The following is a 72,089-nucleotide window of genomic DNA, read 5'->3' on the forward strand; positions in this document are numbered from 1 at the left end:
GTTCAACTCCTGGGGATGTGGCTTAGCAGTTAAGTGCCTCAGTGTTCAATTCCTGGTACCAAAAAAAAAAAAAAAAAAAAGTGTCCTGTCTCATTAGGATTCTCTGAAGTAACTCCAATCCTGGCTGGGGATTGAAGGCATGAACTGGATTTGTCCAGACAGGCTGATGTCTTGGTTATGTATCAGCAGGCTCAGAACCCTCCTGGGGCATGCCGAATCATCTAGATCCCTCAGTCCTCTGACATTGCTTTGCATTTGACTGAGTGCTCCCCAGCCTTCCCTAGATAGTGTTTCTGTCTTCTTTCGTAACTTGCACAATCCACACATTTGACATTTTATACTCAGTTATAAACAGCTCCTCTGTTACAGGGAGTTATTTTCTTTCAATTATTTTGGAAGGTAGGCACCTTTTAACCTCTAGGGGAGAGTGGATTCTTCTCTGCATTTTATTATGCTGTGAGAGGGCCTGTGTGTGCACCTCTCACTCCATGGTGTGTAATGAAAATACATTGAATCCTAGGTCAGAATTTTCTTCCAAAGGTCACTCCCAAACATCTTATGATTTTATAGACATAGGTAAATAGATACATATACATAGCCAGATTAGTATACATGTATAAAATATAGTTATTAAATATATGTGTATATGTGTGAAAGATGTATTGCTGATATTGTGTATGTGCAAAGTTTGATCACCACATGTGTGCATGACCTGTAACTAGAAAATTTAAAGAAAACTATATTACAAAAAATATCAAGGTCCATTTTGTCTGAGTCAAACAAAAATGTTTTTGCAACAAAATAATCATTATGGTCTTGGACAAAATACTATATTTTAATTTTAGAGGTATTATTCAAGTTCCATAAAATATCGTATTTCCTTTGTAATCTAGAATTTGCATTTACCAAACAGCATGACATTTTATGATTGGCATTCCGTTTCAGTTTCACTCTCACATTTCATTCACATTTCATTCCAAGCATCACATAAAATGACAAAATGGAAGTATGGCCAGTTCTGTTTCTTCATCTTTTCTATTACTGTGCTATTATCATGTATTTTAAATCTGCTTTGCAAATCAGTCACACGTGGAACCAGAGGGTTGGGAGGCAGGAAATGGTTCCAAAGGGAACTTGAGGGATTCCAAACGTTATCAACTTCTTCTCAAAACAGCTGTGTGTGGATGAGTCCCTGTAAGTCACAAGGATTGAAGAGTCTCCAAATTACCTTCCATATGTGGTACCATGATTACAAAAGGATGAGTGTGCTCATTTGAAGCTTACATAAATGGCGGCCTTCCATATCCTTTCAAATCTTTGGATTCAACCAACTATGGATCAAAAATATTAGAAAAAAAAATCAGACTGAGCATGTACAAACTTTTCCCTGTAATTATTCCTTAAATAACCAAATGTAACAACACCGTATTTACACCTAATTAGGCATTATCAGTAACTAGAGATGATTTAAATTCTATGGAAGGATGGGCATAGTATTTTATGTGAATGCATCATTTTATACAAGGGACTTGCGCATCCTTGGATTTTGGTACCCTCCAGGGGAGAGGGGTCCTCAGACACTGAGGGATGATTGTATATATGAATAAAACTCTTTAATTGTTAGAACAATTGTTTAATTGTTACAAAACAATTTTCCAGGAGGTGCATTTTGTGTAGAATTAAAAGTACATGCTAATTAAAAAAGCAGCATGACTTTTAGTTGGTTTTATGAATGTCTTTGTCCCTATCAATGATGCATCCTTTTATGGCCTGCCCCTAGCTGCCACTCCCACCCCCCCATCCATTTGTGACAGAAGGGGAATCTGGAGATCTAGACCTGAATGTAGCTGTATGATCTGGAGAAATTGACCCAGACTGTTGTGGCTCACTGTATTGGTCAGTAAAATGAGATGGAGAGTTCTCTGCTTGCTTTGCTTAGCTATTATGAAGATTCCATAGACTGGAACTTGAAACAGGAGATTCAAAGGCTAATTTGGACTAGACATCCCTGGAACGGCTGTTGGCCACTGACAGCCCTGCGGGCAGGCTGGGGCTCTGGCTTCCCTGTGCACCCGGGTCCTTTTTCCTCTGCCCTTGTCTCCTGTCCCTTGCTTGCTTTCTGAAGAGTGTGGGGTTCCCCCAGCTTCTGCCTTGGACCCTTCCTTTCTCTTCCCACCCTCGTCCTGTCTTTCTTCCTCCTCCCTTTCCTTGCTCAACTTACCCACATTTTACTTCCACCTTTTCCTAATTAGCCCAGCACCAGTTACCAAATTCACCCCGTTCCCTGCCAATGTTTACAACAACCTACTGTCTTCTGTCGGTTCCAAAGAACAGTTTTAAACTGAGTCTTTTCTCCTCCTCCTCCCTCTACGTAGTAACAGCCTCTTCTGGATTTCTCAGTTTTGTAAACTGGAACCCCATCTTTCAATAACCCAAACCCGAAACCTCAGAGTCCTCTTGACTCTCGCTTATCCCTTACCTCCAAATTGCAGTGAGCCAGAGGTGGTCAGGGTGGGGCATGGAGGGTCTTCAGGCCGACTTACTGGGTACACATCAGACTGTCCTGTGGATGAGTTGTTTAACCTCTGTGCATCCTGGATTCCTTAAGAGAGTTTTGGCTCATATCCCTCCCCCCACCCATCTCCTGCCTGAAAAACAAAGTCACAGAGCTAATAATTTCTTCTTGTTATAATGTGCTTTCCATTTAAGGGGCATTAAATTTCTTTTTACATGATTTTTTTACAAAATTGTGGTAAAATACACGTAACAGTTTGCAATCGACCATTTTAAGTGCACAGTTCAGAGATATTAACTATATTTATGTTATCATGCAACCACCACCACCATCCATCTCCAGAATTCTTTTCATCTTATGAAACTTTGTACGCATTAAATGACTCTACTTTGTATGAATTTGGTTACTCTAGGTACCTCATATGAATGGAATAATACAATATAGTTCTTTTGTGACTGGGTTCTTTCATGAGCACAATGTCCCCACAGTTCATCCACATTATAGCATGTGTCAGAACTTCCTTCCTTTTGAAGGCCGAGTCATAGTTTATCAAATGTACAAACTACATTTTGTTTATCTATGCAGCCGTCCATTCATCCATCCGTCAGTAGACACCTGGGTGGTTTTGATTTCTGGCTGTTGTGATGATGTGGCTCTGTTAGTGAATACCTAAATCCCATGTCAACACCCTGCGGTCAATTCAGAAATGGAATTCCTGGCTCACGTGGTACTTTTCTGTTTAACTTTCGGAGGCACTGCCCTACTAGTTTTCCCTAGTAGCTGCACCCCATTTGACATTCCGATCAGCCCTTTTATTTTAAATATGAGAGACTGACTAGATGTCAGTTGATGTTTCTTTAAACATGTTCTGGAGATCACCTCCTCAGAATCCTGATGATTAAGTGAATGGAAGCTTCCAACCCCACCAGACCTTGGACTGGGGTTTTGGTGTGGACTTTCTTCTCTGCCCTGCTAGGATGGAGCCCAGGGCCTCACGGCAGGCTGGGCAGGCAGCTGTCCCGATGAGCACCCCCCACCCCCCCCCCAGCATTGGGCTTTTAGACTCCCTCCTGGTACCACCTGGGCCCCAGGCCAGCTTCCTCCAGGTGCAGCTGGGGAGAGAAATCCGAGGGTGGAGGGCCTTCCTAGTCCCCCAAAACACACACCCTTGGAGATATGCCTCGTGGATTCAAATGACAGCACACACCAGAGGATGAGAAGTCCTCCATATCATTTTTTGGCAAGTTTTCAGTCTTTTCTGTTACCGTCCACTGGAATCCAAATGGAGGTCTGGAAAGACCACATTTTTAGTCGAGGAAGTGCTCTTGATCAAAACCCAGATTTTTACTGGTGATACTCAGCCGAAATGCCCTATTATCAGCTTCCTACAGATCTCCAGGAGCATTCTCAGGCACTAGGGAAGCAATCTTCACAGGGCCACTTCCCCGCCCCAGCGCCCCGCTGGGCTCTGAGTCATGCCTTTTGTCTTGTGCCTGGAATTCGGGGATGTTTATGAAAAGTTGTTGTAAATACGAGTCATAATTCCTCTCTTCACATATTCTTTATTTCAGAAAAAAATGGGTATCACATCACGTACCAACGTCATATCACTTCCAGTCCCATTGTCCCCTGGAAATATTCTCCCGACGGTATCATTAGAGATTATGAAGAGCTGGGGAGAACAGTGTGTCACAGATACCCTCCAGAGAACACAGTCCTCGGCTGGCCACCAGGAGTGTTGAAACCCACGTCCACATCATCTGTCTGGAGGGGGAAAGCAATCTCTCTCTTCCCCATCTTGGGTTCCTGGCTGAGATCCCTGTGACAAAAAAAACAGATCCATGAAAGAGAAGTGTGAACATGTCTTTAATATCAGTTTTATGTGACACGGAAGACCTCATGAGGAAACAGAGACCCAGTGAAAAAAGTAGACCTGTGTGTTTTGTATTTTTACTTTTTTAAGATGGTAAGGCAGACTTGATTCCTGAGAGGCCATGGTGAGAGGTTCGGGGGCTGCTGGAGTGGGGTCTTGAACGAGGGGAACAGACTAGACTGGGTTCAACTCTGTTTGCGCTAGTTTAGGTGACCAAGTGGACGGTCATGAAGAAGTGTGTGGATAACTTGTGATCTCATGTTAATAAAGTGAGGGGAACTCACAAGGCCTGGATCTTCAGCTTCTTCTCTGTGACCCTGTGTCTTCAGGAATTAGATTGCTCTTTTCCTCTCAGATGAGGGTCTTATGACTCCTGTGGGGGAAGGTCAGAGAACCTTTCCTGCCATATTATTAATTTTTTGGTGCTGGGATTGAACCCAGGGCTTTGCATGTGCTGAGAGCATGTTCTATCTACCACTCAGCTCCATCCCCAGCCTCCTTCCTGGGTTTGATGACCTGCCCCAGGGGGAAAAGGGGAGGGGAAGGTTTTATTTTTCTCAGTTGCCAAGGTACCATATTTTAGGGTAATATGCCAGGGCCCCATCATTGCCAACTTCATCTTTTGAAAGTAAAGAAGTTAAAAAGTCAATGCCAGTGAAGAGCCAAATATCTTTTAAAATGTAGATTCCCTGAGTTTGAGTTTGCTTCATTTAAATTCCCAAAGCAGGTGGAGATATAATGGATACATGCATCATGATGACATTTTCCCAAACACAGTAAAACCTCCTTTTCCAATTAAACTACTCTGATGTGGAGTGGTTTTTAAGTTAACATTATAAGGTAAGGCACGAGGGTTCACAAGTTTTTAAGGATACAGAGGACAGCTCACTTGAGCTTCCTCTCCCAGCGGCATCTCTCAGTAATCTGCTGAACCCTCCGGACACGGATATTAGACTGGACCAGAGGAATAAAGCAAAGCAGGACATAGTCCAGACTGCCCAGCCGGCCTCAAAGAAAACAGAGCAAAACACAAAAGGCAACATTCCATTGAATCCCTGTGAAGAGAAGTACATGTTATGCAAACTGCCCACAGCCCCATCTGTACTTGGAAAATGTGGACGCAGAGAAGAAAGTTAGAAAGGGATCCAATGTGTGCGCCTAACCTGGGAAGACTTAACATGCTGTTTATGGCTTTTTCTTTCTTTTTTCTTTGTGTGTGTGTGTGTGTGTGTGTGTGTGTGTGTGTTGTAGTGCTGGAGATCAAACACAGGGCCTTCTGCATGCTAGACACATGCCCCACCACTGTACAGTTTAAGGAAGGAAGCATTTAAAACCAATTTGAAAATGTACTTTTGGTTGCTGAAGTAGGTTTATTCTTAGTGTGGTTTCATTCATGTAAATTTTGGCTGTTTAATAAAGGCCTGGGGCAGGTGGGTTATTTGTTGGGCGTCTGGGACTAACGCTATTGTTTAAGAAGGTGGGAAGAGAAGGCAGACTGGAGAAGACTTGGTTTTTCCTTTCTTTTGTTTAAAAAAGAAGAGTAGCAATGACTTGTTTCCCAGGTATCCTAAAATTCCAGAGAACAGTTTCTCAGCTTTTAAAATGAATTTCTAAGTGAATGTTTTAATTCTCCTTCTTTCTGGGCACATACTGAATTTGCATTTTGTTGCAAATTTAAAAGTTAGGCACATCCTGTGACTTTCTTTGGTCCATGAATTATGGGTGCAAGTTACGTGTGACTTCTGTGGCAATTCAGTTCCCATTCATTTAAGGTGGTGGAAGCTTTTACCTAAAAGGACTCTTCAGAGGCTCATCAGTTTGGGTTTTTGGTTGGTTTATGATTAGATGAGCTTTCCATCCACTCCTCTGATCTATCCTACACTGTCCATGCAGTAAGAGCTACAAGTAAACCAATGGATTGTTAATCCATTGTTGCACATGGTGTGTGTGTGTGTGTGTGTGTGTGTGTGTGTGTGAGAGAGAGAGAGAGAGAGAGAGAGAGAGAGAGAGAGAGAGAGAGAGAGAGAGAGAGGGAGAGACAGCAGCCTAACCTAACCACCATCAGCTGGTCCTCTTGTTCTTGGTAGAGCAGTCATTTCTATTGTGGGATGAGGGAGGGGCAAAAAATGTGAAGTGTGTGTGTGTGTGTGTGTGTGTGTGTGTGTGTGTGTGTGTGTGAGTGTTTGAATCAACTTTAGGGCTATAATTATGACCAACACGAAGAATCATTTCCTCATCTCATTTTCCCAAACAGCTGGCTGATACTTCAGTCAAGAGATGAAATTCATTCTTATACATGGTAAGGACTGCACAAATATTTATTTATTAAGAGAAAAATGAACTTCAACTCTCTAGAGCACATTCCTGTTCATTCCAACACGGCTCACACATATACAGGGTCCAGATATATCCAATCTGCAATGGACAAGATTAAAAAATAGCCAGGCACAGTCAACCAGAGTCTCCACCCTTCTCTAAAAGGAGGCTAACTCAAGAGCCCTGGAGTTATTTTGTGTAGGGGGTGAGGGCTGGTACTATTTTTCTTCTTTCTCGTGGTGGCCTGGCCCTTCTTTGACTTGATGACTAAAACCCTCACCTAAATTTTCTACTCACTCTCCCTTCTACTGACATTAGCAGCACCTGGTAATGACAAATTTTATTATCGTGTGGCCATCCCCTGCGCCATCTTTCTTTAATCTGTCCTGACTTTGAAATGAATGTGAGTAAAGAAAAGAGTCATTCTCCCTGTTGTTTGAAATTGTTGACTTATTTGCATCAAGTGCAATTCAGGAAGTAGACAGGCAAGAATGGTAAAGTGTCTTAGCTGCATGAAATACAGTATTGAGGGTGATTAAAATTTTGGCCTCTGAGTTTAAGTTGACTGTGTCCGAATCCTACCTGTCACCACTTTGTCACTGAGTAGCTTCCTTGGCCTTGCTGGGTCTTAGTTCCCCATCTGTAAAATGAAGTTAAAATAGTGGGTCTTTCCTCGGCTATTGTTGACTTCTGTTTCACTAAAGGAGGTAACACCTGCAAGTACTTTGGAAAATGCCTGAGGAACTGCAAGGGCCCGGAAGCACTGCGTAGTGTGCAGTCCCAGAAGGAGGCAAGATGGCACAGCTGAAATTACAGACCATTATATTGGACTGTCTCCGTGGCCTTAGACACATTAATGACCTCTCTGTGCTTCTGTTTCCTCATCTTTCAAATGGGGACAATAATAGTACTGACCTCAGAGGAGGTCAAGTACTATTTTGCAAGGCTAAAATGAAACAGTATGTGTAACGTTCTTATGGAATAGTGCTGGGTCATACAAAATGCTAAATACATACCAGTCATCATCATTATTGTTGTTATTTTAAAAAATTCTCAGCATTTAAATAAACATCCTATGCTTTCCTCTTTTGGTGGCCTTTCTCTAACAGTTTGAAAGATTTAATTCCTGGTGTTGTCTAGTTTTTCTTTGATGGGGGAGCTTCTTTGATCTAGGGGATGCAGTGTTTATGTTGGCTGTCAACAGGGCAACGCCCAGGAATTATTATTTTTTAAATGATCTAATGTAGTTTCCCAGAAATTCTCCAAAAAATAAACGTCTTTAGGGGCAAAATAAATTTGAGACTTCCACGTGTTCTTGCAAACACCTTATAACCCATCTCTCAGGTGCATACATTTTCCTGCACATCCTGACCCTAGGCCAGAAATGGCTATGGCTCGGATATCTAAAATGAGAATTGTTTGGGTTAATTCAGTATGTTCTATTTGGTTTGAGGTACATTTTGTACTGGAAGTTTAAAGGAATTACCTTGTATTTTATATTTAGACTACAGAGACTCGTTTTCTTATTCTATGTATTTATTCAGGTTTGCTTCCTACTTTATTTTATGATTATCAAAAGGGGCCTAGGAGGGTTTTTTCTCTTTCTTTTTTATGGGTGGAATCTCCATGTTTCTTAATTGAGCAGAGATTATTCATTACCCTTTCACACCTCCCAAACATTCCACATTCATCTTAATTCCTGTATCTAAAAGGTTTCTACAAACATTATAGGTATGGGAATAAACATGAGGACAATGGAATTTCTTTTTTCCTCTCTATTACAAACATTCAATCAATATTCATGGGTCAAGGCAGGTACTACTTTTACTTTTGTTGAAATACCAGCACTACGTTTATTCAGGAATAATGGTAAATCTTACAGACATTCAGAAACAAGCGCCCCTCCAGGGTGCAGATATCCCAGTCATTGTCCCTCCTGCTGCTGCCTAGGTGATGCCAGCCAGGAGCTGGTGTCAGCACAAGCCTTCTTTGCCTCTCACCAGTCTCACTTGTGATAGGACAGAGCCCCTTACTGTGCCAGCATGGCTCATTTGGTTGAAAGACCATTTCTGGTGGGGGGCCTCAGGCATGCTCAGCGAGCACTCTTGTCACTGAGCTGTATCCCCAACCCCTTAGGATACTTTTGACAAATGCAAAAATCACTGAGAAAAGCTGGTGCGTCTTAACGAAGAATCTTCACTTAGCTCCTGGACCTGTAACTGAGTCCCCATAATGAAATTAATCCTTTTTTATTCTCTTGTAAGAGGCTCCAGCCATACTTCCTCCCTAGTTAATGTTTAAAAACCAAACATTAACTAGGGAGGAACTTTCTTTTGAACTCAGGGAAAAGCTGAATGAACCCTTTAGCTTTGTTTCTGGTTATTACCCTCCATTGCTGATATCAGAAGGCTCTTAGCTAAACAATAAAGTAATGGCCCCTCCTGGCTTTATTACGGACATATCTCTGATGCATGGTCATCTTGGTGATGAGTACTTTATTTATCTCAGGGATTTGGAGATAGCCTTGTCTAGTTCAAACACACTGAAGCAGCTGACCCCTTCCCTTGTACCTGCCCATGTGTTGGATGGGTGACCATTTAATGCCAGAGGGCCCAAAATTCCGTTGCCAGTTTCTGAACATGTACTCCATGAAGTGTAATTACACATGCACAGACCACCAACCACTTCATGTTTTCTTGCCTCCAATCACCTCTCCCCATATCTCAGAATGCTTTTTTTCTTTACCCATGAATACACCTAAATCCTATCTTTAGGGAGGTGGATTTGCATCTGGGGGCTCCCACCTCTGCATTTTTAGTGCCTCATGAACAAAACAATTTTTTTCTCTTTTGCAAAAACTCATGGCTTCAGTGATTGACACATTGAAGGCAAAATAGGCCTGATTGGGTAACAAACCCTCTTAAAGGTCCATCGGTGCACGTCCTTGTAAATGCAGTTTTAGCAAAGAGCACTGCTAAGTCGGTTTAGCAAGAATCTCTCATCTTAGATATTTGACCACCTTTGATGTCTGATCAGATTCCCTATCTACTACCATCCCCAGGTGATGACATCTATTAGATCACTTTAGCCAGGAACCCACCCACCCCTTCCTCTTAGTAATTCTCTGTGCACTGATCCCCATCCTGTTCCTTGGCTATAAATCCACACTTTCCCAGAATGTATTGGGAGTTGAGCTCGCGCTCTGTCCCCCACTACAAAATCCCATGGTGTGGCGGTCCCTATACCTATTGCATTGGTACTGAATAAAGTCTGCCTTACCCTGCTTAAATGAATATAATGAATAATACTTTGTTTTTCTTTAAAAGAAACCCATGCTACTAGCAGGATTCATTACAAAGGGGGCTTAAGAATAGGAGATATAGAGGGAAGCTGGGTTGATTCTGATGAGAATAGAAGCAGCTTACTGGGGATTCAAGGGAGAAGATGAAGCAGGGGAAAGGGTGATTCCAACTAAGGAGCTTATGGGTAAAGTATGCAGAAAGAAAGACAAAGGAGTGATCTGACTCAGGGCAAGGTTGGAGCCGACTAAATACCAGGGAAGTTGACCATGAGGGTGGGGTGGAGATGGAGGAAGCAGTGAACAGACACAGCTGCAGGTGGCATATTTTGGTAAGCAATCTGATATTTTGGAAGTTGAAGACTGTACTTGTTAAAGAAGCCATGCCTCTTTGTAACCCCATTACAAACGGAATACTCTCCCTTTGCCCAGTCCCCGGGCACCCCAACTCCCTCCAGTGGGTTGCATTTCAAACACATGTCCACCAGGGGCCACTGTGATCCACTAAAACCCACCCATTCCAGGCACTTCCTGTGGTGCCACAGACAAAAGGGAACAATTTGAGAATGCTTTGAGTTCAAGCTGTAGGTTCCGCAGTGAATGTTCCCTCCCATGCTTGACTCAGCCATCTTGTACAATGACGCCCTCCTAGGAGAATGGAGCCCAGCCCTGTAATACGGCCACATGAACACACACCCTGAATCCCTGCTCTTATTTCTGTCACTGTTTCTGTGGCCTTTTCTCCAGATGACCGGCCCACACTCCAGCCTCTTCCTCCAGCCTGGCTTCTCTCCCCAGGCCTGCTCTTCAAAGTTGCGCCTCCATTTCCTGTGTGCTGATAACATCCAGGAAGGCAAGCTCGCTTTTTGCAGCTTTTTACTGACTAACTGATCTGCTACCTTGTGCCAGAGAGGCTATTTGTGTTTTTCCCAGGAAACTTCAACCTCTAGGTGGGAAAGGACTGGTTTCCTGGAAGAGTGCTTCTAGAAAGGACCCCCCCACCCCAAAGCCAAAACAAACTTATTATCGAGGCACTTCCTGTTTCCTCAGTTTAAAGTGCCCGCTCCCCTGGCCAAAGTCCTGTAAAAGAACTTCAAAGGCCCAGCCTCCCAGTTTTGGGCTCAGAGGCTATTTTCTTTTAACTCTTTATGAGTTTCCTCTAATGGGGCATTTAGTTGTGCTGCTGAGTGGTCTGGGGCTATAAATAGAGCATGATTATTGAATTCCATTGTAATTACTGCTAAAACTCTGTGTGTATCCAATCTTAACACGGTTTGTTTTTCCTGTTTGTTTGGGGCTTCAGATAAAGCAGGCCATCTTCAGATGTCGCTGGGATGCCAAAGGCATGTTGCTTTAAGAAAAAGAAGTTCTTGTAGAAACAACTCAGAATGTGAAAAGGGAACCTATAGAATGAGGGCAAATCTTTGCTAGCTATTCTTCTGACAGAGAATTAATATCTAGACTATATAAAGAACTAAAAAAAACCAAAAAACCTTAACCCCACCCAACCCCCCCCCCAAAAAAAAGAAAAAGAAAAAGAAAAAACCCAATTAATAAATGGGCAAAATTTTAACTAAACAGACACTTCTCAAAAGAAGAAATACAAGTGGCTAACAAATATATGAAAAAATAATTAGCATCATTAGGAATCAGAGAAATGCAAAGCAAAACTACACTGAGATTTAATCTCACACCAGTCAGAATGGCAGTCATCAAGAATGTAACTAATAATAAGTGCTGGAGAGGCATTATTATATAGGGATAAAAGAACATTTTCACACTGTTAGTGGGACTGTAAATAAAACAGCCACTATGGAAATCACTATGGAGACTCCCCAAAAGACTAGGCATGTAACACCATATGACCCAGTTATAGGATTTCTCAGTATTTACCCTGAAGAATTAAAATCATCTTACAACAGTGATACATGCATACTCATGTTTATAGCAGCACAATTCACAATAGACAACTATGGAGCAGCCTAGCATCCATTAATGGAATGGATAAAAATATGTGGTATATATACATGGAGTTTTATTCAGCCATAAAGAAGAATGAAATTATGTCATTTGCTGGAAAATGGATAGAATTTGAGAACATTATGTCCAGTGAAATAAGTCCAATGCAGAAGATCAAGGATCATATGTTTTCTCCTGTATGTGGAAGCTAGTGAGGAAAAAGAAGAAAGTTGGGAGAAGAAATCTCATGAAAATCAAAGGGAGATCAGTATAATAAAGGAAAGGGACCAAGTGGTGAGAGAAGAAGGGCAGGGGAGTGCTAGGAAATGATATTGGCCAATTATATTGTTATGTTGTGTGCGCATATGAGTATGTAACAACAAATTCCACCATCACTTACAACCATAATGCACCAATAAAAATATGAAAAAATTTCATCTAGCAACTAAATTTCTTCAAGGGAACATGTGAAGGAACTAGCTATCATATAAAACCCAGTGTAAGTTAGCTTCTTGGTGACTGGAAGGATCTTAAGGAAAGTAGAGGAGGGTTAATTACACTCATGTTTGCAAAACATTACTTCTCAGAACCTTCTTTTTTTCCGAGAAAAAGTGGGCAGGATCATTATCTTACAAAGCAAGTTGTAGTTCAAATCCCAAAGGAGATAATGGATGGGAAAGTATTCCATAAAACTTAAATGCACTGGAGCTGGGATGTGAATCAGTGGTGGAGCGCTTGCCTAGTAGGTATGAGGCACTGGGTTTGATTCTCAGCACTGCATATAAATAAATGAACAAAAATACAGTCCAACAAAATAAAAAAAATATGAAAATTTAAATGCAATGGCCAAATACCAAATATGATGGTTTTGATGGTGGCAGAGGAAGGGAGAAGGCTACAGAAAAGAGAATCCAGGGATGGGATCAATATTGGGAGGGTTGAGCAGCAACCATATCAAGAAGAGTGAAAAAGACCTGAAGGTGCTTGGAGGCTGACTTGCTGTCTTCATACCTTGGTCCTATCCCCTCCAAATATTCATATTAAACATACCAGAGACACCTCCCATCCAAAGAAGTAGGCTTGAGAAAAATGAGGAGTATTAACATCATAGGAGCAAGACATTTCTTTTTCCTTATGAAATATTGACTGTACTTGTTTTTTTTTTTTTTAATAAGTCTTCTGTTTAGGTTTTTGGGACCTCTTTTCCTCCTTACTAGGATTTCACTGAGGTGACTAAATGTGCTTAGCATTATCAGGATAGGCAAATTAATATATCTGATACGATCTCTAGTACCAGCTTCAAATCTTCAGAAAAGAGAGTTTGACAGTTAATTAAAAGGTTTAAGCCTATCCTAAGATCCTGTGGCCACCAAAGAATAGTCAGTTAAATAGTAGAAGAACTAGGAATAAATACCACAAATTTTTTATTTTTTTTGTTTTTATATATGTCTACAATATAGCAGAATGAATGTCTTACTAATTAAATTAAATTCTATTAAATAATTTATTAACATGATTTTAATAACGATTTCTGTATAGCATGATACAAACAAAAAAGTTTGAGGCCAGCCTCAGCAATTTAGCAAGGCCCTGCCTCAAAATAAAAAAGTAAAAGGACTGGGGATGTAGCTCAGTGGTGGAATATGTGGTAGAGTGGCCCTGGGTTTAATCCCCATTAAAAAAAAAAAAGGTATAAAATTGACTGTACTTGTGAAATGAGCTGGAAGAGGAAGGCACTTACCCCAAATTTTAAATGTTGCCTTTCAGGTTTGTAATGTGGAAGATTTTCATTTGACACTCATGATCATGGAAGTACAGGGTTTAAAAATTGCTTTGATTTTACCAGAGTGAAAGGTAACTTCCAGGAGTTAGGGGTGATATCTACCCAAGTAAATCAGAGCAAGTCATTCTATAATTAGGCCATTATCGAGAGTTATCTAGAGCTCTTCAGTTGAAATCCATCTTTAATTTATAGTTGGCATATAATTTTATTACCATGTGTGTCAGAAGAAGTTTGTTGGGGAGATTTAAGTCTTTTTTAAAAATCTAAATGTAGCTGGCTGTGGTGGCACACGTCTGTAATCCCAGCAATTTGGGAGGCTGAGGCAGGAGGATCAAAAGTTCAAAGCCAGCCTCAGCAACTTAGGTCTGAAGCAACTTAGTGAGACCCTGTCTCAAAAGAAAAAATAAAAAGCGCTTGGGGGGATGTGACTCAGTGGTTAAACACCCCTTGGTTCAATCCCCTGGTACCCTCTCTCCAAAAGAAATAAATGTAATATCATCATAAGCGATTTCTAAGTTGCTAACAATTGAATCCATACATGTTGTGCACTACCTTCATAGTTTAGCATCCAACATCTCACTCAGGGCCACTACTAGGGTATCTTTGGTAAATGGTATAGCTCTGATGGGTTCAATCAATTAGGGTTGATGACAGGTGTGTTTCACAGTGGAAATATTGTGAAATCTTGCCAAAAGAGTTTTTGTACTGCTGGTTGATAACCTTGAAGACTTTGGGGAGTTAATAACCTCTCTGTCCCTCAGTGTTGATCTGTAAATGGTGGATGATGATAAGTGTAACTGTCAGCATGGGAATAATAGAAAAACTGACATAAGCTCTAAAGGACTAAGGTCACGCTATCATGTGACAGTAATGATTAACCTGCTCACTTGCTGAAGCACAGCAATGTCAAACTATTTTAGCAGCATGTCAACTTCATGTCACTGTGACCAAAATACCTGGCAAGAACAACTCAGAGGAAGGAAAGTTTATTTTGAGCTCATACTTTCAGAGGTTTAGTCCCTGGTTAGCTGACTCCATTGCTCTGGGCCTGAGGTGAGGGAGAACATCATGGTGGAAGGGTGTGGTGGAGGGAAGCTCCAAGCTCCTGGCATGAGGAGGGAGAGAGAGAGAGGGAGAGGGAGAGGTAGGGAGGGATTGGGGAGAGGTTGGGGGGAGGGGCCATGACCTACTTCCTCCAGGTTAATCCACTGCTGAGGTCACAGCTCTCACAATCTAATCATTCCCCCTCTGAACATTCCTGATTACCTAACATGTGAGCTTTTTCAGGGGACATTTAGGATCTATACCAAAACACGTAGTCATTGTATTCCTCACTTCCACATACTCGCTGTTAAAAAAAAAAATGCTCATTTCACAAAAAAATGTCCAGCAGGAAGAGGTACAAATTATTCAGTTTATTAAAGCCAACCCTTGGGTGTGTGTCCTCGTCTCTGTTGAAATGCAAGGGCACCAGGTTCATTGCTGAGGTGAAAGATCAAGTGATTAACAGGAGAAATGCACACAGATGATTTCACAAAGTTTTACATGACTCCGAATCTTTCAGAAGGAATGAAGAAGTGGTCAAACTACATTAAGAATAACAGTTATTTTGAGGAAAAGCATTTGTTTGAGACAGAAGCTCAACTAGCTGCTGTCTCGTCTCATGGAACACTAATTTTACTTAAAAAAGTGATGGGAATAGTCAAATTATTGTTATTCAGTTCTGGACACTTGGCAAACATTTTTGCAAAGTAAAGCAGTGAGTTTTTCACGTCAAAGCAGACAACTGACAGATTATGTTGCTATGATAAAAACTCAAATTCCAAGAGATAATCTGCAATCTGCCTGCTGTCATGAGCTTGACAGTTTCCTGATACTTAACAATTTTTTTCTGATGAGATCAATGATGCTAACAAATATGATTAAAAATTAATAGACTTTATTTTTTAGGACAGTGTTAGGCTTACTGAAATTAATTTAGGAAAACTGAACAAAAAGTAGTTTTCATGTTCCCCTCTTGCTGGTTTCTCCTGTTATTAATGTCTTACTTTAAGTGTGGTATCTGTTATGGTTGATGAACTAGTATTGATACATTATAAGTAACTAAACTCCACAGTTTAGGATTCCTTCTTTGTGTTTTACAAGTCTATGGGTTTTTCAAATGCATAATTTCATGTTATATCTACCATTACAGAATCATTATTATTTTTTTAATATTTAATTTTTAGTTATAGGTGGACACAATATCTTTATTTTATAGGATCAAACCCAGTGCCTCACGCATGGTAGGTGAACGCTCTACCTCTGAGCCACAACCCCAGCCCCAGAATCATTATTGAATGGTTTCACTGTCGTAAAAATCCTCTGTGATGGAGATCAAGGCCATGGTACCCCAAACTCTGGCCTCTCGGCATATTGAATACAGTCATGTGCTCCTGAATGATGTTTTTGTAAATGATGGAATGCAGATACAATGGTGGTCCTGTAAGATTGTACTGCCTCGTGATGTCATAGCTATTTTACTTTGTATGAGTAGATTCTCTAATGTTCTGATAATGACAAAATTGCCTAACAACACGGATTTTAGAGCATACAGCTATTGTTAAGTGACATATGGTTGCATTTTTTTAGCTGAAGGAATTTGAGAAAGCCACAAAACCTAAGGTCACACTATTGTATGACATGGGGTCATTTGCCTTCCACTCACAGTCTCCCCTGAATCAGGTCATCAGTTCTAGGAAGGATTTCAGGCCTTCCCTGAGGCAGGTCATAAGGCCCTGTTTGGGGGACGCTCTCTCTATACCCATGAGAAGGGAGCATCCTTATCTCCAAAGACAGAGGGTCACAGGGAAGAGCCCGAATAGCCTGCCTTGCTAAGCTTCCCCCGGTTTATTAAGCTGGAGTACACTTGTTGTCCAGTAGCATTTCTCCAAGACTGTCCACTCTTTATCACACCTAGCACAAGGATAGCCTGTAGGACCACGCCTTCATTTCCTTCTGAAGGCTTCTGTGTCATGGGAAACTTACATGAAATGCATTTGTGTGTATTCTTCCTCCTTTACACCTGTTCTACCTGTTCACTCCTCCTTCCCTCTCCCCACACCCACTGACCTTTGTGTGTGTGTTGTGTATGCATATGTGTGTTGTGTACACATATATAAGTATATACACATATGTATACACACATAACTACATGTGACTGTGCAGCAGGTCTCCAGAATGTCTTCATCTGGCAAAGCTAATGCTCTTAACTCACAGCACAGGTTCTTACCCCAGGGCCCGGCACTTTTTGTTTCTAAGGGTTCGACTACTTTAGATACCACAAATGAGTGGAATCATGCTGTTTGGTCTTTTTGTGACTGGATTATTTCACATACTGTGATGTCCTCAAGGTTCATCATTGTGGTAGCACATAACAGGACTTCTTTCCTTTTCTTTTACTTTGGTTTTTCCCTTCCAAATCAGAATTTCTATAAATATCACATACTTCAGAAAGGATTTACTCTTTTTAAAGACTACACAGTATTCCCTTGAACTTATGTCTTCACTTTCTTCATTATTCATACATCAATGGACATTCAGGTTACTTGTGCCCCTTGGTCATTGTGAATAATACTGCTCTGAATATGAGTGTACAAATATCCCTTGAGATCCTGTTTTCAGTTCTTTTAGGTATGTAAAGGTTGACCCAGAAGTGAGAACACTGGATCATTTGATAATTTTATTATTTTATTTTAATTTTTAAAGGACTCTCCATACTGTTTCCCACAGAGCTGTCACCATTTTACATTTCCACCAACCGTCCATGAGAATTCAGATTTCTCTACATCCTCAGGAACATGTGTATTTTTCTGTTTTTTTTTTTTTTTTTGACAATAGTCATTCTAATGAGTGTGAGGTAGTAATTGATTATAAGTTTGATTTGCATTTTCCTAATGATTGGTGATATTAAACATATTTTCATGGCCTTTTTGACCACTTGTATATCTTCTTTGGAGAAGGGTCTATTCAAATTCTTTGCCCATTTTTAATCAGGTTATTTATTCGTTGTTGAGTTGAATGAGCTATTTACATATTATAGCTATCAACACCTTGTCAGATGTGTGGCTTGAAAATATTTTCCCCATTTTTTAGGTTGTCTTTTCATGCTGTTGATTGTTTCCTTGGCTGTGCAGACATTTTTAGGTTTGGGTAGTCCTATTTGTCTATTTTTGTTTTTTGTTGCCTTTGCTTTGGTTTCTATCCAAGATCCTTGCCAAATCCAAGGCTATGAAGCTCTTCTTCTATAAAGTTTGTGGTTTCAGGTGTTAATCTTTAGATATTTAATCAAATTTGAATTAATTTTTACATATGGTATAAATAAAGGCTCATATACATCCTTTCACATGTGGATATCCAGTTTTTCCAATACCATTTGATGAAAAGGCATTCTTCTTCTACTCTGTAAACTGGACACCCTTGTCAAAGATCATTCAACCACAGATGTGAAGGTTTATTTCTGGGCTTTCTACTCTTTTCTATGGGTCTATATGTTTATTTATATGCCAGAACCATACTGTTTTGATTACTGTATCTTTGTAATATATTCTGAAAACAGGAAGTATGAAGTCCCCAGTTTTGTTCTTCTTTTTCAAGATTGTTTTGGCTATTTAGAGTCCTTTGAGATTCCATATGAATTTTAGGACTTTTTTTTCCTATTTCTTCAAAAATGTCATGTGATTTTTTTGATAGAGTTTTCAAAATCTATGGGTCACTATGATTTGTAGACATTTTAACAATATTAAGTCTTCCAATCCATGAACACAGAATGTGTTTCCATTTATTTGTGTCTTCTTTAATTTAGTTCAGCAGGATGTGGTCCTCAGAATTCAAGCCTTTTGTCTCCTTGGTTAAATTTATTCCAAAGTGTTTTCTTTATAATGCTATTGTAAATGAGATTATTTTCTTAGTTTGCTTTGTTAATCATTCATTGTTAGTTTATAAAAAAGCAAGTGGTTTTTATATTCTATAATATTGCTGAATTTATTAGTTCTAACAGTTGTGTGTGTCTGTGTGTAATTGTTATGGTTTTCTACATAGACAGTTATGCCATTTGTAGAGAGATAATTTAACTTCTTCTTTCTAAATTTGGGTGCTTCTCCTTATCCCTTTTCTCATTGTATTTCTCTGGCTAGGATTTCCAGTGCTATGTTGAATAGAAATGTGAACACAGCCATTTTTGCCTTAATCCTGATCTTAGAGGGAAAGCTTTTAACGTTTCACAATTGATATGATCCTGATTGTGAGATGTTCATATATGGCCTTGATTGTGTTGAGGTAGTTTCCTTTTCTTACTAATTTGTTAAGTGTATTATTTATTAAAGCATGTTGATTTTTTTCAAAAGCTTTTTTTTTCTATGTACATTGAGGTGATCATGTGGATTTTGTCCTTCTTTCTGTTAATGTACTGTATTTCATGGATTGATTTTCATATATTGAGCTATCCTTGCCTTCCAGGAATAAATCCCACTTTGTTTTGGTATATATCCTCTTTAACACATTGTTGAATTTGGTTTGCTAGTATTTTGCTGAGGATTTTTTTGCATCCAATTCATCAGGGATATTGGTCTGTAGTTTTCTTAGACTATCTTTGTCTGATTTTGTTATGAGAGTAAATGTTGGCCTGTGAGGCCAACATTGAGTTTGGAAATGTTTCTTCAATTTTTCAGAGTTTGAAAAGGATTGGTGTTAATTTTTTTTGGAAATGTTTTGTGGGATTATCCAGTAAGTCACCTAGTCCTGGGGCAAAGTGAGTTTTTGATATTGTATAATAAAATATTACAGTATTTAGAAGGTTTTTATACTAGTAAACCAATTTTTTCCAACTAAACAATGCATGATATTATTAAATTATGGGTTGATAAAAGAACCATTCAAAGTGCAAGATAGCCTAATGAATTTTAATGTAACAGAGCATGAAAAATTCATTCATAGTTTCAATTTTACATTTAAACTAGCCATTTGTAATATAAAAAAATTATACCCACTGTTATCTGAAAAGACTATTAAAATACTTGTCCTTTTACAACCACATATCTGTATGAGGCTAACTTTTTCATATACTTTAAGCAACCTATAATAAATAATTGTGACAACAAGAAATTGGAATGTTGAAGAAGGCACTTCTTTTACTCTTTGTGGGGCGTGCATTGTCAAAAACTATACTGTCAAAAGGCATGCCACTTCTTAAATTCTAAGACTCCAACTTTTTAGAAGTAAGTTTTAAAAAACTTTTTTCTGAACAATGTTGCCAAATAGAAACCAACACTTGGTTCTTCTCTTTCTGTAAAGTCACATGGCTCTGGATGTGTTTGCCTGTGAATGAGAATCCATTAATTCCTTTGCCTTGGCTCTCTTCTTTCTGGGAAAATAGTCTAAGAAATAGATTCCAAAGAATACTAAAAACCAGACAAAAACGAAAGTTGCAAAATCATAGCATAATTAATAGTAATGAAATATTGGAGCAACCCAAATAACTAATGAATCATGAATGTTAAGCAAACAGGAATACCTCGGTGTAATAAAACACTACTTAACCATTGCCATGGTAAGTGCAGAATGTAGATAATTGTCAAAGAAAAATGAGCACACCCACTGGTTTATAGTGTTACCATTGGTTCTGACTTGGTAGAAATTCATGTTTAAATATTGACTGGAATAAGAAGTAATTTAGGGGCTGGGGCTGGGGCTCAGTGGGGAAGCACTTACCTCAAACGTGAGGCACTGGGTTTGATCCTCAGCATCACATAAAAATAAATAAAAATAAAGGCATTGTGTCCATCTACAGCTAAAAATATTAAAAAAGAAATAATTTAGTTAAGTAGATTTTTAAAAGATAATTATGTACACATTAAGATTTATAAATGAGAATATCAGTTCTGAACACCAGAAGTGCATACTAGCAGACCAACATGAGCCGTTTTCATATTGATAGTGGCCTCTTTGGGAACTCCCATTCCCTCTCTGTCCTGGGGGAAAGGGCAGTTGAAGGAGTCAACAGGCAAAGGCGTTGACTGAGATCCTTGAGGTGAACTAGCACAAATTTGTGCTCTACCTGTGGGGTACTTGGTTGTCTTAGCAGCATGTGATACCTCATTTGGTCTCCCCACTTATTCCTGGATTGGCAGGGTCTTGAGTTTTGCAATTCAACCCAAATAGATTTATCTCCTGTTTATTAAATGCCTATCATGTGCCAGGAACTACAGTAGGTCTTGGAACTAAAGGCTGAATAAACACCATAGGTCTTGGCACAAAGTGGCTCTCATCCTTCGTTGGACCTCCCAACTCTCGGTCTGGAAGAACACAACCGGAGGCAATCTCCACTAGCCTGGAAATGCAGGGCACTGATCTTGAAGATAATACATTCAGAAACTCCACTAATAAAGACCTTTTGTGATTTTGGAGCAATCATTGACTAAAATTTCTCACAGGTGGCCCTGTGACTGTGTCCCAGTGACTCACTGCATTCCAGAGGACCTCAGACTGAAGGCTTGAGGAGGCTCAGAAGGGAGGAAAAGAGACCAAAGCAAAACAAAACAGCAACAACCTAAACAGGGTAACTTAGTCATAAATTGTATGACCTTTTGGAAAAAGATGAATGAGACGAATTCTATATCTGAAGGGAAATGTGTTGATTCACCCCAAAATTATTGTTTCTTCCTGCAACAACAATTAAAACAAAGGTTGGGCCAAATAAAACTATCTCAGGGTCATTTTGGGAATTTAAGAATTGATGAACAAGTACGGAAGCTCATGAAATACAGACAGAGGTCTAGGTTTGCTGCTCTCTACTTACAGCTGTGTGACCTGGTGGGGCTGCTTACTCAGTTCCTTGTTCGTCAAATATTATCCTCCTTGCTTGAGTAAGTACTATGATGGTTTATAAAATGGGACTGTGAATAGAAAAACAGCATAAGCTGTAAGATAGCCATTGCTTTTATCATCAGGTAAGAATATTTTGTAGACTTGAATACTGCAATAAAAATAATTGTACATGTCATATGTAATTTGTGACTTGAATGGCAATTTTATATAGAAAGTCTTCTGTTTCCAAAAATACAAAGGATTAAAAATTTTTTTTTCTGAAATCATTGACAGAAAGCTCAATGTTATCCATATGATTTGATTTGGTCTCATTATATGAAAAATCATTACTTCTTCAAAATGTAGATCACTTTTTAGAGGCACAAACTTTCCTTTCTTCTTTACACATAATTTATGATACCTTGAGGTCAGGGAGAGACCCATCAACCCAAAACCCATCCACAACCTGCACGACCATGGTTTTCAAGTACGGTTTTTCCTGAGACTGTGCCTGACATTATACACAATAGCTCAAACCAATAACAAAGCTTTCAGCAAGAGATCTGGACTCTACCCGAAATTCTGATTAATGCTGCGTCTTGGCATTTGGGAGCACTTTCAGTTTTTCTGGGTGAGAAGTAGAAGGAAGGTACTAGCCCGTGCCAGAGTCCTCAGCTCAATCTGGCTTGCGTCGCTAGAGGGCGCTGATGGTATTTCTAGTGCATTATTTGGATATCCTCAAGATGGTTGTTAAAAATGCATGTTGCTAGCCGTCATTCCGACTGGAGTGAGATGAAATCTTAGTTTTGATTTGCACTTCTATAATTGCTAGAGATGTGGAACATTTTTAAATATATTTGTTGATTGATTTTATATCCTCTTCTGAGAAGTGTCTGTTCAGTTCCTTGGCCCATTTGTTGATTGAGTTATTTGTTGTTTTTTTTTTTTTTTTTTTGGTGTTAAGATTTTTGAGTTCTTTATATATCCTAGAGATTAGTGCTCTATCTGATGTGCACGTAGTAAAAATTTGCTTCCAAAATGTAAGCTTTCTATTTCTATTCACCACACTGATGGTTTCTTTTACTGAGAAGAAGCTTTTTAGTTTGAATTCATCCCATTTATTGATTCTTGATCTTAGTTCTTGTGCTATAGGAGTCTTATTAAGGAAGTTGGGGCCTATAGGTGTTGGATATAATGTGGGGAAAAGGCACACTCATACACTGCTGGTGGGACTGCAAATTGGTGCAGCCAATCTGGAAAGCAGTATGGAGAATCCTTGGAAAACTGGGAATGGAACCACCATTTGGCCCAGCTATCCCACTCCTCAGTCTTTACCCAAAGGACTTAAAAACAGCATACTACAGGGACACAGACATATCAATGTTTATAGCAGCACAATTCACAATAGCTAAATTGTGGAGCCAACCTAGATGCCCTTCAGTAGATGAATAGATAAAGAAAATGTAGTATATATGCACAATGGACTATCACTCAGCAATAAAAGAGAATAAAATCATGGCATTTGCAGGTAAATGGATGAAGTTGGAGAATACAGTGCTAAGTGAAGTTAGCCAATCCCCCAAAGCAAATACTGAATCTTTTTTTCTCTGATATAAAGATGCTGATTCATAGTGGGGTTGGGGGTGGAGGGCATGGGAGAATTAGGTGAACTCTAGATAGGGCAAAGTGGAGGGAGGGGAAGGGAGGGGGCATGGGGGATAGGAAAGATGGTGGAATGAGATGGACATCATTACCCTAAGTACCTGTATGAAGACACAAATGGCATGACTCTACTTTGTGCATAACCAGAGATATGAAAAATTGTGCTCTATATGTGTACTATGAACTGTAGTGCATTCTGTTGTCATATATAACAGATTAAAATTTAAAAAATAAATAAAAAAAGAAAAAAATGCATCTTGCTTATATGTATATAATTACAATGTAATAATTGAAATAATAAAAATAAAAAGGTGATCAGCAGAGTAGAGCAAATAGATCAGGGGGAGGGAGGAGGGGAGAGAAAAGGAAGGTTCTGGGGAACAAGATTGATCAAATCATGTTCTGTACATCAAGAATGTGGCATAACAAATCCCACTCTTATGTATAATTATAATGCACCAATAAAAAATTTAAAAAACCCCTCATGCCCCTTTAGGGACAGCAGGGAATACCTAGAATGCGGGTGTGACAGGAAGGGGGAAGGTGGGACAGGGTTGGAACCACATGGAAAGAGTCGCTAGTGCTTTCCTGACATCCTCGGTTGGACCTCCCAACTTGGTGATGTCCTAAGTATCACAACAGGTCCAAGGAGGAGCTGGGCGAGAAACCAGTCAGGGAGGCTGGATCTGTCTGAGCAAACTGTCAAAGAGCTCCAGTGCCACCTCTCTCGGAGCCCAGGGGTCTTTTATGGGGTAACATCTCAGGTTCTAAAACCAGGTCAACTGCAGCTCAGGTCCAGAGTTTCTGCTTATGGAGCCACAGGGACTGTCCCGGTGTGGGTCCTGGTGTTCCCAGGCTCAATTTGAAGGCCATGCGTTGGCTGAGAGCAGCTCCAGAGTGGGGACAGCACACCCACCTTCCTGGGGCTGAGCAGAGGTATGAACAGGCTGGACATCAGCCTGGCATGATGGAGATGACACCACAGAGACCGCGGAGTCAGGTGTGGCTCCAGGACAGGCCCATGGGACCCGAGCTGGACTGCAAGGGGAGAAGGCCACTTTCTACTAGAGACAATTCCAATGCTTACGTTTCTGCACCCTTGATTGCAGCATTGAATTGTACTATAACTACCTCCTGAAGGAGCTTAAAGTGATTTTTTTTTAATAAAAAATTTAATTGACACATAATAATTATACTTATTTATGGGGTACAGTGTGACATTTCAATACATGTATACAGTGTGTGATGACCAGATCAGGGTCATTGGCATATCATCACATTAGAAATTTATTTTATTTATTTATTTTTTTGTTGGGAACACTTACAGTCTTTTCTTCTAGCTATTTTGAAATATTTCATCAATTGTCATCAGCTATAGTTAGCCTACTGTGCTATAGAACATTACAAGTTATCCCTTCTATCCAACTGCACCCCATATCTTAATCATCTTCTCTCCATCCTGTCCTCCACCCCTGCTGTCCACTTCCAGGGCTTTGGTAACCATTGTTCTATTCTGTTCTGTTTTCATGAGTTGGACTTTTAGCTTCCAAATATAGGTCAGAGAATGCAGTATGTATCTTTTTGTGTCTGACAGTTTACTTAACAGTGTCTTCCAAGGTGATTCTCAAAGGATAGTCACCAGATGCAAGTATCAGAAGCCCCTGGACATGTGAGGCTCAGGCATGTGCATTTTAAAAAAGGGACTCCAAATGTGTCTTCTTGCCTACAGAGTCACATTGCAGATGGATTTCTTAGGTGTCAAGATAGGAAGGTGGGGCAGATATATTTTGACAGCTTCTTCGTGCTCTTCACATGACACTATGCTAGTTATTCACTCCGTCAAACATTGAGAGAAAAAATATGTTTGGAGTTGGTAGAGTGTCTCATAATATCTGCCATTTCCCTTTCTCTTCTCTGCACCAGTGTAATTCCTGAATTTCCAATGAACATTACTAGCTTAAAGTCTTATGAAAATCACTTACTGATTGTTATGGTTTAGATGTTGTGTCCCCCAGAAGCTCATATGTGAGACAATGCAGGAAGGTTTGGAGGAGAAGTGATGAGGTTATTGCCTTAACCTAATCAGCGAATTAATTCCTGATGGGATTGACTGAGTGGTAACTGGAGGCAGGTGGGGTGTGGCTGGAGGAAGTGGTTCATTGGTGGCATGGCTATGGGATAGGTATATATTCTGTACCTGGAGCAGAGAGTCTCTGCTGCCTGATCATCATGTGAGCTGCTTCCCTCTGTCACACTCTTCTGCCATGATGTCCTGCCTCACCTTGAGCCCCAAGGAATGGAACCTGCTATTTATGGATTGAAGCCTCTGAAACCGTGAGTCCCTAAATAAGCCTTTCCTCCTCTAGAGTTGTTTTGGTCAGGTCATTTAGTGACAGCAGTGAAAAATCTGACTAAAACACTGAGCCTTTCTCAGACCCAACAGGAAACAGAAAACACATCAGCAGGCATATATTAGTTTTCTATGCTGTTGTAGCCAATTACCACAAGCCTGCTGGCTTGAAATGCCACCCATTGATAACCTCAGGATATGATGGCTTGGGAGTTCAGGCATGGCTTAGCTGGGCCAGCTCCACAAGGCTATATATAGTACAGGTATCAGCCAGGCTAATTCTCAGCTGGAGCTTGATTGACACAAAGTGAAAGTGGTCTTTGGCAGAATCCACTTCTTTGTGCTTATAGAACTGAGGGCTCTGACTTCTTTCCTGTGTTTGGCTGGAGGCCACTCCCAGACCTATAGGCTTCATGGTCTACAATAAATACGGCAGTTTGCTTCTTTAAGACCTGCATAAGAGTCAATCTCTCTCTCCTGCCTTCTCTCTCTCTCTCTCTCTCTCTCTCTCTCTCTCTCTTTCTGCAAGCAGTGATGACAGATTCTTATATAAGGTATCCTAATCAAGGGGGAGTGATGTCCCATCATATTGGCCATATTAGGTGTGTATTAGTCTACTCAAGTCACTACAACAAGCCACCACAGACTAGGTGGCTTAAATAATAGAGGATCATTTTCTCACAGTTCTGAAGGCTGGAAGTCTGACTTAAGGTGTCTTTGGGGTTGATTTCTCCTGAGGTCTCTGTCCTGGCCTTGTAGATGGTCATCTTTCTGTGTCCTCACATGATGTCTCTCTGTGCATGTCTGGGCCCTAACCTCCTCCACTCTTAAGGACACCAGTCATATTGGATCAGGGTCCACCCATATGATCTTCTTTTTAAAGGCCCTGCCTCCAATACAGTTACATTCTGGGGTACTGGGGATTGGGACTCCAGTATGTGAACGGGGTGGGCGGGCCCAGTTCAGCCTATGACACAATGTCATGCAGGATATCTCAGCAAGAAAAAAGGCAGGGGAAATGAATGCTGCTGTGGGGTGGTCAGATCCAGACTCTGAAGAAATCCTGGGGAGCTGAAACCTCAGCCTGGACTTGAAGCGTTAGAAGGACTAGTGGCATGAAGAGCAGAGAGGCAGTGTCCAGGCAGAAGGACTGACATCGCCTCAGTTAGGAATGACTTCAAGTAAGAGTGTTGTGATTATCGATGACTGGAAGAGGTAGGGGTCCATTTCCTCTACATCATGAGGACTTGGAGGAGGCAGCTTCTAGCCTTGACTTAGCAGATCCATGTCAAGCCAGCACTTGTGATTCTCTTGTCATTTCCCTCACGAACACAATATAGCAGTTGCTGCCCTAATATCATTTCAGGGTTCAAGGTCCAACAAATGAGGAAATGCCCTGAGCATAGTCTCTCCTTTAAATCAGCAAAGTGAAAGCTTTCCTAGAAGACTCTGGCTTCACTGCCATGGGTGGGCTAGTGTCACCAATGGCAGCCCTACCTGCAAGGAAGGATGGGAACAGGAAGTGGGAGGAAGGTGGAGGTGGAGAGTGGATGTGTCAATCAATCAGGGTGCCATAAGTGCACAAAGATGGTAGTGGAGGAGCATGGCTTGATCAGGGAATTGACTGGTTAGCAGAGTTGGAGGATGGACCTGAGCAAGGAAGGGACAAAAAGTGACAGCAGAGTAGAAAGGGAATCCCAAAGGATAGAACAATAAGTTTACCTTTGGGAAAGTTGTCAATATCCAGATGGAGTCACTTGCGTCAAATCCACACAAACCAGGAGACAAAGAAGGGACAGCACTCATGCACTCATGTCTGTAAGAACTATCACAAAGACGCTCTGGTTGGCTCTTACAGACACCTGTAACAAGAACTTTTGCCAAGGACTTTCCAGTCTGTGGCTTGCTCCATGAGTCATGCAGACAGCTAGCCAGATGTATGCGAACACTTACTTTCCTGAAACACCATCTCCACTAACAAACTGATATCAACTCCTGTGATAAACTCTGTAATCAGCGCGTTCCCTTTGTCTCAAAACAACTTATGTGTACTCCTTATTTTAGCTTTAAAAACCCTCACCTCCCTTGGCCTCCCTGAATGTGTGTGCACATTTCACACTGCAGTGGGTTGCTGTTCTCCGTGAAATCCTTTTATGGAAAGCTGCTCTGTTTGTTATTTAGGTTGATATCTTGAAGGCATTGGAAGAAGTTACATATGGTTACAGAACAGGCCACCTCAAACTTAAGTGGCATTGAACAATAACCATTTTGTTACGTGCACAGTTTCTGTGAGTATAGCATTCTGAACAGGCACAGAGATGTTGTATTAGTCAACTTTCCACTGCTAGAACAAATACCTAAGAAAATCAATCAACTTACCAGGAGAAAAGGTTTATTTTGGCTCACAGTCTTGGAGGTTCTAGTGCATGTTTCTTGTCCTGTTGATTGGCCAGTGGCGAGGCAGCTCATCATGGTGGGAGTGCAAGGTAGAGCAAAACCACTCATCTGTGGGCAAAGGAGAGGAAGCAAAAGAGAGAATAAGGAAGGGGATGGAGTTCTAAAGTCTCTTTCAAGGGCATGCTCCACTGACCTGAAGACCTTCCTTCCATTAGGTCCCACCTCTTAAAGATTCCACAATCTTCCAATACTGCCACCCGGGAACTAAGCCTTTAACACATGGGCCTTTAGGAAACATTCAAGGTCCAAACTATAGCAGATGGCTTGTCTCTATTATGTGGTACTTTGGGTCTTAGCTCAAATATTGAATGGCCAGATATAGAGCAAATGTCTGGGGGATGGGGTCCCCAAAGCTTCTTTCCTCCTCTATCTGGTGTGTGGGCTGGGATGGCTGGAAGGCTGGGCTCAGCTATAGACTGGAGGCTCCCAGGTGACCTCTCTCTGAGGCTGGCTTGGGTTCCTTACATTGTGCTGCTGGGTTTTGAGAGAAGAATCTGGGGGGTTATCAAGAGACCTGGGCTTAAGCAGCAAGGCTCTCTATCCTCTTGCCTTGGACATCACCCACAATCACTTCTGTTGCATTCCTTTGATTACACAATAGTCACTCAGTCCAGCCCAGATCCAAGGGGGAGGGGAACCAGCCTCCATCTTGCAATGGAGTAGAGGCAAGGTGGCATTGAAGGGACCATATGGAATGGGAGATGTTGTCATAGCTCTTTGGAAAATCTGGTCTGTCCTAGCAGATGACCAAAAGGTTTTAATCAAGGGGAGTAATAACAACCAGATTGTGGTTTTAGAATTCTGGCTGTGGTTTGAGAATTAGTTGGATTGGGTCAAGACTGGAAGTAAGAGAGATGGTAGGAGGTTGGTCCAAATAAAGATGATAAGTTTGGAATCTGGACAGACTGGAGAGAGATTTTGCAGGTGAAATCTCTAGGGGACTGACTGAATGAGCATCTGAAGGGGCGGGATGAGCCAGGTTCAGGTTGACACAGGTAACTGGTGCCATTAACTGTCACAGGTGCATAGGATCAGGGAAGATTTGGGGAAAACAACAAGCTCAGTTCTGAACATTTGAATTTGAGGTTTCTGTGAGATATCCAGGAAGAGTTTTCTCTAGTTATATATACAGAAAAAATTTCTGGTCTGGAGGTGTTGATTCAGAAATCACCCATGGTTTGCCAGCTGCATACAAGGGGCCATCTGGACCAACTACTCAGCCACCACAGGCAGAGAGGTGCTGTAGTCAAACAAGTAGAGCAGAACCACAGGGCTCCTTTGTGAGTTATTCCCAATGATGGGCTGCAAGTAGACGCTTTGAAGATCTCAAGTTTTGGACTCTGTCTTATAATGAGTGACACTTTGATGTTTGATGTCATTGGTTGAAGAGTTGAAGGTGATGAAGAACATGCAACATTGTGCTTTTTCTGTCATTGTCTGTCCTGTAGCATGACACTGGTTAGGAGTAGAGTGGGACAATCCAGAGAGAGAGAAAGAAAGGGCGGGGGGGAGAGGGGGATGGAGGTGGTGGGGGGTGAGTGAGGGTGCAAAGCATGATGGGAATCAAGAAGCAACTCTGTATTTTAAATCAGGCACTCAATAGGAGGATTTTTATTCTTCCAAACAAGGTAAATTTTGGAGTAAAAATTCTTACTGCAATTAAGAACCACTGTGTGGGACTTGGGAGTCTGAGGCAGGAGGATTACAAGTTTTGGGCCAGCCTCAGTAACTTAGTGAGACAGTCAGCAACTGAGCAAGGCATTGTCTATCTCCTCTACCTTTATAATAGACAGTGATTTTCTTTTCCCCCCTCCAACCTTTCAGAATTTCTCCATGTTGCGTTGTGCTGGAGGACAGGAACTTGTGGGGAACAAAGTGACAGTTCCGATCACTGTGTTGAGAATTCTCCTTTAATCAAGATCTCAAAAACAAACAAACCAAAACCCAAACCAAACCAAACCAAAACAAAACAAAACAAAAAACCAAAAAGAACCACTGTGTGTCAGATGATGACAGGAAAGAGCAAATCGTTACAACTGGGAAGAAATCTGTGGAAACCATTGGTTTGAACTCTGTGATTAAACAGCAGAGTCAACTGAGCACGTTACAAGAAACTTCTCTAAGGAAATGTGCGGTAATTTGTGCTGGTAAAAAAGAAGGTATTGCCAAAAGAAACCCTAAAATTACAAGAGTAAATGGCTCAAAAAACCTGCTGTCACAGGTAGTGAAGTGATCCATTTTGCTAATTAGCTCCAAAATCTGGTCCCTCTTAACACAGTGAAAAGAAACTGCAGTTTCCCTCTGGCTCACCGTCTCTAACAGGAACATTTTCTACACTGAATGGTTTAGTTCTCAAACAGGAATAACACGGGTCAAGGTGCCGCAGTGTGCCCCTGGGTGGTCATTTCTTGAGGAGCCGAACCTGGACTCCAGCAGCACCTTCATTTCAGAAAAGCCCAATGATGCTCCACAGATGCTCATGTTATTAGACCTTTCCTCTAATCCGTCAACTGATGAAAACCAGCTGTTCCCGAAAGCCTGTCTGCCCAGATTAGAGCAACTAATCCTTTATGACATTGGAATTTCTTCTATACATTTTTAGATGCTGGAATTGGAAATATCCATGTTCCTGTCTCTGCAGTGCTTTGCAGTAAATGACAGTCAGATATCACAATGGCCATTTATCAAATGAGCTAGAGAAGTTACAGAGCCTATGTGCTCTGTCCTGCCTAAGAAACCTCCTGACTGAAGGCAGAAAAGGAGCACAGACCAGCCAAAGTCTGAAGACCCCGAACAAATGTGAGATTCTTTCAGAGAAAAGGCAAGAAGCTGAGCTTGATACCGAAAAGCTTTTGGAAATGAGTGGAAAAAGGACTGGTGGATATCAGGATCCAGAGGAAAACAGACCAAATGAAGAATGTCTTACAGTCTGTCCTAGATGCCATACATGGAAGATAAAACATCCAAACCAACTTGAACAGAAGGCTCTAGAAAGGCAACTGCCAGCACTAGGAAATGACCTACCGTCATTGCAGTTTTATTCTGTGGAAAATGGAGATTGTCTATTAGTGAGATGTTAACAACCACCTTTAACCATTTGGTGACCAGACTATCATGACTGGGTTCCCTGGAAAGAAATGATTTATTGAAATAGTTCTACTGTAAAAAAAAAAAAAGAGATTTACAACTTGCCCCAAAATATAAATTTTTCATTGGGAAGAGACCATTTTTAGGCTTGTACAAAACGGCAATACAAAGAAGTTAACTACTAAAACCAAAAGCAAAACCAAAAACAAACAAATAAACAAACAAAAAACCCAACAAATGACCCATGTGTAGTTGTTAGTTTGAGATGAAAGTAAGAAATAAGGTTTTTAGAGAAAATAACATTTTTCCAGGGAGAGAGCACAGGGGCTCCTAGGAATCTGAAGGACACCAACATTCTCAAGCCTCGTCAAAGGAACCACAAATGAGGTGAGGAGGTTTAGGGAGGCAGCACCCTAAGATCCAGATGAGTAGAGGATAGAAGGATTCTCGTTTCTTCTGCATGTAATCCATTGAATTAGGTGCCTCTGGACAACTCCATTGTACACTCATGAGAAAAATAAAGTGAGAAAGCTGAATATCATTTTTGCTCTTATGAAAATAAATAGTTTTGGCCTCCTGGATCCACTGAAAGAATCTTGGTGTCCCCCATGAGTCTCAGGATGGCATTTAAGAACCTCTATTAAGAGGATCTGATTCTTCTTGGGCTGCATGGCTCATAACTTTTCTTTCTCAAAATTTGGGGCATCTCCAAAGATCTGCCATTTCTGGGTTCAGAGTCTTTAAGACTCAAAGGCAAGATTGTTTTTCGGGAGGAACTAAGACAAAAGATGGCATTATTTTTCGGTGAGACAGAAGCAGAATAGAATGCACAATAGCAATTTCTCAGGTTAGTTTGCTACAAGGAGAGGGCAGGTGTTTGGGGTTGGTGGACAAGAAGTGGTTCAGAAGCAAAAAAAGAGGGACTAGCCATGGAAAAGGGACTCAGGACACACTGAGGTCCCCACGAAAGCTGGGCAGTTTGATTACTCGTAGATCCACTCTGTTTTTCTCCTTGCCTAATCTTGTCTCTAATTTCCCCTTCATATCCATGATGTGGGTGATACTTGGATCTCACTAGCCTCGGTCCTTTTTCTGGTCCTATTTCTCTACAGATTAACATCTCTTGCTAGCCGGTTGAAATCTTGCTAGGTGCTTGACCTTCTGCAAGTTGGCTTAACCCATCATGCCCCAGTGTCCCATGCATAGGACCCAGTGATCACTTAAATTGAACAGCAAAGATACCACTTATGGTAACTCTCTAAGCCTCACTTTCCTAACCCATAAAATGGGAGATGGTAGTAGTACCTACCCTAGGAGACTGTGCACTCACCCAAGAAGATGTGCAAATCACTTAGCACAGTCAGCATCTCGTACCCAATAACCATTTATTTCATGTCCTCTTATTATTAACAAGCAAATGTGTTAGGCCTCTGTGAGCTAGCAGCCACGTGGCACAAATCCTCTTTACAGCTTTTTGTGGGTTTAATCACTATAATTTTATTCCATATCTAGGAGTGGGAGTCTGTGAGCATCTTCTTATTGCTCTTATGTCTTCAATATTCATCCAATTATCTTTCTTAGCTAACAATTAGCCTCATATTTCCTATCCGCACAACTCATTCCTTCCTTACTATTTATCTTCATTAAAAAATTAATTGACATTTAATAGTTGCACATATTTATGGGGCAGGATGTGGTAATTTGATACATATATACAATGTGTAATGATCAAATCAGAGTAGTTAGCATCTTCATCTCAAACATTTATCAATTCTTTTTGTTGGGAAACTTTAAACTCTTCTAGTTGAGAGATATAATACGTTGTTGTAAAATACAGCCATTCTAAGAACTTTAGAATATTCCTGCCACCTAACTGTATTTTGGTACCCATTATCCAACCTCCATCTCTCTACTCTTAGCTCTAATGAACTCTATTTGATTTTCTACTTCTATGAATAAACATGGAACAATAGCAATAAACATGGAAATGCAGATATTTCTATGATATACTGATTTCATTTCATATTCTTTTTTGGCCACTTGTATATATTCCTTTTTTTTTTTAAAGAGAGAGTGAGAGAGGAGAGAGAGAGAGAGAATTTTTAATATTTATTTTTTTAGTTCTCGGCGGCCACAACATCTTTGTTGGTATGTGGTGCTGAGGATCGAACCGGGGCCGCACGCATGCCAGGCGAGCTCGCTACCGCTTGAGCCACATCCCCAGCCCTATATATATTCCTTTAGGAACTGTCTCTTCAGATCATCTGTCCATTTTGTAGTCAGTATTGATATTGTTAGACTTCCCCTCACTTCTTTTTTAACTGTGACTAGTTTTCGGTCTACTTTAAATCCACCACGGATTACAGAGCGAGTGCAGAAATGCAAGGTCATTTCCACATGGATGATTTCCACTCAGCTGCTTTCTCCTGGCTGCTGGGCTAGGGCGGAGGGGAAGTCTGACCGTGGCTCTAGCCCCCGCAGCATGGGGGCTCAGCTGCTCTGCGGCAGAATGAGCCCAACCATCCACTTTGTCACCAAGTCCTTTCTGTCCTTTGCCCAACTGCTCAATTCTAAGGCTAATTTAGCAGAAAATAAGACTCAGATTTAGTGAGAATCAGATTTTAAATACCCTTGTGTAGATCCCTCCTCCCCATTTCTTTTTCTTTTTTTATTTAGAAGAATTGACTAAAAAAACCTCCCATCTCTTCTGTTGGTCATCCCAAGGTACTTGGATTTGACAACAGCACTGTTTAGGGAATTGTTGGTCATTTAACATGTATTTCTTGAGCGCTTCCCATGTTACCAACCCAGTTCTTGGTTCTGGAGTTCCACCGGAGAACAGGGTGGATGGAGGAGGGTAGTGGGGCAGAGACATAAAAGGAAACAAATAATGCAGGAACATTCAGGCTGCGGGCCAGGGGTACCAGGTAGAGACTGTGAACAACTGACACTGACTTTAACAAAAAGCAAAAAGAGGAAATCTCCTGGGAAGATGTCGAGTTACTCATAGACTCAAAGGAAAAGCCAAGAACCAAGATTCGGAAGCTCCAGAGCCAGAATGACTTTGAGGATCTAGGAAACTAAAAGTGACCTTTCTTTACAGCATTTCCACCGGAGTCAGTGAGCTGCAATAAGCATCTCCTGGATCAAGACGGAGGGGCAGGGAGGAAAGACAGGGTGCTGGGTAGGGGGAACAAGGGAGCAGTTAGTTGGTCTAGCTGAGTCAGAAGTGCAACTCTGGCCAGAGTAGCTCAGAGCCTCTGCATTAACAGGGACTGGCAAATTCTCTCCAATGAATAGATCAGTAGCTTCCCAAAGCAAAATTGTGATACTCTTGCAAGAAGTCAGGAAAGCAGACAGGACTGCTCTCCCCTGATTAAAAGCACTTAGAAGGAGCCCAGGGGTTTACCTTTTGCAGATTTTTGCAAATTGGATGTGATTTTGATTCCATTGATTAGGTCTATCTGGATTTAGAGAGGGGACAACCACACAGCTCCCTATTGTGATGAGATGAAGGCCGAGGATAGAAGTTTATTTATTTTGAGAAGGACCTTGATGATTTCAACCACATCCCAGATGATCAGGGTGGTGAAGGATCTAGGAAGCCAGATGTATTAAGAAGAGTTATAGAAACCTCTTTAAATAATCTGGAGCCCAGAAAAGAGATATTAGTTGCCTCACTGTTGTGATGATACTAGATGAGTTAATAGTAAGATTCATCCCTCTTTAAATATAATTTATTACTGGATTTTATCCTAGCAAAGACTTCTTTGTAGAAATAATATTAAAATAGGTATCTGAAACTCTGATGATTTGATATTTCTGCATTTTTGCTGATGCTTCTGTAAAATGAATTTGAATAAGATTATCTTTGGTATCTCTCCCAGTTCAAAAATTTTGTGTTCTAGGAATCTCATCATTTTTACCAATCTGTTATTCACAGGTATGCTGTAAATAATAATATTATTAGCATACATTTGCTGCCAAAATTTATTCTTTATAATTATTTTTTTTCCAACAGGGTTAATCTTCATAATCTCTTAAGTGTGTAAAGACAGATGGAATTTCCAATAAGAAACTGGTGGTTCATAAACAAGGGTAGGATATATTTCGTTTTGTCTAGCTCAACTGAAGTATAGTATTCTTGCCCTTTTTATAATACATACACATCAGACACTACTAGGTCATCATGTTATGATGATTAGTGTCGAATAGCAATTTGATATTTATCTAGACATTATGAATAGTGTAGTCTACTTGGTTACTTAGTTGTGTCAAGGTTTTAAAAATGGTTAGGATAAAACATGAGCACAGAAACTCAAGTGAAATCTAAGATCTTCATTTCAAGAGGAAGAAGCAATCACAATTTGCAATTTAATTAGGAAGACTCAATTAAAGGAATGCAGTGACTATTCTCCTGCTGAATATTAAAGTTCAGCACAAAGGAAACCCTCATGTGAAATGTAGTTGTGGCTAATTAGCTACAGTATATGGGCTGGAACAAGTGCCTTGCTCAGGGCTAGACAATGAACTCCACAGGGGCCAGAGATCAATGATCATTTAGGAAGCAAGTGCTCAGAATCACACAATTTTGAACATGCCTATCTATTGCAATGTTTCACAATACACAGTGCACGGCCCTCGATTTTCTCTTCGCATCCAATATGCAATTGCCTAGAAACACCACATGCTTGGTCTTATTAATAAATAATTATTAACATGCTGACTGTGCACTGAAAGCCAGGAGAAGCTGACTGAACTCTGCAAACAAGTGGAGTCAAGTCCCAAGGTGTTGGGCCACTAAGTAGAATTGTAAGTAGAATTGTTTGGGGCAGAAGGGCTTGGTGGCTGTCTCCTCACCCCAGAATTAAACTACAAGCTGAGGTTGCAGACCACACATTCAGAATGGTATGAAAAGAGTGCAAGGATTAAACTCAGGAGTCTTGGATTTTTATGGCGTTTTGGCTCTGCCACCTTGAGCTGTGTGACTTTAAGTAAGATTCTTCTCTGGGCCTTATTTATTTCACCTGTAAAGGGTGTGACCAAATCACTCTTGGTGTTATAAAAATACCAGAGACTAGGAGATGGGGAAATTTAAAGACACTATGTGAAGCTGGCTTTACTCTTTAGAGGAAATCTGCCTACAAGTGAAGACATCTTTCCCATCCCAGCCATTCCCCTGACCCTGCCTGGTAGCAGGACCTGCCAGGGTTTGCGTTCTGCCCTGAGGCAGACCGGTTGCCGAGACCTGTACCCTTATTTCAACATTTGAGTGTTCACACAGGCTAGATGCTGTTCTAGGAGCTGGAGATGTGACTAAAACCACCCAGACACCCCAAATCCTACTCTCTTGGACATGAGTTGGATCATATGGACCAAGAACAAGCAAACCAACCAACCTACGGAAAAAACACCCAACACATCAGGGGTTGGTGGTCAGTGCAATGAGGGAATAAAAGCTGGTTGCCGGGTTAGATTGCCTGGGCTTGGCTGCTGTCTCAGCTGGGGAAAGCTCCGCTGATAAGGTGACATCTGGACAGAGCCAATTCAAGAAAGGGCGGGTCGGGTCTCTGGGGAGCAACAATGAGGGGCCCCGTGGGAGAGCAAGCTTGTGTGTTCCAGGATCAGGAGGGACCTGGAGGTGGTTGGTATTCCACGGGGGTAAAATCTCCCTTTCTTCCAGGTACTGGGAAGCACACAGGGGTTTTAGTTTAGGGTACACCCATGTGACCTGCAAGCTGCACTCGGTGCCACTTTGGCGCTAAGGCTCTGTGGCCACTACCTTGAAACTCTTAATGCTTTTTTTTTTTTTTTTTTTTTAATCTTTGCGTGGTGTTCTGTAAGCGAAGTCCGATCCGACAATGGAGCCAGCGCAGAGAGAGGGCTCAGAGCCTGGGTTCTCCGTCCTTCCCGCCTCCTGCTGCCCGCGGCGTCCTGGGCGCCACGTCACTTGCTGCCGCCCTGCACCCAAGTCCCCACACGGTGGCTGGAGGGCGGGCGGGCACACCTTCTGCTCACCGGGTCACCTGCCGGCCTCGGAGGCTGCTGGTCTGCACCCCGCCTGTCGACACCCCGTCTGCCGGAGGGCGTGTGACAGTAACTAGCAAACAGGACAGCGGGGGACAGGTCGAGAGAGACTCCGGAACCAAGCAAAACTTTTTCCTTCTTTTGGAACAAAGGATCCGCATTTTCATTTTACTCAGACCCTTTGGTGCCCTTTTGGCCAGGGATAGAGCGTCACCCCTAGTGACCACAGCTTTCTGCAGACCGTCCTGTTGGGCCCTTTAAATGGACCGGCATCCCAGCGCCGTCCCGTGGGTCCTGTTGCCCTCTGCCGGACAGACTAGGTACTAGCTCAGTTCAGAATCTGAAGGAAATGTTCATGCAGCAGGAAATTTGAAAACCAGATCTGCGACAATAATTTAATTATTGGTTTTCTCCATCTGGACTTTTGAAGGCTGTGGTAGATTTGGATATCAACTCCAAAGTGAGTCACCCTGTAGGTAGGTGATTTTTGTCTCATAATAAGCATTCACAACAGTATCCAGTTCTAAGTTCTAAGCAGTATCCAGTTCTAAGATGGAAGGTGCAGCAGAAACTAACATTTTGAACAGTTGCTGGCACTATTTCACTGTGCCACCATGTAAGCTTGCTCACTGTATATGAAATATTCTTTATAGTTTTTAAAAATTATTACCGAATGGGCCCATTTATGAATGGTCAGAGCAAGCCAAACCCTTTAATGGTAGCTTTGTCCAGGGTTACAAGAACTTGATGACTCCATTCCCAGGTTCTGTATATGTGATGACTTTTTATTTTATTACATATCAGAAGATTACATGGGGAACATTTATTTAATGATTGTGAAATATAAGGTGATATTTAGCCATTAAATCTTTACCTCTGCGATCGCCTCTCTTTTATGACAATGATGATGGTATGAGGACCACAGAAAGCAACTACATTGCAATTGGTGGTCTTCTGCTGTCTTTACCAATGTTGTTGTTGTGTGTGTGCACAGTGATAGCAGAGCATAAGTAAAGATGAATGTGAGCGTCTGCTGGGTGTATTCATGGGAATGTGATTTATACAATTCAAGTCTCTGTCTATGCTAAGCTTTATCTACTCTATTGCACAGAAACTCTGTAAGGGAGGTATTTATAATACCCATAGAAAACTGAGGGCCAATAAAGTTAAATCAGTTGCCCAAGTTTGTGAAGCTGGTAACTAACAGTTTGGAGTCAATGCCATATCTGACTTACTCCTAACCCCCTGTCTTTCCATATGCAATATGGCTGCCTAATGAATGCCTCTAACTCTGATTAGTTTTGTAGAGAATTCGAGTTGAGAGGACTTAACAGATTGTGTAAAGTGATGGCACACTGCAATTCACAGATGGCAAAACTGCAGCCCAGGGGAAGGATGTGACCTGCCATCAACTGGGGGCAATCTTTTTTGAATCCCTTCTTTCTTGGTTGCTTTGTCGTTGGGCCCTCCAAAAAGTACTTAGAGTGAGAGACATAGAGAAATGATCATTTCAACAAAAATGGAATGAATTTCATATTGGTCGTGGTCTAACTGTTCTGGAGAGAGACTAGAAGCTAAATAAAGAGGCTGTTCACTTTCCCATCACCCAGTGCAAACTTCCAATCAGTCGATCATCAATCAACCAATACTTACTGAACACCTTCTGTGTGCTAGGTACCAGGATAGGTGTTAGACAACTAGAAATGAATGAGGTGTAGCTCAGCCCAGTGGGTGAACAAATGTAAACAGAAGTGCATTGTAGTGTGAGACCCCCTATACACACTGCTGTGGGGTTACGCAACAAATGCCAACTTGCAGAGTCAGAGAAGGCTCCACTTTAGTGTGGAATTGCTGTTCTCACAACAGTTGTCTAGTCCTTTTCATAATAAAATATACATCCTTCAATTTTGGGTTGCCAGAGAAGAGGGTCATAAGGTCATCTAGAACCTGGATTTTTTTTTAAAGCAACTACATTATTTGGGCTAATAAAGGAGAGGGATGTGGAGTATTACTAGGAGTTTCTGGTAAATTTAAAATTCTCTAGAGGAATTGGGCAGCAACTGAAAGTTTAATTTCAGCTTGGCTAAATACAGCGTAATTGGAATAGTTAAATTGGTATGCTAATTTAATTAAAAATTTAAAGTAAAGAACAAACATGCTAGCTAAAAGGGTAACTACTTACATAATCTTAATGGTTTTTCAATTTAAACATTTTTCTAATTGGAAATAGAATTAATTTTAAGGCCCCCACATTATTACATTGAACTCAGGAGAAAATAGGAGGATCTAGAAATGATTAATATACCTCTTTTATTCCAGATAGATTATGGAATTAATTTTTTTTTTCATGCTGGAGATGAGCCACACCCCCCAGCCCTATTTTATATTTTATTTAGAGACAGGGTCTCACTGAGTTGCTTAGTGCCTTGCATTTGCAGAGGCTGGCTTTGAACTCATGATCCTCCTGCCTCAGTCTCCTGAGCCGCTGGGATTACAGGTGTGTGCTATGGTGCCTGGCTAGAATTACCTATTTTTGAGTGTTAGAAAAACAGAAAACAAAATTGGTTATTTGTTAAATTTCAGGATTGGAAAGGATTGTTCAAAAATAGAAAAATATCAAAGGAAATAAAATAGACTAATTTAATTTAAAATAAACATTTCCTCATGTAAACTTCAAGAGACCCTCAAAATATAAGGCAAAGCATAACACAGGGGAGAATAGATACAGCAATAAGCTAATAATTACATTAAAGTCCTAAAAATTGAAAATAAATCCTCTAACACTACGATAAATAAGTGTATCTATCAGGAATTGCCACAGCAATTACACAAAACAAATCCCCTTAATCCTCAGTGGCTTATAACAGCAGCATTTATTCATGCACAAGTCTGCAAGCACACTCGGCTCTGATGGTCTTGGGTGGCTCTGGGTTGGTGACTCTGCCTCAGGCTGCAGGTTACATGGCTTCTGGATTCTGACTGGGTCCAGATCCACTCCAGGGTCTCTCCTCATTCTATGACCAATGATGACCCTTACCTCACTCTGAAGCAAGATGGAAAACTTCTAAGCTATACATCACCAAAGAGAATCTAATAGTGTATAAAAAAGAGAGTGAACTATACCACGATACCGCCAAAGACCATGGCTTGAATAGGAAGGACGGTTTTGGGTTGGCTGGTATATCTGGTGGGATGCCTGGGCTGTAACTAGCCATCCAAGGCTGAGTTTCCTTCCATTTAAAGTCATTCTCATGAGCACTGTTCCATCTGACTGATGAAGTCTGGGTCATTCCCATGCTGATGCTGTGGTCAACTCTATTGTAAAAAGCTGAAGTCTAAGAAAGCAATGCTTCTTTAAGCAGGAGGCACTTAGAAACGGCACCATCACTCTTGGGAGAATGAACATTTTCGGAGGCAATTGGCTGTGACACTAAAAATAACTCTAACAAAAGATGTGCAAGACCCACATAGAGAATATCTTAAAATCTTATAGGAAATCATTAAAGAGCATTTAAGCCAATTGAATGATATTCATGCTTTTGGAGAGGAATCCTTGGTATGGTGAAGTTATTAATTATCTCCAAATTCCAAATAAAAGCTAACTGGGATTTTCACTGCAATTGACATGTTGCTTTGAAAATTTACATGAAATAGAAAAGGGTCAAAAATAGTCCTGAAGTATAAGGTAGAAGGATTTTTCCTAGGTGATATAAAGACATTATAAATCTGTGGCATTTATACAGTAGGTATTGGTGCAGGGATAGAGAAATTGACCAGTATAACAAAATAAAGAGCTCAGAAAGAAGCCCACATACTTATGGATCTTTGATATGTAACAGAAATAGCACTGCAGATAATTTTTTTTAAATTAAAAAATTTTCTTTTTTTTTTTTAGTTGTTGATAGATCTTTATTTATATGTGGTGCTGAGAATCGAACCCAGTGCCTCACACAAGCCAGGCAAGTGTGCTACCTCTGAGTCACAGCACCAGCCCACTGCAGATAATTGAGAGAAGAAAGTGCTATTCAATAAAACTTTCTGGAACTTTTGAGTATCCATATGGATAAAATTGAAATTAGATTCTCACCTCCCACAAAACACAAAAATCATTTCTACTTGATTAAGTGCTTGAAATGTAAAAAGCAGGGATTCAATACTTTTAAAACAAAATATAGAATATCTTTCTAATCTTTGAATTTCTTAAGCAAGACACATTAACTCATGAAAGAAAAGACTGACAACTTGAAAAATTGACACCTGAAAAATTAAGGCTTTTAAAAAAAATGGCAGAAAGAAAATGGAAGTCAAGCCATACTCGGGAGCCCTTGGCTCAATTCCCACTACCACAAAAAGAAAATGGAGTATATTTTAACACACAGAAGCAGAATATGCAGTGCAGGTCTACCAATCTGTGGGATAGATTACCACATACAACTGAAAAAAGGTAAAAGACATGAGCTGGTATTTCACCAAAGAGAAAAAATGTTTAGTGTCTAACCATAATAACTAGAGAAAAGGCAAGTAGGACCATGGTTAGACTAGGTTTCCCAAAATTAAGAAATCTGACCACATCAAGTGTTGGAGAAGATGAGAATAAATGAAAATGCTCTTATGCTGCTGGTGGGAATATTTGTACAGTCACATGGGAAAATATTTGGCATTATCTTGAATACTTTTTGATAGATAAAGGGATTTTTATGAAATGTTCATATGGACTCATTAAAAATGGAAACAGCCCAATAAAAATTATGGAATATTGTATAGTAGTGAAAAATGAACATGCTCCAATTATGTGCTTATACGATAGATCAATCTTAAAACAGTACGTTGAGTAAAAAGAGCAAGTTTCAGAACACTGTTTAGTATGATATCCATTCTAAAGCTAAAAAAGAAGCTTTGCCAATATATTATTCAGTTATGCATATATATGTGATAAAATTACTTTGAAAGAGAATAATGGCATAAATTCAGAATAAACTCACGCTGGGGGAGGGGGTAGAGCTAGGAGGAGGTAAGGACCTGGGATAGGGAGAGCACCAGCAGTGGATAAAGTTTAGTGGGCTGGGTCATGAGTGCACTTGTTATGTTGCTACATAGCTTACATATATGTTGCATAAATTCTTATGTATTTTTCAATGTTATGTTTAAAAATCTAACAAATAACGAGGAGAGAGATATGCTATTTTTATTAACTGAGTTTGCAAAATTTTAAGAGGACATTAAAGAAAAGTGAAACAGTCCTTCTTGTACATCAAAGCCAGCAGTATAGACTGGTGCAGACTTTTAGTTAGCTCTCTCTCTAAATACATACATGTGCATGTGTGTGTGCATAGATTCTACCGTGTGAAGCCATAAACACGCTAAATTCTGTCTCTCAATAATTCTATTCCGGGGAAATGAAGACTTTTAAAAAAATCCTGAAATTTTAAAAAACTTATGATATAAAGATATAATTACTAAGTTCTTTTCTACTTTAGGGGCATGTCACTTTCTCTTGAAAGGCTATTCCCCTACCACACATCCAAAGCCCCGTGGAGAACTCTCTCCCCTCCAAGGTAGATACTCAACCCTTCAAGTTTCTATCACCATCATCTTATTTATTTCTCCACACTCCTTGCACACATCTGGAATTGCCTAGGGCATAAATTTCCTGAGAGCCAGGACTGTAGTCAATGTGGCTGTTGTGGTCACATTATGCTGGTGTAAAGGAGGTGCCCAACAAACACCTCTTGAGACATAAATGCCTAGTAAAAAAAGAAATGGATTTTCTAGGACAAAATTGGTCAAAATGTGGAAGGCCCGAAGAAATATACCCGCACGGTGCAAATTTTGTAATAATGCTTAATTTTTTTTGTCAATACTTACTGTTCTCTGGAGAAATGCCTGTCTGAGATCGTCGATAAAATGCCCAGGGGAGTCTCATTGTTAAAAAGTCTCTCTCAAGGTCTTCTATGATTATGTTTTTAAGAAACTATAACATAAAATGACAAGTGGATTATCTGGGACATTAGGAAAACTGGTTTGTACATATCAGGGGTCCCAAGAAAGATCATTTGTGTGCTATAGATTGTGTTAAAATCTATGCGTACACTTTTCGGTAGGTTTTGCAATAATCACTGCTGTTTATTCCATCATCAGTACATAAAACAAGCAAAGGGAAACAAGAACATGTTTTTAGATACACAGTATTTTACTTATAGTCCTAAATTAATGCCACGTTCTCGAGAGACTCATAATGCATTTGAAATTCAAATAGCATAAAAGAAGATTGCAGTCATTTTTATTTTACTGATGTTTCCTCTGTAGGAAACATAATTGCCTGGGGGAATTTACCTTAGGTCTAGGAACAGAATCCATGATCTTACATTATTTCCCATCCTTCATGCCACCAGAAACCAAAACGTAGAGCAGACTCAAACGGGAAGAAAAACAGAGCTTCAGAGCGAATGTGAAAGAAGAGTTTGTATCACTGAGGCAAAACCCAGCCAGACCCGGGGTCTTTTCAGGATATCAACTATAGGACTCTAAATTGCAGTTGAATTTCAGAAGAAAAAATGAAGCCCTTAAGCTCTAGGATATCAGAGTGAAGGGCAGATCACAGGCAGTCTTCAAGGACCCTAACCAACTGTGCAATCGACGCTGGGGAGGGGTGCCATTTAATAACTCTTTTTTATTATTATTATGATAACCACCCTTTTTGGTCTTCTGTATTATTTCAATCCCTGTTTACATTTTTAAAAAGTTGTGGCAAAATATACGTGACATAAAATTTATCATCTTAATAACTTTTAAGTGCCCAGCTCAGGGGCATTAAGTACCTTACAGTGTTGTGCAGCCATCACCCACCTCCGTCCACCTGTGGAACTTTTTCAGAATCTCTAGCTGATGACACACCATCTCCCAGCCCCTCCCCTCCCTCAGGCCCTGGTAACCTCCATTCTACTTTCTGTCTCTAGGGATCTGGCTACTCTTGATACCTTAGATGAGTGGAGTCGGGAATCCTTTGTCTTTTGGCGAGTGGCTTAGTTCACTCAAGGGTTATTCATACTGTTGCGTCATCAGAATTTCCTTCCTTTTAAAGGATGAGTGAGGTTCCCTTGTAGGTCTGTACCACATGGGCTTCTCCATCACACGGAGTTCTTCCACATTTTGTGCTGCTGTGAACCTAGGTGTACAGATGTCTGTTTGAGCCCCTGCTTTCGATTCTTTTGGGAGTATATTCAGAAGGGGAATTGTTAGGTCATTTGATACTTGTATTTTTTTATTCTGTTGAGAAACTATTCTACCATTCTCTAGAGCAGCAGTACCACTTCAAATTCCCACCTTCGGTGCACAAGGGTTCTGATTTATCCGCATCCTTGCTCCTGGTTACATTTTATACAAGAAAGTATACCACTGGAACATGTTTACTTCATTTTAAAAAATGCTATCAGCAGCTGGGGATATAGCTCAGTTGGTAGAGTGCTTGCCTTGCATGCACAAGGCCCTGGGTTCAATCTCTAGAACCACCAAAAAAAAAAAAAAAAAAAAAACCATCATCATACCTTCCTTATTCTTTTCTTTCTCTTTCCTACTCTCATATATATGTTTCATGTTATTATTTTTTGATTAAAAGCTCTGGATTTTGTATGGGTTTGGTTCTGGGGAAGGGTATAAAGAATAGTCACACCACTAAGACAGAGCCTTAAGGTTAACGGCCATCATAAATGATATCTGTGTGGCTCTACACCATACAAAACACTTGTATTTATTACCTCTTTGATTCCTGTCCTAAAGGTAGATAATATGGTTTTCATTTTTTCTCCTTTTATAGATAGAGAAGCTGGGATTCATAGAAACTAAGTAATCTGCTCTGGTTAGAGAGACACTGTCATACTGGAAATAATATCTCTGATTTGTTTTTTTTTTTTTTTTTTTGCTTAATATGTTACTATGGTGGGAGGTGGAACTCAGGTGGTCTGTGTGCTGATCTCATGTTGCTCCCTGGACCCTCACCATCTTTCCCACTCTATCTGGTCACTCCTCGCTCACTAGCACCTTCTGTGGACCTCTGTGGCTAGAATACACTAGGCTTTCTGTCTTTAAGTTCAGTCAGGGTCTGGAGGCCTCTGGTTGACTTGCCTCATCTCAGCTCTTTTTCTTTCTATCTATTTATCTTTTTATTTTTTTAAACTTAAAGAAAACTCTTTTCTCTTTTTTAAAACTTTATTTCATATGTAATAAGTAGGATTTTTGAAATTCTAATTTGTTATATATGACAGCAGAATGTATCACAATTCATATTACACATATAGAGCACAATTTTTCATATCTCTGGTTGTATACAAAGTCTCAGAAGATGATATACAATCAATCAACAAATATATGAAAAGATGTTCAACATCTCTAGCTATTAGAGAAATGCAAATCAAAACTACTCTAAGACTTCATCTCACTCCAGTCGGATTGGCAGCTATTAAGAATACAAGCAACAATAAGTGTTGGAGAGGATGTGGGGGAAAAGGCACACTCATACATTGCTGGTGGCACTGCAAAATGGTGCAGCCAATATGGAAAGCAGTATGGAGATTCCTTAGAAGACTGGGAGTGGAACCACCATTTGATCCAGCTCTCCTACTCCTCAGTCTATACCCAAAGGACTTAAAAACAGCATACTACAGAGACACAGCCACATCAATATTTATTTCAGCACAGTTCACAAAACTAAACTGTGGAACCAACCTAGATGCCCTTCAGTAGATGAATGGATAAAGAAAATGTGGTATATATACACTATGGAATATTATTCAGCAATAAAATGACATCTGAAGGTAAATGGATAGAGTTGGAGAATATAATGCTAAGTGAAGTTAGCCAATCCCCCCAAACCAAATGCCAAATGTTTTCTCTGATATAAGGAGGCTGATTCATAATGGGGTTGAGGGGGGAGCTTAATATGTTACTATGGTGAGAGAGGATTAGACACACACTAGAAAGGGCAAAGGGGTGGCAGGGGAAGGGAGGGGGCCTGGGGGGTAGGAAAGACGGTGGGATGAGATGGACATCATGACCCTAGGAACATGTATGAAGACACAAATGGTGTGACTCTCTGATTTTTTTTCCAGTATGGGGATTGAACCCAGGACCTTGCACATGGTAGGCAAGCTCTCTACCACTGAGCTATGCCCCTAGCCCCATATCTCTGATTTGGCCCTTTTGGTTCCTTTCCTATGCCATGATGAGACTTCTCCAGTCCACTGTAGAGGCACAGGCACGGAGACCAATGTGGTTATTCTCCTGGATACATGGCTAGATATTTTAGGGGCAAAACAACCCCAGACTCAAACACTTTAAAATGCTGGATAATAGCTTATTAATATCTGTAATGGCCATTGCCTAGGGACCTCTGTAAACCCTGTTGGTCCTGCTATTAGTGCCAGGGCTGCTGCAGCAACCAGCAAGAGGCTTAGATTAGTTTACCATCAGCATAACCAGATGACACCACATCTTGATCCCTCCTGGCCATCTCTTCTGTGTTCCTCCTTAGGGAATCTCTGGTGTTATGGCAGGGGTTACCTTACACATGCACATTTTGAGCAGTGGATGAGTTAAAACTTGCGGACCACCCTTAACCACTAGGAAACAGTTAAAGAGTATGTCATCTTCCTTTTATCTCCCAGGAAGGCTTTCCTAAGATGCATTCCATAAAATGTTCTTCAAAAGGCCTGGGACAATCTGGTACCTTTCATTCTTAGCAGTGACCAACTCAACACTGTATCTAATATTAGTTTGCCCTCCTTCCATGTTCTACCATTCTCTGTATAGCTGCTTCTCAGGTTCACTTGCCCAATAATTGAACACACACTTCTAGTGGACTAGACGGAGGCACAGGTAGAAGCTTTGCAGAAGGTTTAGCTTTGAATGACTTGGGGCCAAAATAATTATACAGATTATGGCAGGGCTACCTGGGAGACTGAAGGCACAGCCTCATGTGGTCTCTCATTTCTAAGTCTGGCTCCAGAGGTGACACAAGTCAGGTCCTGAGGTCTTGAATGGGGATGGGGGCTGAATAGCCTAGGTATTTTGATCCCTGGTTTTGCTTGAGCTATTTGGATCTGTAGAAGCAGTCCTCTCCCTCTAGCTAGGGGAGAGAAAATTCTGATTGATTTCCTGTAAACATCTCCCCTAAGGCAAGGGCCTCCAACATTATGCTGTGGTCCTTACCTTATGGCCACACTGTCCCTCTACTGCTTCCGGACTCAGACCCACAGTCACCTTTCAGCGCGGCCTGACAGAGCTGGGGTTGTGGTTCAGTGGTGCCCAGCATGGGTGAGGCACTGGGTTCCATCCCCAGTACCACATAAAAAAACTAAATAAACAAAATGAAGGTAAAATAAAAGGAAAGAAAGGAAAAATACAGACCTCCCCCTAGGAAGAAAAAGCTCATACACACACACACACACACACACACACACACACACACACTCCTCCGTATCTGCAATGTTCACATACATAAATTCAACCAACTTTGAATTGAAAATATTTTTAAAACATTGCAACTGTACTGAACATGACATATTATTTTTTGTCATTGTTTCCTAAAGAACACAGTATAACAACCATTTATATGACATATTAGGTATTACGAGTAATCTAGAGATGATTTAAAAGCATGTGGGAGGATGTATGTAGGATATACACAAATACTGCACTATTTATTTTTGTTTTTAATTTAAAAATTTGAAATGTTTCTCTAACTTGTCTGTCATCCTTGTGCAGAGGCCTGGCTAATCTTCTCTGTTTCATTCCAGTTTTCGTATATGTGCTGTCAAAGTGAATATTACTATGCTGTTTTATAGGAGACTTGAGCATCCACAGATTTGGGTATCCATGGGGTCCTGCAACCATCCTCTTGCAATGACTGAAGGATGACGGAATTTTGTGGCAGAATGTGCCACTGGCTGAAAGTCAGTACTGTGTGGTTTGTAGTATCTCTAAAAGTCTCATATATTGAAGACTTGGTACCCAATGCAGCAGCACTCACAGGTGGGGTTTCTGGGAAGTGATTGGATGAGAATGGCTCTGATCTGATCAGTGGATTAACTCATCCATAGCTGAATGGACTGCAAGGAGGTAGTGGGAACTGGTGGTAGGTGAGGCATGATTGGAGGGAGTAGGTCCCTGGGGATGTGTCCTGGGAGGGTATTTCTTGAACCCAATTGCTCTCTTTATCTCTCTGCTTCCCAGGGTGCCATTATGTTCTGCTTGCCTCAGGTCCAGTGAAAGGCCTCCATACCTGAAACCTGACACCACGAGCCAAAGTAAATGTTTCCTCCTCCAAGTTGTTCTCAGGCATTTTGTCACTGTGATGAAAAACCAACGTGTTGACTACATAGGTCCGAGACACAAAGGATGGGAGTAGGATTAGGATTAGGTCCTCTCATCAATACTCCCAGTGACCCACTCCTAATCTGTGCTTCCTTTGAAACCTGGGATTTGCCGGGTTAGTGACTGACTCCTTGTCATCCTTACAAAGAACTGGAAGCTACCACCCACCATCCGATCACTTCGAGCTCCCCAGGTCAATAGACCAGTATGCAAAGGAAAGAGTTTTTAGTCTGGCAGAGCCATTGACACTGGTTATTATGAGAAGCTAAAATTATTGCTGATCAATGGGGGCAAAAAGGAGAATATCAGAGTGCAGGGGACTCACTGGGCATCTTTTGGTATTTTCACACTCAGCAATGGCAATGAATGGACTATTATTGCAGTCACGGCTCAACAGAGGCAAGGCAACTGAGGGTCCAGGTCTCTTGGGGAGGAAGGTCAGGGTCCCTCCATCTGATAAGCAACCTTGCCTGGCCAAAATCCTGGCAGAGGCAAAGAAAATTTGGAAATGGAAGTAGAGGAAGAAAATGTTGGTTTTCATTACCTTCTAGGAATCAGGTACAATGGCACAGATTTTGACTTGTTCCTCTAGCCAACTGCTCTTAAATCTTTTTGGAGATAACTACTGGCCACCACCATGAAGGTGGATGGATTGGACTTAATGGAAAGCAGAGGAAATGTGAATGGTGCAAGACACATGTCTGAGATGCATTTTATAGGAAGCCAGCCAAATTGAACCTATGTCATGTGGAATAGTGGCTAAATCTATGATTTTCAATGTTGTTTTTTTCTTCCTTCTTTTGGGGGGATCACTTCCCAAATAAACTATCTACACACAAGTCTCTGTCTCATGTTGTGTGTTTAGGAGAACCCGGGGCATTTATAATGCATTTTAACACCTAGTCAAACTCACTAGAAAATAAGCTGAAACCAGAGTGATAAGTACTCAATTAACAGATTGCTAGGAGCTTTAGGTGTTTGACTGTTTTAGAGGTGGGCTAGGTCTTTGCTTTATGCAAAGAGAAATATTCAAAATAGGACCTCCACATAGAGCCTCTGTGGGCTACATCATCAGTGAAAGGGTGAGTTATGAAAAAGACCCATTACATTTTTATTTTAAATTTTTTCCACATTTTTATTGGTGCATTATAGATGAGGTGGGATTCATTGTTGCATATTCATACATACACACAATAAAATGATATAATTTGGTCAATATCATTCCTCAGCACTTCTCCCCCTCCCTCCCTCCCTCCTTCCCACCCCTCGCTTTCTCTCCTTTACCGATCTCACTTTGATTTCCATGAGACCCACCTCCATTTTTTATTTCCCTTTTTCCTCTCTAGCTTCCACATGTGAGTGAGAACACACATCCTTGACCTTCTGAGTTTGATTATTTTGCTTGACATAATCATCTCTTGTTCCATTCATTTTCCTGCAAATGACATGATTTCATTCTTCTTTATGGATGACTACAACTCCATAGTGTTTATGCACCACATTTTCTTTATCAATTCATTTTTAAAAAAATGTATTTATTCTAATTAGGTCTAGATGTCTGCAGAATGCATTTTGATTCATTGTACACAATTGCAGCACAACTTTTCATTTCTCTGGTTGTACATGTAGTAGCGTCGCATCATGTGAGCAGTCATGCATATACCTAGGGTAATGATGTCTATCTCATTCTACCATCTTTCCTGCCCCCATTTCTCCTCCCCTCAATTCCCTCCCCTTTGTCCAATCACTGTTCCTTCTTTTTTCCCATGACCCCCCACCCCACTCGTTCCCGTTATGAATCAGCATCCACTTATCAGAGAGAACATTCAGCCTTTGGTTTTTTGGGATTGGCTTACTTCGCTTAGCATGATATTCTCTAACTCCATCCATTTACCTACAAATGCCATAATTTTATTCTCTTTTATATCCATTCATTTTTGATGGACACCTAGGCTGGTTCCATAGTTTGGCTATTGTGAATTATGCCCCTATAAACATGGAAAAACACGGATCAGTATAGTATGATGACATTAGTTCTTTAGGTTGAATACCAAGGAGTGGTGTAGCTGGGTCACGTGGTGGTTCCATTTCTAATTTTTTGACTAGTGATTTCCAAAGTGGTTGTAACGATTCACAATTACACCAACAGTGTGAAAGTATCCCTTTTGCTCCACATCCTCTCCAGCATTTATTATTATTTGAATTCTTGATGGCTGCCATTCTGACTGGCACGAGATGAAATCTCAGTGTAGTTTTGCTTTGCATTTCCCTAATTGCCAATGGTGTTGAACATTTTTTTTTCATGTATTTTTTTTTCCATTTGTATTTTTTCTTTTGAAAAGTGTCTGTTTAGATCTTTTGCCCATTTATTAATTGGGTTATTGGACTTTTTGGTGTAAAGTTTTTTGAGTTCTTCATGTATATATTAGACCTGATTTCTCTGCCAGAGAGTAGCTTGCAAAGATTTTTCTCCCATTCTGTAGGTTCTTTCTTCACATCCCCAATCGTTTCCTTTGCTATGCAGAAGCTTTTAAATTTGATGCCGTCCCATCTATTAACTCCTAGCATTATTCCCTGAGCCTTAGGTGTCCTCTGGAGGAAGTCATTGCCTGTGCCTCTGCTGGTGTGTTGACCCTATGTTTTCTTCTAGGAGTGTCATAGCTTCTGTTCTAATTCTATGTCTTTGATCCATTTTGAGTCGATTTTTTGTGCAGGGTGAGAGATAAGGGTTTGGTTTCATTCTTCTACATATGGATAACCAGTTTTTCCAGCATGTGTTAAAAAGGCTGTTTTTCCTTCAATGTGCATTTGGTCATCAAAGACCATATGATTGTAGATGTGTGGGCTTGTCTCTGAGTCTTCTATTCTGTACTAGTGGCCTATGTGTCTCTTTTAATGCCAGTACCATGCAGTTTTTGTTACTATAGCTCTGTAGTATAATTTGAAGTCAGGTAGTGTGATACCTCCAGCAATGCCGTTTTAGCTTAGAATTGCTTTGGCTGTTCTGGGTCTTTTATTAAGAATGAATTTGGTTTTTTTTCTAGTTCTTTCTTCACATCCCCAATCGTTTCCTTTGCTATGCAGAAGCTTTTAAATTTGATGCCGTCCCATCTATTAACTCCTAGCATTATTCCCTGAGCCTTAGGTGTCCTCTGGAGGAAGTCATTGCCTGTGCCTCTGCTGGTGTGTTGACCCTATGTTTTCTTCTAGGAGTGTCATAGCTTCTGTTCTAATTCTATGTCTTTGATCCATTTCTAGTTCTGTGAAGAATGTCATTGGTATTTTGATGGGGTAAGATATTAAATTTTTTTTTTTAAAAAGGAAACTTACAATTTTATGCTGGTTGTGGAAGGTATAGAGAAGTTCAGCCTAGAGTTCCTTTCAAGTACCTGTCACCCCAGCTGTTGGTAATATTGTGAGGAAATGGATTGTGCCTCCTTCAATGCCTGCCTGGCCTGCAGAGGGCCCCTCACTAAGAGACTCCTACCTTCCCCAGGGAGTCAATATCCAATCGCAGCTCCAGGAGGGCAGATATCCAGCCATTCAGTCCAGCCTGGGACAGCTCTGCTCATGTCCTCTATGCAGCGGGAAGAGCTTAATCACTGCCCCTGAGGGAAAACACCGTGGTCTGTAGAGCTGCCAGTTTCTGTGATTTCAACCTATAAATGATATCATTTCAAAATGACATCACTGAACGTGTGGCTGGGAATAGATGTGAAACAGAACATACCATGTGGAATTTCTATGATGCACGTATGCTAGCTGTAAATAAACTCAAGAACCTACTTTACCAGTCATGTGGTAATTGAGAAGTGAGGAGTTCTGAGTGTTTATTTCCAATGTTTTACACACACACACACATACACACACACACATATGCATACATATAATTATAGGTTTATATAATCTCTAATATGACTCTGTTTAACAACTGGCCCACAAAATTCCTAAAAATGTAACAACTGGCACTGGTGAGCTGGTAGGATCAGGCTTTAGCACCCTGCTCCATATATTTTCCAAAGTTCCCTAGGGACTTGGCTGAGGCTATCAAAGTCACAGTTCAATCTCTCCCTCTATCGAATCCTGGTTTCTGACCCTTTCCACAGATATGGACTCAATAACTTTTCTGCTGTTTGGTCAGCCTGTCTTCTGCCCAGATGTCACCCATGACTTTCCTTGTGGTGCTAGGGACCCAACTCAGGGCCTCCTAACTCTCAGCCCCTCATGCAAACCTTCGATGCTCTGTACCACATTCTCTTTGTCTACTCTCTGCCAGGTTCTGACGGGTATACCTCCTGAGCTGGGCTGGAGTTTACTGCATCCTACCTCAAGGATGCTGTCAAAGGGTCTCTCTGTTTTTCTAAAGCTTTGGGACTTAAAGCCCCAAGGCAATTCCAGTCAGCAGAGAATAGGAGCTAGAGGGTAAATGCTCAGGCTCAGGACTTTGAAATAACCATTCAGGGAGGACGTTCCTAGCCTCTCAGAGATCACGGTGGTATTGTACACCTGCGAACCTGTTGCCAATGAGAATGGTCTTTCTATTACCTTTTCATGCTTTTCTGTCTCAGAAATCTCAGTTCTGTTACTCCTACTTCCTCAGATAACCTTCCAAAGTAAACTATCTGCATTTGAGTTATTTTATCAGACTGTGCTTGGGGGTTTGGGGGAGGACGTCCACTAAGATACCTGCTGATTCCAGTTTTTCTCCACGGAAGAATATTCTGTGCTTCTTCCCGTAGTTTCTAAATATAGCTGAATGTTAAATACAGTAAATGTTAAAATGGCACTTATATTGAAAATAGGGCACCATAATTGATAGTGCTGGTTTGGGACCTCTGAGAAGCAGATGCCCAGGACTTAGATGTGCAAAAGATATATAGTTGGCTATTCATATCTGCAGGTCCTTATCACTGATCACAAATGTCATTAGGCCTACGGTGGTTGCATTTGTACTGAGTATCTACTTTTTTTTTCTTGCAATTATTTTCTAAATAATACAGCACAACAACTATTTCCATAGCATTTACACTGTGTTAGGTATTATAAGTCATCTAGAGACGTCGGAAAGTCTATTGGAGGATGTGTAAGAGTTCTGTGCAAACGCTATACAATTTTATCTAAGGGACTTGAACATCCTCATATTTTGGTATGTACAGTGGGTCCTAGAATAAATTTTCCAGACATAGAATAACTGTGTTGGATAAACCTATATTAGGAAAAAAATTGTGCGGGAGGGAGAGGGTGCATAAGTCTGGCATGTGAATGAAGAGAGGGTGGGGAAATGATGAGGGAGGAACAGCTCCAGGTGACTCAGTCACAAGGGAGCTCTGAGGGATGGTGGGAGTTCTGGGAGCTTGCATCAGGCAGAAATGGTGCAGCTCTCATGTTCTCACCATGCTCAGTATGGGCTGGGAACAGCTGGGGTACATGTGATCCTATATGAATACCATGTTGGATCCCAAGGTGTGACAATTAGAGGCAGTTAGTTATGCGCTTGTGATCTGAGACCTGTGGGAGTCACCTTCCTAATGCCACAGAGACAAGTGTTTCCACCTAGAAAGTAAGGTATGGGGCCATCACTGTAGAATTTGCTAAGTGAGGTTTCTGTCACCTCAACTCAAACTGAATTGATCAAAGAGAAGGATGGGAGTGAGACTGACAGGATGTCAGGGAGAGGAGGGAGAGTTCACCTGCTTTATGTGAAGGAAGGCATGCTTTCGGAGAACTCCTTGGAGAACCTGGTATGTGTCACTCAGAGTGTGGGGACACTTGAGCCAGAGCTGCTTGAGAAACTTCAAGGACAGAGGCCAGAGTTGTAAGTGACCAGAGATTGAGGACAGTGAGCTGCAGTGTCTTCAGCGTGCACTTATAGAGTTTGATGGCCAAAATGTGGGCCAGAGCAGATGTAAAAGAAGGCTTCTGGTCTGCCTACCAGGGCACTGTGCCCTTCAGTGGGTGTTTTTGAGCTGGACCAACAGAGAGGAAGCTGAAGAGGAGGCTGCAGGGGCAGGACCGGGCTCCACCGCCACCTGGATACAGGCTTCACCAGTGGAGGGGACACAGAAATGGGAAGCAAAAGTTAGCAAGGGGGGTGGCTTCTCCACACGGGCTTCTGGGCTTGGGTCAGGCTGGTGAATGTTGGGAGGGAACTGGAGAAGGCTAAATGGATGGAGATTAAAGTTGATGTGGATTGGGCCAGACTTTGCAATACCAGCAAATCAGAATGTTTATTAACACCTGAGAGACAGGAAAAGCTATCAAATCTGCCCTAGATTCTTCCAGAGGAAAAGTGAAATAGGATAGAATAATTGGAAAAGACAGTAGTGTGAAAAAGTACTAGTTCATGATTTCCCTTTACCATGTAATCCAGTTTATTAAGAAAAAGAACTGGTATAAGAGATTGCTCAATAATCTGAAAAAAAGACACCCCCTAAACGAGAACGACAAACAAAAACCAACTTGTGCAGAGATGGGCAGATGGGCACCATCATTCCATCTTTATCATTGTGAATTTTTATTCCATTGTGTTTTGAACCCAGAGGCTCCAGTCTCACTTGCTTTTTCAAACCTTATAAGCTGCACTGCTTAGGGGAACCACAACATTTCAGGTAGAACTGGGTCTCTGATAATAATAATAGTCATTAATTTATCTATTTACTATAAGTGCGGTCAAGGCTTGCTGGAACCCTCCCAACAGTGCGTAGGCACATTTGGTGCTTATGAAATGCAGAAGTAAGCCTGCTTTTAGAGAAACGCCTACCTATTCTGCAAGCCCTTTCAGAGACGGCTTTGGGCTCCTGTAAATTAGGAACCCTGTGCATGTAATGAGAAGCTGCTCCCTCTTCTGTCCTAAGCGGAAAACCGCAGATCCCACTCCTCTAAGCACCCCGCCCCGTGGACACCAACTCAGTCTTACTCTTTCTTTTCCCTGGTGTCTCCTGAAGCTTGGGGACAGCGCTGGCCAGGGACAGGGGCCGGTGCCGCGCCCACCGCTCTCCAGGAGCTGGAGCTGGACGGCGCGCGCGCAGGAGCGAGCGCAGAGTGGCCAGCAGAGGGCGCCGAGGCTCCCGGCGGCGGGGCTGCGGTCTGTGGCGCGGGGCGAGGGGCGCGGGCCGGGAGGAGGCGCCCGGGGCTCGGCTTGTGCATCTCCGGGCGGCCAGGAGGGGGTGCGCACCTCTGTCGTCCCGCGCCGCCTCCCGCGCGGTCGGCTCGCCGCCCGGCCGCTGTCACAGCGGACGGCACCTCGCCGGCCAGGCGTGCGGGGTGCGCGGCGCGCTCGGCGGCTTTGGCTGGGCGGCTGCGGGACCCGCGGCTTGGTCTTTGTCCCGGCAAGGCGTCCAGAGCATCAGTCGCTACCGCGGCCGACGCGACGAGCGCCCAGGCGTGCTGCCGGAGGTCCCGGCCCGGGTGCCCGGCTGCCCCCTGCTCCCGGAGCTGGGCGGCGGCCTGGGCGTTGCCTGAGCCGAGGTGAGTGCGGGGGCGCGGAGCCCAGCGCAGCCGCCGCGGGCGAGCGTGGGCGGGCGGAGGTGACAGCTCACGGGAGCGTCTCCAGGTGCGGGGGCGCCCCGCGCCCTCCAGCAGCGCCACCTCTGCTGGCTCTCTGGGCAAGTTTGTGGTCCCCTTTTGCGGAAATCTTGACCGATCAGCCAGGAGTCCAGACATGACGGTTAATTGAAAACTCCTGCTGGGAAGGAGGAGGAGGAAGCGTGTCCAGCATGAGAGTCGTCTTGAGGGCAGTGGTGGACTCGTGTACCTCTTTCTGATCCAGGTGAGCGAATCCTCTTCTGCATGGTCCGGCGGGATTGCGCTGGTCTCTGGCGCCTGCCTTCTGGATCCGACCAGGAGACAGGTGCAGAGTTGGGGTTTGAGGCGGCCAGGCTCCGGGCAGCGCAGCATTTGTGGGCTTTTCTGTCATTGGAACATTCATTCTTTTCTACCCACATCACTTGCTCCGACTGAGACATTGCAGCCCATTTGGCACCTTCGCGGGCTGCCAGGTTGAACACCCCCAGCTTCAGAAGCGATGGTAGGTTGGTTAAAGCGACCCCCCTCCCACCCCCAGTGTTGGATAATTTGGTCTGTGTCTTCGTCTTAATATAGTATGAATGTGTTATTTCCTCGGAGCTCCCCCCCACCCCCATTCTGAGCCTGTGCGCAGAAGGAATTTCAGGCTCACAAGTGATGTTACTACCATTCTATTTTAAATACAAACACGGGAAGAAGTACACTTGGCGAGATACCAAAGGAGCCTGTACTCCCTGTTATATAAGTGCTTTAAAAATATTTGCTCATTGGTAAAGTTATGAGTGATTACCAGAGCATCTGAGAAGAGCGCAGGAAGTCAGACCTGTAATTTCTGCTTCAACCCAAAACTTTCCTTGAAGATCAACATGACCTTAGGGAGGGAAATCCTTTTCAGATAATATATGGCCCTTTAAAAGATTCATTAGGTTGAACTGTCAAGGTTTAAAACGCAAAACAGGTTTTGTAAAGTCTGTTATAAAAATTGGTGAGAATTCTTTTGACTACTCACTGATAGTGATAGAATAGATCACACGGATTTCCTTTATGACTTTGAAACTATTGGATAAATTTATTTTGCCATCTGATGGAAAATGAGTAATTGTGAGTTTCCAGTGACTAAAGATTTCTCTCCTTCTCTTCCCCTCTGCTCTTAGCAATAGTTATTCTTTTCAGGTAAGAAGAAGACACAAGTAGAAAGCATCAAAGTGATGCCCAGGCACCCCTTTTGCCACCCTGGTATTCTGTTCTAATGGATTTGGGGTAATGCCTTGGCATCTCTTAGCTTAGTAGCTCTCATGGGGATTCTCATGTGTAGCCAGAAGTGACCCCCGTTGGAGGGCACTGTTTCTTTTAATTTGTTACTTTGTAGCCTGAGGTGTGGCTACAGTGGTTTAAGGTAAGTAAAAAATGTGGGGTTTGAAACATGAAAAGAGAAAAATGGTATTGAAAAGAAGCCACGTTGATGAATTTTAGCATGTGTACTTATGTATTTGATCTAAATAATTTTTGACTTTTTTTTTTCCCGTCAAGAATCACTGATGTTTATCAGGGAACCATAATCCCATGTAGAATACTTATGGGAGTCCTAAGGGGGGTACAGTTCACTGAACAGAGATAGCAGTTAAAGTTGAGTAGTGGTGCCAGAATATTCTTTTATGTTTACATGATAAAATAATCAAATCTCATTAAGAACTATTTTTTTTTTCCTGCCAAACCCAAAACTTACCATGTGAATGCAGTATAAACTAGCCAATTAAGTGTAAAAAGCTTTTTACTGTTTTTAAGGTTGGAAGGAGATCTTACTGCTGAGTCTGTTTTTGTTCTACCTTATGTAATTTCAAATCCAAACCTGGGAGCAGATCTTATGCTTTGTGGTTTATGGTAGGCTTATGTAAGAACTACAACTGTGCTTTTGGTATTCCATTAAATTCCCTGTTTTGGCTATTACATAATTGACACGGAACTAGGCTGTTAAAGCCAAAATCCGGGGAAGATGCACAAACTCAGTCCCACATACACACACACAGTTTTATAATGAATTGCTGCTGCCAAATTAGAGGGAACAGCAGGGATGGTGGTTTGTGAAAGGGAGATAAGAATAGCGTCTGGAGGATTGATGTAATAGAGGACTGTTATGCTTAGTGATTCTCTAGAGATTTGAATGCTGCAGTAGAAACCTCTCCCGTCTTTTCTATCTCCCAGCAGAGGGGGATTGACTGGGAAGCTAATGAATCCTAAGCTTCAGGTCCCGCACCCAGGCGTCTTTGGAGGCCAGGGGAGGGGCACATGGTCACAGCTAAGTTTGCATTTGTAGTTTGAATTTTTTTAGATGGGGAGGATGCTCCCCCCATCCTGCAGTTATATATCTAAGGTTCCACAAACCCTGAATCTCCTCCTGCCTCCAAGTTATGTTCAAATGCTAACTTACAAAATTGCCTTTTCTTATTTTAAGTTTTTTTTTTTTTTTGGCTATGTATGAAAAGATAATAAAAGAAAAAGAAATCGGGGCCAATGTTGTAGTTGGCCTGTCGAGAAAATGGAGATTGCTCGAGCCTAGGATGGTGTGGAACTCCTGAAATCAGGACATTACCTGGAGGGAGAACCAGCTCAGTGCCTTGTCATCTTGCACGAAGGGGAGTTTTTTGGCTCTGAATATGAGCCAGAGGTGGAGAAGAGCAGAGTAGTGGGCGGGGATGGAACAAAAGTGGGTCAAAACTCTTCCACATCTCAGAGGCAGGCTGCCAAAGGGGAAGGAAAGGAAAAAACAACTACTAAATGTTTCATTAATTAAAAGTTAATAGGAACAGATAATATCAGATCCACAGGAGACCTTTTTATAAGCTCCTTAGCTCTGTCTCTGGTAGGAACTTTAAATAGTGAGCAGACACACTCAGACCTAGAAAATATTCCACAGGAGACAAAGCAGGTCAGTAGATGAGCTGTGAATCAACTTGTTCCGATGAGCAGTTTTTATGAGCAAGTGAGTGTCTTCTTACATTCATCAACCAGGTTTGTGACAGTAGCTGAAGAGTTGAGGACTTTCCCTTTTCTCCCAAATGCTTTCTACTTTGTATGTGAATTTGAATGTCTTCAGATCCTTTCTTCTTGACCCTTCCCATCAATGCATGTACCTCATGGACCCTATCCATCATCCATCATGCACCTGTCAGTCATTCACCACCCTTCATCCATCTACCCATTACCCATCCATCCACAGAGACTCTCTCCTCCACCAGACTTTAGTGGGGTTCCCCCTGTGAATGCTTTTTTCAGCTATCTTTGACCATCGTATGCCACTTTTATAATGAATTATTTTGCCCTCCCCATGCACCCAACTAAGGGACTTGAAAACTCTCTAACATGGTTTCTAGAAGCCCAAAACCATGAAGTGACACAGTCCCCCATGAGCTCCTGCCTAGAAAAAGTCAAAGTTGTCCTCCAAGAATTTAGCTTCTGTTCTAGCAAACATATGGCAGAAGAGTCTTGGCTTCTTTTCTTAGAATATTCATTTAAGAAAGAAAACAAAAACCTACAATTGCAAATCCTTTCTCTGTCCATTTGCCATGTACACGTGTCTCATGTGGCCCAGGAGTGTCTTTCTCAAAGACCTAAAAAGCCATTTCTTTGAAATGTGCTCCTCAGGAAGGATAGGGCTCTGTTTTCACTCTCTGAATGAGAATAGGACCTAACTTTGGCAAGTGTTAGTTAACAGATGCAGAGGGCCTAATTGTGTCAACACTGGCCACCCACTTCACCCGCTTTTCAGAAGCTTTGACCTTTCCCTTTGAGCTGTCAGTCATTCCTCCTTACTCATTCTCCTTTTAAAGCGCACAGTCACCTCTGCAGGACCAAAACGGAGCTCACTTCTCAATTGAAAGCTTTGTCCTATGAGTACTGGATCAAATCTCTCTTTACTGCCTTTAACTAGTGTCTAGATTTTTTCCCCCTTATTTTATTTTATATTTTTTTGTGGTATAAGGATGAACCCAGAGGTGCTTAACTACTGAGCTACATTCCCAGCCCCTTTTCATATTTTGTTTAGAGACGGGGTCTTGCTAAGTTGGCTTAGTGCCTCACTAAGTTGCTAAGGCTGGCTTTGAACCTGTGATCCTCAGCCTTCCAAGCTCACCACAGCACCTGGCTTCCCCTCATTTAAAAGAGACCATCTGGCAAATACTTCTGAGTGTCTATGTGTGCCAGGCACTGTTGTAGGCATTGGGTAGAGAGCAGTGGACAGATCAGACAATAACTGTGTCCCTGAAGAACTTCCAGTATAATAGAACTAGATGAATGAAGTCAGATATTTAATATCTCAGGTAGGGATGGTACTTTGGAAAAAAATAAATCAAAGGTGGGAGAGGAAGAGTGTGAGGTAGAGAACTGTGATTTCAAGTAGGGTAGCGGGGGAGAGCTCACTGAGAGGGGATGTTGAGCTGGGCCCAAAAGGTGATGGAAGAGTGAGCCACATGGATGTAGGGCTTCGGGGGATGGCAGTTGCAGGCCTCTGTCAGGATGCAGCTGGCACTCATGAGGGGTGCAAGGTGCTGTGGGCAGCATGGAGGGATTTTCATGCTAATGTGCAGATCAACTGTCAGCTTGTCTCCGCCAACACCCCTTTCTCCTCCCCACCACCTGACACTGTGTCAAAAGCTGGCGTTGCTCTGGGAGCCTCAGGTCCTGTGGTGGCCAGGAACCAGGAGCAGCCAAGGGCTGCTCTAAGGGCATCTGGATCCAGCCTGGACCATCATCTAAAGAGGAGTAGGGAGGGAGGTTGTGTGTCTCATGGATGGCTCCCACGGGTCTGTCACCGCATCGGGACCAGCTGGCAAGTTCCATTTCACCTTGGAATCCCTGCAGCCCCCCTAGGAATACGTTAGAACTGTGACAGAAAGATAGAAGAAGGATGTTGACAGTGGGATCCTCGCTACTTTTCCCTGAGGAGTGTCTGAATACCTGGAATCCAGAGCAACTTTCTGAGTAAAACAGAGCCAGAGAGAACCTCCTGGCCCAGAGGCAGCTTGAGTCAGAGAAATTGCTCAGTGGCTGACGGAGGCTTCTGGATGCCCGCATGAGTACCTTACGTGTGATAAGACAAACACGCACACACGCTGCACATGTGTGGACCTGGCCTGGACTCTCATGGTTCTCTCAGCACAGATGGTGAAGAAGCCATTGGGAGTAGAAACCTGCCTGGTTTTAGTTACAGCCTTGCTGGACACACAGGGCCACATGGGTGGGACAGGGGTGTGGGATATCTGTTTAGTTTTCCAGGCCATTAGCTTATAACTATCTTTAAACTTCAAGAACCAAAGAAGAAATCTTCCATGTGGAAATTTTCTGGATTGTTTTCTGGTAGGTAGGGAGCATCTTAGCAGCTTGACCCAGCACGTTTGTAGGTGACATTAGAGAGGTGGCACTTATGGGAGACTGGTGTTCTTGCTCCTGTGCTTGTCATCACTTCATGTGGCCTCTTTGTAAGTGTCTCTCCCATGCCTTATCATGTTTAAAATATGAAGGATTCAAGGCTCTTCCTGTGTGGTTGATATTCTTTAGCTTTTTTTGAGTGGACCTTCTAATTGCTTTTGTTACATAACCGATTGGTTTGACATTTTTATTGTATAACATAACTAATTGATATCCCGGAATCTGTTGATTTTAAGACATCATCATGTTATTTTTCAAACTCTTATTCATTCTAACCTTCTTTGAGATTCTTTTCCTTATATTTTCTAAGTAGTAAGTAAATAAACGATCAGATGAATGAATAAATAAAATAAATGATTATGCTGGTCTCTTATTTCTAAAGCCCGTTTTATCATCAGAGTTTAGATATAAGGAGAAGAGCTTGTAAATTGTTAGTTCTGTCTGTTGCCAGTTTTTAAGATAAGATTGATTGTCTTTCAGGCAAGTGTACTTTCATTGTCCCGGAGAGGATAGGTGGTATGACCCCTTAAGACTTCTCTTTATTAGTCTTACCATCCTTAGTGTACCTAGAGGTCTATTGAAACAGTAGGTTTGGTTCCTGTAGAAAAACAAAACAGTGTTTACAGTCATTTTCGTAAGTCAACAGTGTATGTGATTAGGGCCAAACCAGTATAAATGACAGGTTGATGGCAACTTTCAGAAGATTTACTGACCTGAATAAATTAAAATCCAATGGAGTGCCTTAACTTTTATAAGGATTGTAATAAAGCAAATAAATTTGTCCAGAAAAAGGCTAATACCGATTCAGTGATTTTCAAAAGCACAGTGGAGAGAGTATGAAGTTTGGAGCCATGAATTACAAGAAACGACAATAAAGCAACAGAGGCAAATGGCACACACCTAGTGGAGAAAGTTAAATTTCCACACTTTACTTGACTGCTACTGCAAAATACTAATCTGAAAACTTAATATGAACACTATCTCTGTTGATGACAGTTTAGGAGAAATAATCTCAAATCATCCAGAATTAATTGCTTTTGTACTAAGCTGTTTGAAATCACTCCCTCAAAATAGCTTCTCGACACAGGCAATCTTTCCCTACCCATGAATAATTTTATTCTCAGGTTGGAAATTTTGTCATGTATTAAACCAAACACATATTTTTTTTGGTCCTAATTCTTATATTACAATCAGTTTATGTTCAGAGGAAGTCAACTTGAAAACTGAAATCATGAAGCAGAATAATTTTAGTTGAAACTGACTTCTCTAAACTTAATGCATTTTCTGTCGGTGTTCCATGGTTTCTTAGGAGGTTTGTATGGTGGATGTGCCGAACATTCCATTTAATTTCCTGAGTAACACTAGTGAGATTTTTTTTTTTAAAAATCCCACATTGCATTAGTTTAACTGACAACTAGTAATGAATTTTTTACTGAGTTACCTAACTTGCCTCTATTACTAGAGTTATGAAGTTATTTTAGTGTAACTGCATCATTGTCTTATACCTCCAAACTCCGTACTGAAAGTCTTCTGCTAGAGTTTAAGTTTATAATATCAAAAATAGCCCAAGATATTGCAATGGAATATAAATGTGAGTGAGAACTAGTATCTCAGTTTGGTGAATTAGATAAAAAATGTGATCTGAAAATCACCATTCTCTGGGTCATCTCTAGTGGCTAACTCTGGCACTTGACTCGGGCACAAAGTTTGAGAAGGTACTAAAAAAATTCAGAAATAAAAACTAAAATTTTAATGTAATTAATAAAAATTTATGTAAAATGTCTATAATGAACAAACTTCCAAAATTTTAATTGAAGCCAAGATTATATTGGAGCCTGACACCAAAGGAAAAAAAAAACAGTGGTACTGATCTCTCATTCTCTTTGAAATTTTGATACTTTGCTCATCATGGATTTATTTTTTGCTTTAATTTTGATTAAAAAATATTGATTCAAATATTGATCTCAGAAGCACATCTGTGATGAAATAAAAGATATTCTGAAAATCCTCCCTATGAAATTGACCAAATTACATGCATGTACAAATAGATTACAACGAATCCCACTATTATTTATAATTAAAATGCAATGAATAAAAAAATTAATTAAAAATTCTTCTTCTGCATATCAGCAATGGGAAAACCAGTAAAAATAAAGATAAAGCTATTTTTTGAATTGTAAAATTAACCAAAAGCTTTCAACAATATGAGGAGTATTTTTTCAAGAAAAAGGATTGAATCTCAATGAAAACATTGAACTTTATGGCATTTAAACTCACCTTATTTCCATTCCCCCCCACCCCCACTGCTCCATCTAGCAGTATCCATATGCTGAAAAATAACCTAGAAGGCATTCAAAGGGATGGAACAAATTTGCAGCTCTCTAAAAGCCCTGTTCTCAAGAAGTTGTTACTGTGTGGCCTGTCTGGCAGCTTTCTGAAAATCTTAATCTCTTAAATTTGTTTTTATTTAACCTACCTAGAAACTCATTCTGTATGAATAGCCCTGAGGCATTTTTGTTGAAAAAAAATTATCAGCAATTGTTTCACATGTAACTGCCTGAGGTGGTGGTGGCAGTTGGGGTTAGCAAGAATTTAACCACAAAATTTACAAGAAAAACTGGGAAAGGAGATATCTAAGAAGGCTCTAAAAAACTTTGAAATAGTCCTTGGAATCTAGAAGGTCCAGGTGCCAGTGCATGTCCAGGAAAAACTAGCTGACATTGAAGCTCTGCACAAGTAGGAAGAAAAGATTAATGCAGAGTTGTAAACTGCCCATTGGGGTGTTAAAAACAGGTAACAACACACGCAGACCCTCAGAAAAGATTGCAAGACATATTGGCCCAAGGTTTTAGAGATACCTCTCTGTCTTATCTTTTGCTGAACACTGATGTTAGACTTCAATAGCTGCACATGATAAAGAAAATAGATCTAAAATAATTAGTCCAGGGAATTGGAAAACAGTAATAGGAACAACAAAAACAACAAATATAAACAACAGTAAACCTTAGTGGGGAGGGTTGAATTTGATTTTTGAAGTTGTCATATTACTTAGAATCTGATTTTCAACACAAAATTACAGCATGCGTAAAGACATATGGAAAGGAACTATGCAGGGAAAGAAAGAAATAAAAAAATATTCCTGAGAAAGTTAGATATTGGCCTTATTAGACAAATAATTTAAATCAGCCATTATAAACATATTCGAGGATCTAGGAGAAACCTCGTGTGAAAAACTAAAAGAAAGTCTGAAAATGATGTCTCACCAATAGAATAACGAGAGAAAGATATTAAAAGTTATGAAGTTGAAAGGTACCATGATTAAAATGAATTCACTACAGAGACTCATCAGTAGATTTAAACCAGCAGAAGAAAGAATTGGCAAACTTGAAAATAGATGAATTGAAATTATTCAGTTTTAGGAACCGATAGACAAAATAATAAATGAAAGTAGATAGAACCTCAGACTTATGAGTACCAAAATATGTATAAATGGAAGATTCAGAAGGAGGAGAGAGAGAAAAAGGGACAGAAAGAGTACTTGGGAAGCGATGGTAAAACATTCCCCCAATTTCATTTAAAACATTAGTCTGTGTGTTCAAGAAGCACAATTTACTCTGAGTATAAACACAAAGATATCCACATCCAGGTGCAAGCTGTTAGAAGTCAAGACAGAAAGCAACAGGAAGAAAGTGAATCATCACAAAAAGGAGATCCAAAATAAGATTAACAGCTGACATGTCATCTGAAATCATGGAGGCCAGAAGGTATTGGGATAATGTGTTCAAAGTAACTAAATAAAAGAAAATAGAGAATTCTATATCCAGCAAAGTTATCCTTCAAAAGAAAATTAAGATATCTTAGGAAAAAACCTGAAAATTTGTCCCTGGAAGACCTGCCCTACAAGAAATATTAAAGGAAGTCTTTCAGATTTTAATGAAAGGACACTAGCCAGTAACTCAAATCCGTAGGAAAAAATAAAGAGTGCCATTAAAGGTAATTAGATAGGTGAATATAATAGAGTATAAACCACTAATAAAATAAAATAATATATAATAAAAGAAAAAAGGGAATTAATATGGTATTCAAAAACATATATTTTATACAAAAGGAGACAGGAATAGCAGAACAAAGATACATAAGATCAATATAAAACAAATAACAAAATGAGAGATCTAAATCTTGCCATACCAGTAATTACATTAAGTGTAAGTGGAACTGGACACAGGTGTTCACCTATAATCCTAGCTATTTGGGAGCATGAGGCAGGAGGATCACAAATTTGAGGCCAGCATTAGCAGCATAGCAAGACCTTGTCTCAAAATAAAAAATGAAAAGGGCTGAGGATATACCTTAGTGGTACAGCACACCTATGTTAAATCCCTAGTACTGAAACAAAACAAACAAATAAACAAAGAATTGAAAAGAGAAATAGAAAATTTATCAACAATTGTTAGAGACTTTAATACCCCACTTTCAATAAAGAATTGGAACTAGCAGAATATCAGCCAGGAAATAGAAAACTAGAGCAACTCTATAAATCAACTGGAACTAACAGACATATATAGAATACCATCTTATAGCAGAATACCTATTGTTCTCAAGTGCACATAGGAAATTCTTTAAATAGATCACGTATTAGGTTATTAGAACAGGTTTTGATGAACTTAAAAGGTTTTAAATCATACAAAGTATATTCTCTGATCACACTGGAATATTAGAAAATCACTAGCAGGTAGAAATTTCAGAAATTCAGAAAATGTGGAAACAATACATTTCTAAATAACCAAGCTGTCAAAGAAGAAATATCAAGGCAAAATGGAATATGTTTTGAGATGAACAGAAACAAAAATACAATATACTATGCCATGCGGGAGGCAAATGAATCAGTACTTAGAGGGAAATTTTTATTGTAAATGCCTGTGTTGGCAAAAGAGAGATAACTCAAATCAAAACCTCACTGAATTATACCTTCATTTTGTGAGGTATAAAAAGAAATGCAGACCAATTCCAAAATAAGCAAAGGGAAGAAAATAGTAAAGACCAAAGCAGAAATAAAAGAAGTAGAAAAACAACAGAGAAAAATCAATGAAAGTAAAAAATTTTCCTTTTGAAAAGATCAATTAAATTGAGAAACCTTACTGGTTAATAGCAAAAGAATGAAGACTTAGTTACTGAAGTCAGAATGAGTGAAGAAGAGAGATAAAATGCATTATGAAGGAACATGATGAATAATTTTATGCCAGAAAACTGGATAATCAAAACAAAATGGACAAACTCCTAGGAAGGACACACATTCCCAAACTGACTCAAGAAGAAATGGAAAATATGAAGTGACCTGTAACAAGAAAAAAGGTTGAAATAATAGTAAAACATTGCCCACAAAGAAACGCCCAGACCAAGGGGCTTCTTTGGTAAATTCTGCTTAAAGAATTAAAAGCAGTTTTGCATAATCTCTATTCCCCAATGGGAAAGGGGATAACATTTCTAATTCACTCTCGGAGGTTAGTATTACTTTGATAACCAAAGACATGAGAGGAAAAAAAATGCAGATTAGTATTTCTTATGAATAGAGTTGCAAAAATCTGCACTAAATATCCCCAAACAGGAAACAGCAACATATAAAATGATTATCCAACATTACCAAGTGGGATTTATCTGAGCAATGCAATATAAAAACAAGTGTAATAAACTATGTTAGTAGAATAAAGTACAAAACCCACATAATCATTTCAGTAAATGTGGGAAAACACTTGAAAAATCCCTACAGTGCTTTATCATAAATACATTCACAAAATGAGGAATAGAAGGAAATTTCTTTAGTCGCAGGAAGGGCATCTATGAAAACAGGGCAGGAACCTGTTTTTCCTTCTAAGTTCAGGAATCAATCAAGGATACCTCTCTTGTCACATTTATTCAGCATCAGGCTGGAGGTTCTAGCCAAGGTAATCAGGCAAGAAAAACATAAATGTCATCTAGATTAGAAAGGAAGAGTAAAATTGTATTTGCAGATGATAGGATCTTGTAGACTATGGAAAATCCCAAGGGTTTCCACACACTAATATAGACACACATACACACATTCATCCTCACTCACACAAGCCATTAGAACTAGTAAGTTCAGCAAAGTGGCAGGATACAGGATGCATAAAGTCAATTGTGTTTATATGCATTTAAAGTGCACAATCTGAAAATTAAGAAAAAATTTCATGTGTAATAGTGTCAAAAATACCAAAATACTTAGGAACAAATATAACAAAAGACCGGTGTCTTCAGTAGACAAAATGTTGAAAGAAGTTAAGGAGAACCTAAATAAAAGGAAGGATATCTTTTTTTTTTTGACTTAAAATTATTAAGATACCAGTGTTTCCCAAATTGATCTATGTAATTCCTATAAAAATCACATCTGTCTTTTCCTATGTCCCCCTGAAATGTAACAACAGATCCATAATAGTCAATGCAAGACTGAAAAAGCAGAACAAAGTTGAAGGATTCATCACTATTGGATTTCAAAACTTACTACAAAACGAATTTAATCAAGACAGTAGGGTACAGTAGAATAATCTATACATCAGTGGTATATTATTGCGAGTCCAGAAATAAACCCTTGAACTTATGATTAATTGGTTTTTAACAAGGGTGATAAGATACACTAGTGGAGAAAGAAGTTTTTGAAGAATGAAGCTAGAATGTCCACATGTGAAAGGATGACATTGACCTACTTCATACCAGGTTCAAAAGTTAACTCAACATGGCCATTGATCTAAGCGTAAGAATGAAAACACTAAAACTCTTAGAAAAAACACGAGTAAATCTTCATATTACAGATTTAGGTAATGGTTTATTAGATATAACACTGAAAGCTGAAATGACAGAAGAAAAATTATAAGGACTAGGTTTCATAAAAATCTCAAACTCTCTGGGCACGTTGTCACAGGCCTGTAATCCCAGCAGCTCAGGAGGCTGAAACAGGAGGACTGAGTGTTCAAAGCCAGCCTCAGAAAAAGTGAGGCGAGGCACTAAGCAACTCAGTGAGACCCTGTCTCTAAATAAAAATACAAAATAGGGTTGGAGAGACGGCTCAGCGCTTGAGTGTCCCTAAGTTCAATCCACAGGGAAAAAAAAAAATCTAAAACGCTTTCCCTTCAGAGGATATCAAGAAAGAAAACACATTCCACAGAACAGTAGAATTTTTTTTTGAAAATCATATATTTTCTATGAAATAAAATTTTCAGTTAGGGAACATCTAGTCCCCTAGCCTCCCATGCCAGCTCTCACGTTGTGCTGCTGGTGTTGGTCTGCAGACCCTACGTTGGTCGGTCACAGTGGTAATTCCCAGTGGTCTATGGTTCCACTGCCGAAGTTTGACCAGTTGGTTCTCAGACAGACTCTGGACCTTCACAGAGCTCCCTTATTTAATTAGAAGCTGCATTTCCACCTCTGCATACGTAATCTTCACATACATAGATAGCACTTCTTAACTTTGTTCACATCCTTGTTTGATTTTTCTTTTATATGTATATTTTTAGATACTGGGGATTGAACTCAGGGGCACTCAACCACTGAGCCACATCCCCAGCCCTATTTTGTATTTTATTTAGAGACAGGGTCTCACTGAGTTGCTTAGCATCTCATGTTTGCTGAGGTTGGCTTTGAACTTGTGATCCTCCTGCCTCAGCCTCCCCAGCTGCTGGCATTACAGATGTGCACCACGGCACCTGGCTGTTTGATTTCTTTAATAACATCAAATCAACTTTGCTCTCTTCTTTACAAGGGGTAGGATTTTTCCAACTGGAATTCAGAGCTGTTGTATTTGCAGCAGATCTGTATGACCACACTAAATAATTAATAATAATAATAATAATTTAATTTTTCTGTGATTTTTAGTGACATTATTCAGCTTCTACTATTATTGATGCATTTACCTTCAATGTTACAGTGGTCTCCCGTAGATTAAAAATACCTCTGTGTTAAGGGGAAAGTCACTATTGGAACAAAACAAAGAGCCTGTGCACGTCAGTTTGACTCTATTTCCATTTTCTTTTGTGGAAGAAATTCTTATTTAGGATTTGGACTAGATATGAATAAAGAGAGAGGTTTCACCTAGGATGTCAACTTAGACTTTTGTCTCTCATCTGCATAGTCAGAAAGCTGATTTTGATCTTATATTTTATCCCCACATAATTAATTTAAAAAGTAGGGACTGAAAAATAAATGAATGGTCCTCCAAAGAGATCAAAAAGTTTATTTTGCTAGTGGGTGCTCTTTCATACAAAACCCCCAAACAAAACAAACCTACCATGAATGGGCTGCTGATTGGCTGGGTCTCTTGGTGTGGGGGAAGTGATCTAAATCTTTTCTTCCTCCTCCTCAGGAGGAAGTGCGTTTTGTGAACACACGTTCGGGTACTCCCCTGGCTTCTCTTCGTTGGCTTTTAGTTCCGGTAGGATTGTTTGTGCTGTGATGTACATTCATAGTGGTGGTGGTAAATCTTAAGGGAGATAGGCAACTAAGTACAGCTCTAGGAGTATAAAGACACAAACTGTCATAAAAGACATAAACTTTCCTCCCAAATGCTACTAGGGTAAGATATTTTGGAATTCTTGCTGGTATTAGGCTGAGTCATACACTCTCTTCATTCCATCTGGACGTGGCCCTAAACCTGCTGAGTTTCCTTGGGGTGGTGCGCTGTAACCCCACCATGTGAGTACTGGCGGTGGGCTTCCTTTGCATCTTCCTCTCTCACTTGCTGTGTCCTTCTTAGAGACCAGTGTTCTTCCTCTCACCTCTGCCTTGCAGGCACCATCTCTTCTTTCTGCCATATTTATGCTCTTGAAAAAGTCTCTTCTATTGCAGGGAGGAAGCTGGGAGAGCTTTGTCAGTTAATTGGGACCAGAAGAAAAGAAAGAATTAAAAAGGGGCACGTCAATCCCTTCCCTATTCTGGAGGGAATCCATTGGTTATCTTTTAGGTACCACTGATGATAAACTGGAGTAACAGCAGTTAACAACACTCAGACTATTGATGCTGCTCAGAAAAACGATGTAGGTTGAACATTCATTTTGAAAATCTAGTTTCATAATCACTGGGTTTTTCCAATTCTGTCTATTTTCTGGTTTTAAAAATTTATAAAATTGATATCATTAGAGGTGAAAAAATGGTTGAATATTGGCAATCTTTTATGACTCAGCCTAATACTAGCAGGAATTCCAAAATATCTTACCCTAGTACCATTTGTGAGGAAAGTATATGTCTTTTCTATCGCTTAATGACCAATCTTTCTGTTGGACAATTTAGAGAAAAGAAGAGCAATTTTTGCTGTTTTTTTTTTTTCAAATAAAACTTACGTAAGAATCTAATTAATATTGATATTGTCCATATTGTAGGATTCATAGTTCCTCTGGTTTTTAATTTTTTCTGAGTTAGAAAAAATAACAGCATATAAATTTGGTACAGTTTAAGAAAATTTAGATCTACATAATGGATATGATTATTCATGTATCAGAGGTATACTTCCCCTGACAAAAGATGTGTCTTAAGTCCTTAAGATACTTCATTTATATGGTGTATTTAAGAATCAGTTTTCAGATCATTAACTACTGGAGGGATTAAGATAGAAAGAAAATTGAAGTCATGTAATCCGTTGAGGATTAATCTGAAAATAAGATTAAGTATCTCTAAAATCCTAGACTCAAACAGCGGAAAAAAATGGTGATTTTTATGAAACTACTCCAACAAGGAAGAGTTTATTTGTGGTACAATTACAGCATGGCCCTAGAGACTTCTAAACTAACTTCGGTTTTCAGTGAGAAGTAACATAATGAAGTTACTGTTTACGCTTTTCTGAGTCTTTGTCTTTTCTTCTGAATTTCCCTGTATCTTTTTCTTTTCAAGGTTTCCACAGCTGGATTGTCTACTAGGTCAAATTGTCACCAATGGCAGTAAAACTCGTTTTCGGGGGGTCAAGGTGAGTTTCTGTGGAATTCTGCTTGATTCATTATTCCATTTGACTTGGGTCTGCAACTGCCTCTTAAAGATTTTACACTTCCTGGTGGTAGTTTTATTTTATTTGTTTGCAGTGCTAGAGCTGGAACCCAGGGCCTTACACATGTTAGGAAAGGACTCTCTACCAGTGTGTTCCTCCCCACCGGCAGCAGTTCTATTATAAACGATATTATTCATGAAATAAGTCAATGAAAATGAATTTTCTTTTGAAAGCTTAATTTCATTTTTGCTTTTTTGAAAAATGCGAGGAATATGTTCAGACAATGACTGAAACCCAAGTTCAGACATCATGTTTTGTTAATGATTTTAAGTGTGTGGAGCGTGCCTCTCCTAGACATCTCTTTCTCGGTGGTAATTAATCTTTTGCTGTAACTAAAGGTCATCGAGGTATTGTTAACATGGGCTTCGTAGATCAGTTGACAGAACTAGGACAAGAGGGTACCGTAGCACGGAGGGGCTTGCTGTGAGCGGGGGAGATACTTGATAACTGAAGGTACTAAGAAAAAGACGAGATGGCAGGAAAGTCATTGCTGACCCGGGTTCCATCCAACTAAGGCTGAAGCAGTAGTGGCCAGCCAAGGTGACAGGGATTTAAAACATTTG

General features: G+C 40.7%; 1 non-coding gene and 1 pseudogene across 1 annotated transcript; one reads left to right on the top strand and one right to left on the bottom strand.

Annotated features, from left to right (window-relative positions):
• Positions 1 to 29,025: 29,025 nt before the first annotated feature.
• On the top strand, positions 29,026 to 37,430 carry LOC113182478 (tubulin-specific chaperone E pseudogene; annotated as a pseudogene).
• A 10,452-nt stretch (positions 37,431 to 47,882) lies between these two features.
• LOC113182493 (U6 spliceosomal RNA) lies at positions 47,883 to 47,992 on the bottom strand. The gene has a single exon (XR_003300740.1). It is a non-coding gene; the product is annotated as a U6 spliceosomal RNA (small nuclear RNA).
• Between the last annotated feature and the right edge of the window lie 24,097 nt (positions 47,993 to 72,089).

This window comes from Urocitellus parryii, chromosome 2, assembly GCF_045843805.1.
Source record: "Urocitellus parryii isolate mUroPar1 chromosome 2, mUroPar1.hap1, whole genome shotgun sequence".
In the NCBI taxonomy this organism is placed as follows: domain Eukaryota; kingdom Metazoa; phylum Chordata; class Mammalia; order Rodentia; family Sciuridae; genus Urocitellus; species Urocitellus parryii.